The sequence below is a fragment of the Ixodes scapularis genome, unplaced genomic scaffold (assembly GCF_016920785.2).
Source record: "Ixodes scapularis isolate PalLabHiFi unplaced genomic scaffold, ASM1692078v2 PGA_scaffold8__174_contigs__length_109621045, whole genome shotgun sequence".
Taxonomy (NCBI): Eukaryota; Metazoa; Arthropoda; class Arachnida; order Ixodida; family Ixodidae; genus Ixodes; species Ixodes scapularis.
In genome coordinates this window covers 30,076,247-30,137,964 of record NW_024609883.1, presented here as the reverse complement: position 1 = coordinate 30,137,964, position 61,718 = coordinate 30,076,247, and the positions used below count along the sequence as shown (strand labels likewise).

Below are 61,718 nucleotides of genomic sequence, written 5' to 3'. Positions count from 1 at the left end.
ATCTCGCCGCTAATAGAGGAGGCTATGCCTGCAGTCTTTCTGCATGCACGCGCGACGACCGGGCTAGAGGCGGCACGAACTGTCCCGTGCACGGGCGCCTACCTCTTGTGAACTACAGTTATGGCGGCGTCACGCATGCGTATAACGCTTAAGGTGGATTTATTCGTAGTGAGCGCTATAGGGAGTATTCACTGACGGCCATAGCTGTGTGCGCGAATGCTGAGCGCGTGCTGATGGCGAACTTCCACAGTTCTTTTGCAACGTACATTCCGCACCATCAAGAGTGCCGGTCTTAGCAGCCTATTGATGTGAGCTCGTTCTGAGCATGCGCTCTAAACAGCACCCACAAATAAGGCGTCCAGTGAATACTCCCTATAGACGTTTCTAGCGCTTACCACCCGGGAGAAAAATGCCGTCACTGAGCGTTGGACGTATGCCCAGCGTCTGATATATACCGCACAAACGAAGCTACAGTACAAGGTTTTAAAATCGAAACTAACCCGCTGAAGTGCATCTGCAACGTCGACCCGTTCACTCTGCGCTTGCGTCGCACTGCTCACGTTACCTGTGGGGCGGACACCTGGTGGCGTAATCGGCGCAGAGCGGAAAGATCGTGTACGTGGTCACAGGTGCGCTTAGGCGGGTTTTAGTTTAAGTTTGAGGCCATATACACGCCTTTTATTTCGTTTTTAATTAAGCCTAATTCCCACGGTGCGATTTTACCTCCGATTTCGCAGTTGCGACGTCGCATCGTGGGGCAAAAAATAGCGTGGTGGAGGCTGAGGTGCAGAACGCCGCTGCTGCGAAATCGCAAAAGAATTCGCACCGCGTGAATCGGGCTTTAATTGGACTGAAAACGAAGTAAAATTGATAATTGACTTTTGTAAGACGTGCCGGAAACTGAACTATAAGAATGGCCGAAATATTTTTTCTTTTTCACTTAATTCTTTTTTTTTTTTTTTTTTTTTTGTTGCGAATTTTGTGTGGGGATCTTTTTGATCTTGATACTCAATGCGTTTCTCAAACCATCTTTCTTCTCAGCTAAACGTACTTGATTTTCTAAATACTGCGTAGTCCGTTCGCTTTCTAGAAGTGCCGTTTTTTTTTTATTATTTATCTTTTTTCTTAGGAACGTGTTTCTGAAAGTTGCCATCGGCAACCGTGTCAGTCTTCTCAAGAAGACCTTGATTAAACCTCTGCGGCCATGCGAAAGATCGATGGCCGAGTGTGTTAGCGGCAGCGCAGCTCAGTGCACTTGGAGCGAAAGCTCGCTCTGCAGAACCCAGAGATCTTGGGCCCAATCCCCACACTTCTGCCCGTACCGTACCGGCGTGGGGTCGTGTATCACTACTGCGTGATGCGCGTTAGAGACTCCCAGGCCAGCAGTCTAACTCCCCACTGTCTCAACAAACCCACGACGCAGTCATTTGGTTGTCGTATACCTGGCGTGAGGGCGCAGCAGCGGGAACAGCTCCTTGCACACGTTGAGTGTCGAGAAGAAGTTTGTCTTGACAGTGACCTCCGCCTGTTCCGCGAAGGGTTCCGTGGCACTTCGCTGCGTGCGCACGTGGGGAGAAATAGCTGGCATCAGCAACTAGCCCAAAATATAACTCTGTCAGAAACACAAAAGCAATTCCTATACATTACGTAAAACGATAGATGTGAGCCTATCCGTTTCATTGGTCGCTTACGTTAGAGGGCTCGTTGTACTCGGAGACGAGTTTAGAGTGAGCCAAACAAACACCACCAGATATCGGCTACGCGTCGTTGAACCAACCAGGAAAGGCAGTAATCGTGACGAGTTACACGGCGTCAACGCGACATGCGCACCTCGCAGACTAAAAAAAATATTAAAGGGACGAAAGAACGGTTTCGCCTCAAGCACTCTCGTCCCCCGGCGCACTAAAAAGGCAAATACAAGATTAAAAACAAAAAGAAAAACTCTTGCCTGAAAAAAAGAAAAAAAAACAACAAAAAAAAACGATCTTAAAAGAATTCCTTATATGTTTTTCACAAAGAATCCTTTTAGGGAATGCTTGAAAATAACTTTTTAGGGCGCAAAATATGCTAAAGGTGACATTCCAAGCTACGGCAACAAAACACCTTCTTTCTCTTCCTTTCCTTACAATACTCTGATGTTGATGCAAAACATGGATAAGCCGAAGAATTTCAAAAGATTCTTTTACTAGCAGGGTTTTTTTTTTTTTTTTTTTTTTTTTTTTTTTTTTTTTTTTGAGGGTGCGAAAGCGGATTTTTTACGCATTACGAAGGAACAGTGGCTAACGGTAATCAGGGTGCGTGAGGAGCTTCGGGCGCATTCCTTACGCCGTTTGAATAGCTATGTAGACCAAATAGACTACACTCCGATCCCCCCTAAGCTGTCGGTGAGTTGGAAGCTATAGACGTTTGTAAGTAGAGCCCCTGGGCGCCGCCATCTTGCTCCTGGTGTGGGTACATCGTCTGATGGTCAAGCATTGCTGAAGCCGTGGGTACGCCCCAGCAATGCTTGACTATCGTACAAGTTACCCGCAGCACCCGCAAGATGTCGGAGCCCAGAGGCCGCACTTGCAAACGTCTATATGCGCTCGCCGGACGAATCCAGAAACCCCCTTCCATCATCAGATTCAGTGTTGCAGGCGTTACCGAAAAAAAAAGTAACGAAATATAGTTACTTGCAAATAAAAGGAAAGCATTACCGGCTTCCGTTACCTCGAAAATGAAAGGAACGCATTACCGCTACTCATAAAAAGTAACACACGTCACGTTTGCGTTACTTATTTATGTATAAGTTAAACCGTTTTACTGTTTTGACGGTACCGCGGTATGCACCATAGTTTAAGAAATGTTGTGTCCGTGCAGAAACTTAAAAAATAGTTTCCTTAGCATTTTTTTACAGTTCCACCTGGACATTCGCGAAGAAAATGAAGGACAAGTGCAATAATTAATATAACTTGGGGCCTGGAAACACACACACACACACACACACACACAAATGAAGTGTAATCTTGAAATTTTCCGGAAGAATATGTAACGGGTAACGTAACAAAGTCACCGATTACTCAAAATAAGTAAGGTTACTGTTCTGAGAATGCAACGTTATTGTTCTGAAAATGCAACGAGTACGTTACCACGTTACCAAAGAAAAAGGAACGTGTAACCGGTAACGCCGTTACGTGCAACGCGTTGCCGCCAACGCTGATTGCGATCCAACTCTGCGTGCGGGAATGGGAGGGAGCGTGATCACGGGGTGGATCACGTGGTTATGGAATCAACCCCGTGGTCACGTGATCTGCCGTGTGGTCAAGATCACGGTGGTAGACGTGTGACTGCCGGTCCAGCGAGCACGTAGATTCCAGCGCATATGGTCAGTTTAGGGGTCCATTGTGTGTCACAAATCCTATATATATATATATATATATATATATATATATATATATCTTAGTAAAAGAAATCATTTGTATGAGAAATTTCTTGTGTCCAATAAACACATATGAATCATACAAGATATATAAGAACATATAATAACCATATAAGAATTATATGAGAACTATATGAGAAATATATAAGATATATAAGGACCCCATAAGAAACTTATAAGAAACTTCCCACTAGTTTCTTATATGGTGCTTGTATGTTCTCATATATCTGATATAGTTCTTATATAGCTCTTATATGGTTCTTATACGGTTCTTATATGTTCTTATATATCTTGTATGATTCATATGTGTTTATTGGACACAGAAATTTCTCATTCAAATGAGAATTTTCAATAGGGTATATATATATATATATATATATATATATATATATATATATATATATATATATATATATATATATATATATATATATATATATATATATATATATATATATGGGTGGTTTCATCTCAAATCGTGCAGGCAAAAAGGGTCGAATTTTTAATTTCGATGAAAAAAATATATGTTATGGCGCCGTTTCTAAAACCGCAGTCGCCAGAAACCGCAAGTTCGTCAGATGTTTTGTTCTCCACTTATGAATTTTTTAAAGAGGCCGCGGCGAAAAGCAGTGTTTTTCACACCCGTCGTGGGTCGGATGTTTCGCTTGATCTCCCGCCATGGATTTTCAGTCCACATTATATTATCGTTTTTCAAGCACTCTGTGGACACATTTAAAGGGCTCCAATACCATGAAATAATTTTAGGCGTTTTGCTTTTTTTCTGTAAAAATGTCAAAAACGCCTCCTCGGTCAATTGTTGACGAACTTTGACAATTAATTACTGGCGATCTACTTGGGTTACACCGATATTTTTTATGTCCACGGAGAGCCCAAAACACGCTCTTTATATTTATTATAAAATGACTCGGCTGTGTAAAATATCCTTTGCGGTACGTTTACGTTAATATTATGCAAAAACCAAAAAGTACCATTTTTGAAAGTGATTTTCTAAAAAAAAAAATTTTTTTTATTTTTTTTATTTTTTGTTCAAATGTAGATATGATAGTTGTCTACACGAAAATCAAGCCTAGAGAGTGTATATTTTGTTTGTATGTTTTATATTTAGGCCTCAATATCGGAAAAAGACGTCTTTGTTTTGCAAGACCTAAGTCAGACATAGCGACCCATGCGTCTCTATGAATAGTGAAAAAGTTTTCTTGAATTTTCTTCTGTATTTTGTAATCAATTATAAACGGATTTTGTGGTATTGAATATTTATGTATGTTTTGATAAGAGCGGGAACCACGAGATACATATCTAACCAAATCAGCTTTTGGTTATTGAAAGTCTGCAATCAGCAGACTTTCAATAACCAAAAGGCACAGACGTTGTATTGTTTCGATTTATAAACCTTTCACAGTAAACTAGCACGACTAGCTATTAGCTGTCATATTACTAAGACAAAGAAAGTCACCACATCGTCGATATATTATATACAATTCTTTCCGAAACCAAACACTGGGGGTTTGTTCACCGCACATCGCACAGGTCACCAGGGAATGTCCTGTCACTTCCGTAATACACAAAAGTGGTGACACAGAAACGGTCCGAAACACACAGAGAGTGTGTCATGGAGAGGGGTAGGAAATAAAAATAAATAAATAGGAATTAAATTGCCCAACTCCAATCTTAATGAAAATTGCGTTAAAAAAATAAAGTATTTAGGTTCGAGCGGTGGCAAGGCGATAGGTCCACGCCTGGTGGAGAGTCAGACAAAGACGTCGACGGCACGTAAAGGTAAAACAAATAAAAAATCAATAATTTAATAAAGACGGGAAAACTCAGCCGCACATGGCAAGAACAAAAACCAACTCCTCCGGGCATTCCCTAAACGGGACGCAACCAAATGCGTGCGAACACGCTCTCTACATCACCGCCAGGCCGCTACGCCATGACGAAATAAACCCAACAACTGAACAGTGATAACAAACAGTTAGTAGGAAAACATTGAAAAAAAAAAGTTCAGAAAAAACCGCACCCGAGAAACAAAGTTCAGCGGGGCGAAGAAACACGAGTCGGTCCCACGACAATGAAGTCTGGCAGGATGACGGCGTCCAGATGATGCTCGAATCTGTTCCTCCCTCTATTACGCACATCCACGACGGCTGTGCGGAACAGCGGCTGTACGAAAGAAAGTGAAGAATAGATTCTAGCAGGCGATGCGCGAGAAGGTAACCGAGACTATGCTTCCAGCTTCATATCGGGAGAGGAGCTTTCGAGGTAGTTTCTGCAGTTACTCAAACTTTCTCTTTCCCCTTCCCTTTTTCAAAAGAACACGTCAGCCGGCGCTAACTTTTCATCTTGGGAGAATCCCACTCTTCACAAATGATTATAGTTGACAAGGAGGCTGACTTCGACCCAACTAGTCTCCGGGCAGAATACAAACACAAGTATATTTACCAACACGCTCGTTTTAATGTCAGTCTCCCGGCTTTGCTGTTTCCAAAAGAGATAACCCTTTATAAGGACAGAACGAGAGGGTTGGTGGAGATAATTAAACTTAAACAGTCCCTTCTCGTTTTCTTCCTCAAGTTTAATAGATAACCCTTCGGTGCTATCGGATCTCCACGGAGAGAGAGAGAGAGAGAGAGCACGGCCGTTTCAAAGTAAGGATAGGGCGCTCGAAGCTAGGGCAGACGGGCGGTATCGTTTCACGCATGCACGGATGTCTGGTTTCAAATTTCCCCACATCCCTAACAAAACCGGCCCATCTTCGTATGTGCGTCTGCGGGATTTCTGTCCCGCGCCGCCGGTTTTAGCCCGCACGCGGCGTTGTTTTGGCTGGCAGAACAGTTGTTGACCGTCGATATTGTAAGGCCGTGGTGTCCTCATCCTTTTAGGCAACGATTCCTTTGCTTTCCCTTGTGCAATACTCTGACTGACTCCTCCTGGGAGGCTGTCACTGTTCGCCGTGTCAACGACACAATCGTACCATTTCACTCCTCGTGACACAGGGTGCGCTGCTCGCTTTACTGTCACGGGCCGTCCTATCGAACACAACGAGCGCGAAAGGTCGTGGTCATCTGCTGGCTCCGAAAGGGCGGGACGTTCATGCAGGCCAATGAGGGCCCCGAATCAATACGACGTCTGCCGACTCCTACACTTTAATAATTTACGACACCTGCTGGTCTGTTAAGAAGTGTTGCTTTCTCTTTTTGGAACTCCTCCGATGTAGCTTGCCGCCTATAATTAAATTTAAAAAATCAATAAATATAACACGGTGGAAATACTGTATTTCATTTTTATGTGGGAACGTTGAAAAAAAGAAAAAAAAACTATTTCCAAGCTTGTGAAGACGCGCAATTCGCAAGTCCATTTCGAGCCGTAAAAACAGGTTTTTGTACGATATTGATGCTTAAATATAGAACATACAAACAATATATACACTTTCTTGACTTGATTTTCACATAAAAAACTGTCATATCTACATTTTAACAAAAAAATAAAAAAAAATAAAAAATTGTTTTTTTGAGAAAATCAATTTCAAAAATGGTACTTTTTGGTTTTCACATAACATTAACGTAAACGTACCGCAAAAAAATATTTTATACAACCGAGTCATTTTATAATACATATAAAGAACGTGTTTTGGGCTCTCCGTGGACATAAAAAGTATCGATGTAACCCAAGTAGATCGCCAGTAATTAATTGTCAAAGTTCGTCAACAATTGACCGAGGAGGCGTTTTTGACATTTTTACAGAAAAAAAGCAAAACGCCTAAAATTATTTCATTGTATTGGAGCCCTTTAAATGTGTCCACAGAGTGCTTGAAAAAAGATAATATAATGTGGACTGAAAATCCATGGCGGGAGATCAAGCGAAACATCCGACCCACGACGGGTGTGAAAAACACTGCTTTTCGCCGCGGCCTCTTTAAAAATTCATAAGTCGAGAACAAAAAATCCGACGACTTTTGGTTTGTGTCGACTGCGGTTTTAGAAACGGCGCCATAACATATATTTTTTTCATCGAAATTAAAAATTCGACCCTTTTTGCCTGCACGATTTGAGGTGAAACCACCCATATATATACGGGCGGTTTCATTTGGATTCAGGCAACCAGTGGCAGTCGCGTATTTTTATTTTGCTTCAGATTTTTAGATTTCGTGGCGCATGTTCCAAGAATAACAATCCTTTCTAATTTTAATGCCCTATAATGTTTAGTTTCTGAGAAAAAAAAAAAAAAATCTCGAAGAAGCGGGCAAGAACGACGAGGTTTTGACGATTGTCGTGTGTGGCGTTCTTGAACCGCTCTCAATATCAAAGTATTCAAAACAGAGCTTTGACATTTTTTTTATTGTAATATATATGCAATTCTGTAAAACGACATTCCAACTACTATTAATTACTCGCCGATCCAATCTTTGTAAAAATCCCCAAACATGCCTCCTCGAACAACTGTGACCTAAACTGCTGATTTTTTTGTTAGTCGACTATGTTCAGTTTTGTTTTTAAAATAATACCACATGTAGAACCTTTCATTGCCTTCCACATTATGGAAAGTTTGGGTCTTAATCACGTACGAGTACTGAAAAATAGATTATGAAACAGAGAAGGTTTTTACTTTTTGTTCTTCAGCACGCCGTATAAAAAGTTTTTTTTTTTTTTTTTGCTTTGCGTTTTTTTTTTATATATCTTTCTTTCACCCAGAATACATTCCGTTACTGGAATGTATTCTGGTTTTGAGTTTTAAGCCTCTGAATATGCTAAAAAATTATTCGGTTCTGTTATCAACTTGAATTTCGCATTAGAAATATAAAATTTTGCAGTTAAAAACCGAAGTTTCCAACAGGAAGTGTACTTTACTCTAATGCTTTACAATATTAAACTTTGATATTTCTAACGTAGTATAGATTATGTAGCGCATAGGGTTTAGCCTTGAGGCCCCTCCAATCATGGCACCGGCGGAAATTGTCTTAAAACCCGCTTTCGGCAGTTGCGATATTTATAGTGTTTAGACGTTTGGAATTGCAACTTGTTATTATACGCCTAACGACATTCAAGTCTTTTATATGAATATTTATTCAACGTTCCTTAGATTATTATAATAAAGAATAAAATATACAGCTATAAGTAAGGCTCCGTGTCTTCGGAGAAATCCGGGAAACTGAAAAACACCCGCCGGTAAAATTTTTGTCAATTCGGATTTATCCGATAAACTCCGAATTGCTATGTGCCCATACCCCCCCCCCCCCCCCCCCACACACACACACACACAACAAAAAAAAAAGCTTTTTTTTTTTTTTTTACAATTTTAGCAGCGCAGTATCAATGGTCCTGGGAAAATGGCACCATAATTATCTTTCGAGCCTCGGACCGTTGTCCAAAGGGGGTCTTACGGCTTGTCTCGTCAAGGCTGGTTCAGGGAAACAGGTCATCGTACCATTCGTGTCACGACAAAAGCCACTTTTTTGGTTTCCACTCTTGGCCATGGGATGTGGGATTTGGAGAAAGGAGAGGGTATGTTTTTGGCCGTAACAGTGAAAGCTATGGACCATAGAGATTGTATAAAATAGGGGATAGGGGCAGTTGAAACTTCTCTACTACATCCATTAACCACTCCACCTCGCGCGGCCGCGGGATAGATTGATTGGATGACTACGAACTATCTTGCGGCTAGCTCCGGCAGTTTATTGATTTTAAGGTATCGACGCTAATTGAAGCCACATTTGTGTGCGACTTGTCGTGGGAAAAATTAGTATTGCCAATGACACCAACGCCAAATTCAACTGAAGAAATCTTCATTGATACAAGGGCGTTTCATTTTTTATCTGGCATACGTTTGCATCCGGTTATTATTTATTAGTTTTTAATAGGAAACACTGCGAAATTAATCTCCGAATTTCGGAAAATTGGGGATTTACGAAAAATAAACTCCAATAAACATCAAATTTTCGCTAAACAATAAACTCCGAAAAACACCCTCCGAATTTTACGAAAAATATACTACGAAAAAACGGAGCCCTAGCTATAACCCATAAACCCACGATCAGCATTTGCTTTTTTTTTTTTAGCATATTTAGAGGCTTAAAATACGAAACTAGTGCATATACCTCTAACAGAATGTATGCTGGCTAAAAAAAAAAAAGCAAAAACAAAACGCGACGCAACAAAAAAAAAACTTAAAAATGTTTTTTTTTTAATTTCTTTTACAGCGAGCTGAAATTTAACAAAAAGTGAAAACCGTCTCTGTTGCATAATTTATTTCTCAGTACTCGTACGTGAATAAGACAGAAACTTTTTATATGTGGAAGGCAATGAAAGGTTCTACACGTAGTAATATTTTAAAAATAAAAATAAACATAGTCGACTAACAAAAAAATCAGCAGTTTAGGTCACAGTTGTTCGCGCAGACATGTTTGGGGATTTTTACAAAGATTGTATCGGCGAGTAATTAATAGTAGTTGGAATGTCGTTTTACAGACTTGCATATATATTACAATAAAAAAATATCGAAGCTCTGTTTTGAATACTTTGATATTGAGAGTGGTTCAAAAACGCCACACACGACAATCGTCAAAACCTCGTCGCTCTTTCCCGCTTCTTTCAGATTTTTTTTTTTCTCAGAAACTAAACACGTCAGGACATTAAAATAAAAAAGATTGTTGTTCTTGGAACATGAGTCACGAAATATAAAAATTTGAAGCAAAATAAAAAATACGACTGCCACTCGTTGCCTGAATCCAAATGAAACCGCCCATATATATATATATATATATATATATATATATATATATATATATATATATATATATATATATATATATATATATATATATATATATATATATATATATATATATATATATATATCTTTTTTTTTGCGGTGGGGGAGGGGGACACACTTTGTATAGATGCTTTGGATACTTCGCCACGTCTTGCTTGAGGCTCTCAGGGACTATATTGTTTGCTAATTGTTCCGTTAGTTGGGCGAGGCCCTTAGCGTACGCGTTCTGGGTACCTTGTAAGCGATGCCTGCGTTGTTGACGAGTACGTCGAGGCCCCCGTAGGTGTCTTTCAGGTGGTCTCGGAGCTTCAGGACACTTCCCGGGTCGTCGATGTCCAGCTGGTGGAATTTGGGGTGGAGCAGCATCTGCTCCAGCTCCTTTACGGCCGCCTTGCCTCGCTTCTCGTCCCTGGCTGTTCGAGAGGAGCAGGACCACACTCCAAACAAACGCTTTACTTACTCGAAGAAAATCTGAGGGACCGAAATCCTAGCCCCCAGCGATAAAAATGGGAAATAATCATCTCAAACGCAGGCTCTTGTGAAGGGAGGGGCTGCGCACAAAACAAGATTTTTGCTTCTTACAGCAGTCTTGCCGTCAGTGTTGTTCTTCGAGTTTTGTGACTATGTATTTCTGACGTTCTTACACTACGATATGCGCGGAGGTTTCTAACAAAACGGAGTCTTGCAAAAAGCGCAGCAAACTCGCGTCGAACGCCGCCATCGACGCGATTTTGCGAACAATGACAACTGTTCTCTCTCTCTCTCTCTTTCTCTCCCGCCCCCCCCCCCCCTCCAAAAAAACAAAAAAGGTAATTTGCGTAGAGTCCTTCTCAGTTATCTTCAAAAATAGTTGTTCGGGTTGGGTTAGGGAACGGGTGAGTCACGTTCGCTCCTTTGGCTTGGTGCTGGTGTAAAGAAAGGAAGCTCTTCCCAAAACGTGCCCCAAAACGAAGTCCTCTTGGATTCCGTCAAATCGTCAAGATGACACTCGTCGACACTGTAGTGCTGTTTTATTTGAGATCTTTCTAAAAAAATCATTTCCGGATAACGCTGCTATGTGTAGTACGTAGAATATATTGTTCTACTGTTAACCCCTGCTAAATTGTATGTCCTAGTCCTGTCTATCGGTAAACACTTTATTTGCGCGCGTGAAATATACATGCCTTTCGGCTATCTTTTGCTGTAAATTATTTTCGACAGCTAAGCGCTTTGTCGTTTGACACGCGGCTGAGCGGGCGGCGCCGTCAAAACCTATATATCGTAAAATAAAACAATGATCCCAGTCGCATTCCTTCTGTCGCGCGCGTACCCCCAAAATACATTTACAGTTTTTGTTTTTGTTTGTTTCAAATGTGGTACAATGCTTTCTCAACGTCACCGGGAAAACACTTACACCACGAAACGCAAACAAACAGCGGGAAAAGACAAGGATTTAGCCAACAGCCGTGTTTGAAATGGCGTCTACGCTGGCTGCGACTATCGAAATCACGGTCCACTCGGTTAAGGTTAGCGGGGACGCCGGTGAGAGACTAGCCTCAAACCCAGTGCCTAAGTTCGAAAAGCGTTTCCTTGTCCCTAGGGCTGCGTTCGGCTTTGGGGTTTTCCCCTTGAGTCTGGAGGGGTGGCTGCCGCCAGGTTTATTTCTCAGTGTCTGTTCGTGATTTATATATGTGATGTGTTGTTTAAAGCGATAGCTTCACGGGCGACACTTTGCAGAGCTTTTGAGCTCGTGGGCTGTCGTTGCCGCTATGAAAAAAAAAAAACAATCTTTTCTCCCCTCTTGGCGCGAGGAGAGGGAAGTCGGGACTTCCCGTCGGCCGTCGTTGCCCGAAAAGAGGGAAGATGGAAGTCCTGGCGTCCCGCCAAGAATGGCGCAACGAAGGGAGAATCTTCCGGTCGTCTGCTTCAAACAATCGTTTCCAAAGATTCCTCGCTTTATGCGAAATTCCACTTCTGCAGCATCCATTTGCTACGCATAATGTTGGATGGTTTTAGAAACTTCTACCGCGCTTACCCACTTACTTCACGGAGCACTGGTGGCAGTCGTCAGTAACATCCACGATGCGAATCACCATGGCTGGGAGAATTAACCGCTTGGCACCTCCGTCCTAAAGCACGTAACGGCACCATCCCACCCGAATTGCGCGACCACAGCTATCGCTTTCGCTTCTTCGCACATTACGGGCGAAAAATACGACTGTTTTTCTTCTTTTATTTCCTGCTGTGCTACCACGCCCTGTGTGTGCTTTATTGTGAACATTAAACAATGTATCTTCCTACCTTGGCTGCTCCACATGGCTGTCGGTAGCATCAATAAGTAATAATACATAATTCGAAGCAGCGGAGACAACCGTCTCTTCTGCCTCGGTGAATCCGGTGTCTCGGTGCGTGGGCGACAGACCACTCCCTCGGCGCATGCGCGAAAGCGTGGACAACTTGGCGCGACGCGCATGCGCTCTATCGGGCGCGGGCTGTCCCCACCGCCAGGGGAGGAACTGCATGGTGCCTTATGCGCCGAGAAACGGAGGGAGAGGGGTAGACGAGAGCGGGCTGGGACGTCAGAACGCCGAGTTCTGATTGGAGAGATTAGTGGGTAGACCTAAAGCAGTAGCTGCCTTTGTCTCCACTGCACTCGTCGAACGTGTTACAACGCGGAACGCGGGCGTCCGGCCTTTGGCTCTTGCATTTGAAGGCGTTCGACGAGTGTACTGGACACCAAGGCAGCTGTAGCTCTAGGTCTACCCATTAATCGCTCCAATCAGAGCTCTGCGTTCTGACGTTCCCGCGCGCTCCCGTCTCCTTCTCTCCCCCAGATTTTCAGCGCATTGCGCGCTGTCTTATGCAACTGAGCGGAGTAGAATGTATCGGATTCCTATACTTCATGCCACCCTAAGTTCAGACGCAGCCAGCGCCATAAGTTGATGGTACCAATCAAGCCAGCGTCACAGACGCAAGTTACTCGACCTTTTCTGTTCATTATTGGTTCAGCGATGATAGGAGACGTACGGAAACATGACTACGATGATGGTGCGATGTTTACGCTGTCTGAGTGATCCCATGAACTCGCAGAGTCGGCTGCGTCTGCTCTCAAGTGCTTTTGGTAGGAGCTTGTTTTTGACGGCATACCGATTGTTGGGCAATAGAAATAACGACTTCTCGACGGAAAGACGTCCTAGTAAACTTACAGCAATGGAAATATACACAGGCACTATTTTTTTATTGGGGGAAAGGGGGGGCATCTCAACCACCACCTGAATAAAAAAAGCCTAAGTGCCGAATTTTCCTGTGCCACTAAAGAAGGCCACCATGTGCCCGAGATTGGACACGACTCCCAGCCGAACGATCACGGCCGAGGTCGTGTCCAATTCCTGTGGCCTATACGGTGACCTTCTTTAGTGACGCGGGAAAATTCAACATTCAGGATTTCTTATCCAGAAGGAGATCCCGAACGTACTCTTTTTAGGCGCGTTGTGCATTATATTTGGACAAAAACGTCAAATCATTGGGTGCAAGGGGCGTAATACAGCAAATATTGTTCCCTTTCCCGCAGAACACGGAGACATCCAACCGCACAACACGGAGACATCCAATCACGGGGTACGAGACCAGGATCAGGGCAAACAATTGTCGGGGGATAGTAAGCGACGCAGCTGATAATACGATCAGATCAGAAAAATCCCATCTGCGCTGGGACAATGCGTGTCCAGGCATCGTATTGCCTGGTCTAATCAGTTTACGAGCGTCGTCATTCGCTGCGATCTTGTTGTTGTTCGCCGTGATTGACTGTCTCGTGTTGTACAGAAAAGTGAACTCACAGGCCTTTCTTTTTATAATGCAAAACTTTGAAACTTTTTTTTTTTTTTTGTTACAGTTGTAAATTTTGTATTGCCGAATGCTCATCTCCGCCCGAATGTAGCGCTAGCGGGGTTCAAACCAGATGCCTAAGTTACCGTTATCTCGTTCAAAATAGCTTAGGTTATTATCTGAACATTTCTGGAAAATGGAGCACGCGTTTTTGCCCGCGGATTCTGTAACTGGCGCCAATATTCAGCTCCACGTATTCGAAAGCTCCGTCGGCCGCCGTTTTCCCATTAAAAATTTCAGATCACGCGTAACTCTCGAATGAGCGTAACTGGTTAGTTCTGAAACTTTGAAATCTGGTTTGTACCGCTAGCGCTACGAGACCCAATAATGAGGCTGCAAGTACGCTTGATAACGGGTGGTAGCTTGCGCCACCTATAGCCTAGACGTAGTTTTAAACCATTCGCTCCGTCTGTAGATTTCAGCGATTGCAGGGATCCCAAATGCCTTGCGGGAAAGCATAGACGCTACTATTTTTCAGACTGACATCTGCACTGAACAATTACCTTTTTGAAGCTTGGCCGAACAGCATCGCTCCGAATGTAGTTCGAGAAAATGAATGTGTGTACTGTTTCCCGTAAGTGCGGACGAGGCCGGAAGCTACAGTGGCCCGCACTGCACTCGCACATTTTAGCGAAGGTGATTCTTCCTGCTATTGTTTTACTGCGATAAATAAGAGACGATAACCTGTTCCCTGAAGGGTGCCTAATGGGGACTTTAAGAATTGGTACCCATGCGTATTACATAACGAGTATAGCCTTCTTTATGTTCGGTCAGATGGGGAGAAACAACTCATCACTCAAAATTAACCTACAACACTTTAATAATAATAATAAAAGACTTCAGTTGATTAAGGAGCCTAATTTACACCATCCAATGTATTTCCTAAATCGATAATAGTATTTTTTCACAACACAGAGTATACTGTATACGCGAAACTAAGAGCAATACTTTTTTTTTTTTTTTTACCTGTGAGGTAGACATCTCCATCAAACTGTTGGCAGAGGAATTTAACGATGCTGAGTCCAATGCCCTTGTTGCTTCCGGTTACCTGAAGCGAAAAAAAAAAAGTAATTTTTGTAGGGAGACAAAAATATAAAGCTGCAGGTCGCTCTCCGGTGAGGCGGTTCGCGCAAGCTTCGGCAGCGCGACGACGGCGATACTCGCACGTGCTTTTCGCCAGTATTTCTACGACCAACCGCCAGGATCGCGTCATCCGACAGTTGGACGACAACACTCCGGCTTCTGTGACGTCATTTGTTGCCACTTGAGGACCCCTTTTGGCGTATGGGCGGTATGGGACGTTAGACAACACACCAAGTCGGAGATACGGTACATGGCACCATATATAGTGACACATGCTCATACAAGAGACAGTCTGCAGTCACTTTTGGAGGCAGACATTGTCATACAAGAGCGGTTTTGCCGACGTGTTCGAACACACACACGTATGTATGAGTAGTAGTAGTAAGCGTTGTAAGTCGTATGTATGAAGCAAACATAACACGCTTGTGGTGGTTCCACAGACGATTCTGCCATCGTGTACGTCGCGGACATCGTGCCTTCTGTAAGGAGGGGCAGTGCGACTGCGCGGCTTTACACCGTACTCGGAGCGAAATCCCGCACAGTGCAGTCACAACAATATCGATTCGCATCTTGCCAAAAAAAAGACAAAAAAAAAAAAAAAAGGACACTAGTTTCGTTGTGTAAAGTGGTATCCGAAAGTTCCCCGGACTGGGCGTACAGAACGTTTTATTGTTATCGCACATCCGTTTAGTCTATATAGTGTCATTCGAAGTAGTCCCCGTGGGACTGAATGCATCTGTCCCAGCGTGTTTGCCAGTCTTGGAACACTTTCTTGAAGTCGTTTTCCGCGAAGCTGTCAAGGACCTTTTGCGCTTCTTCTTGAGTGATGTCCACGGTGTCGAAGCGACGCCCTTTGAGCTTCAACTTCATTTTCGGGAAACGAGGCGAAGCCGCAGGTGGCAGGCAATACCGGGTCGGTTTAGGGAGTATGATTGCCAAGGTGTTCTTTGCCAAAAAGTCGGGGGTTTTGAGGGAGGTGTGACTGGGCGCGTTGTCATGATGCAACGGTCAGTTTTTGTAGCTCACCAAAGTTCAGGTCGTTTCCGGCGGACGTCATTTCGCAGGCACCGGAGTACGTCAGAGTTTAAATATGAATTAACAGCCTGCTTTTTGAGAACGTATTCCCTGTGGACTATCCCTTTTGCATCGAAGAAAACGATGAGCATGGTTTAGGTAGCGCATCTCGCTGTTCTTGCTTCTTTTTTTTTTGGTGTCGGTGAACACGGGCTTTTCTTTTGGAAAGATTGCCGCTTCGTGTCGGGGTCGTACCCGTAAACCCACGATTCATCAGCAGTGATGACCCTCTTGATGCAGATTGCGTCTGCACGTGCATTGGCGCGAAGTTCCAAGCAGACATCAACAAGCCGTTGCTTCCGGTCGGCAGTCGAGGAACGAACTTCACGGCGACGCGGTGCATTTGCGTATGTTTAGTTAGAATTGCTTGGCATTGCGCGTGGTCCATTCCTACCATTTCACACAGTTCGTGAATGGTTCGGCAAAGCTCCTCTCGAATCAGTTCTGCAATTTTTGCAATATTCTCCGGTGCTGGTTTCTGGACGCGTCCCGAACGCTCGCCGTCTTCCACTGAGCTTTCACCGCCCTTGAAGCGAGAATGCCACTCAGAACACTGACTGCGTCCCATAGCAGCATCACCGTACGCCTGACGAAGCATTTCCAGAGTTTCCGTGGCGGATGTACCCGACTACGCAAAATTTCACGCAAACCTGCTGCTCATGTTTTGCGTTATTTTTCAAAACACAGACGATTTTGACATTGTATTATCACTCTACCGGCGAATGGAGTCTCCTTTCACCCCTCCACTTGATACGTACACTCGTGTGAATGTACTATCGCCACGCCACTTGACACATCCACTCGTGCGATATGCGTGCAGTAATATCTAACGGCACGAACGCGTAGTTTTCTTATTTCCCACATAATGACACCAGTCCGTAAACTTTCGGGTACCACCTCGTATTTCCTTGTCGTCCTTCTTCTGTCCCTCTAATTATGGCAGAGTCCCACTAGAGCGACAAACAGAAACTACCAACACCCTCAAGCCCCCAAGTACGTATGCAGCAAGCACGTGAAGGTATCTTTGGCGGGCTTGTAATCACTCGTGCTTACTTCACGAGCACTGAAAACTGCAAGTCTGCCAAAGGTATACCTTCGCGTGCACGCTGCACGTGTTCGAGGCTTGTCGATGTCGGCTGTTTCTGTTTGTCGCCCTAGTGGGACCCGGGCGTAACCGCCTCACCTTCGTGCACAGAAACGAGATTCGATAGAACTGACGCCGTGCGTCGTGCCGACAGCAGCGCCATCGTAGTGGCCTGACGTGAAAGTCGTGCGTAACGATTGCAGCCGTTTTGGTCTCTAATGTATCCGTGGGTGGGAACAACATGCGATTGACGACCGATATCCACCTAATCGCCGGACGCTTTACAAGTGTACGTCGTCTTTCCCGATCGATATTTTCCATCAATACGGAGGGCTCAGATTGGACACAGATTGGACTCCGAGCACCTAAAAGGGATGGTGTGCCATCCCGTCACCACCTGGAATAATCAAAGCATGTAAACTATAGCATTTCAACGTCATCTGCTGTGAGATTGAGCGCAGGGCTTAGATTGGACACGAGTGATGACGTCAGCGTTCGGCTCAAATTCGTGTTTAATTGATGTGTCGAGGAACGCTCGGCGCCGGGCTCAGACCTAATAAACCCTTTCCGAAATTCAGTCTGCTTGTTTTGATCATTATCAACGACTGAACAATGGCTTATGTCGTACTAATGGCGGCCTTCTGTTTACTGATGAAGGAAGAGGTTGAAAATGCTCCCCAGCTGATGATTCGAGGCCTATACAATCGAGACGTTAACACGATCCGAAGCGGGCATTGAATGCAAGAGCTGCGTAAGCTTTGATTTCCAACCCGGATGCATTCAATCTGCGAGTAGCACGCAATCGGTTGCAAAGCTCATTGACGGATACAACTTTATCAAGGCGTCTGTTTGGGTCGGGTCTTTGTTCTGACTAGTTGTATCTTTGTGACTGAAAGATATCGAGAAAGAACTGTACAGTGAAGAGCACAATCTCGTTTGCCGTTGACTTGCGAAAGTGACGGTTCCGGCCGATGAAATACTGCAGACCACAGGTTCATTGGCGCCATTAGTACGGCAGCAGTTAAACTGCCGCTTGAGCCACCAGGTTGCACTGAATTTCGGAAAGGGTCTATTGCTGAGTTGGCGCTTTCTCAGGGTGCTGACGTTAGGTGGAAGAACTTCGTTCTTTAACACGTGCGCCAATTTTGCTGGATCTCTGCGAGTGTAAAGCACGATACGTCACGAGCCCTCTTAAGCGCCACCGTCTACCTCCTGTGAACTAAAGTTATGGCGGCGCCACGCATGCTCCCAACTTTTAGTGAGATCGGTCTATTGGTGGTTAAACGTTTCATCTACATTTCAAGTAGCGATGTTAAGAGGGGACACTACCCAAAAAAAAGAAGTAAACGCTTGAACCATTTGTCTGATTTAATGACATTTACAGGGCTTGTTTCTGTTGATGTGGAGAACATTTGTGCCAAAGTTTGTTAACCTGAGTGAAGTACGAAAAACATTGCAAATGTTCAAAGATAAAAGCGGGCGGGCCTGCGTAGGAAAAATGTCGTTTTGAAATTACTCATAAATTTGTCGTTTTCACGTGTTATATTGCTTAAGGACAGTTCAGAGCAGATAGCTATGGAGCTATATTTCTATATTATACCATCTTTCATGACAAAAAAGCCACATAAACACAAATACTATTTTCTTTTTAAATTTCGATCCTTTGTCTAAAATTTTAATTCTTGAGCATGAAAAATGACAAAAAAATAATACAAGCACATAGCTATCTTTCCTTTAAAATTTCACTACAGAAAAAACTCATAAAAATGAATCCAAGTTACGTAATAACAAAACGATAGTTTTCCTAAATTGAAATTTATGCCAAAAAGTGGAATGGAGAAAAATGCGTTCAAGGTGCTCCAACCACTACGTTTTCTTTAGCATCGGTGAACCGAAAATAATTTATAAAAAATTAACTATGCACTGTAAACTAATGAAACTTTCTGGGAATACTCTCTGGATGTTGGGGGATATAAATATGACATTTTTGACCATAAATTTTTTTCGCAGAAATTGCTTTTTCTGGGTAGTATCCCACCCTTAAGGTGGCCTTTGTTCATTTTTTTTATAAACCGGAACTTCTCTGGGACGTCAAAGAATGGAGCACCACCTGGTGGCGTTTTCCATAAAAAGGGTCTATAGTGCACTGGGCAACCGTTGCAGGTGATACCACAGCTTCACTGTAAAACCAGCTGCACAACGTAAATTGAAGCCCCAACTTTCTTTTTATTATTATTATGCGAGAAGGTTTTTAGGTCCGACACTCAGAAAGACAGACGCCATTGGTCTTAGAGCGCTACTCCAATTTGATCGGTGTGCAGACAGATATTCGTAGCGACCTTTACTTATTGCTACGAGGTCAAAATACGATTTTTTTTAGCTTTATACTACCGAAGGTCCATTTCAGTAAATGAGTAAATAAAAGAAATAAGTGTAAATTTGAACTCCGAACACAGACGCAGACAAGCGACTATATCTGATGCGCCACATGTGAATTTAAGCATCGTCACAGAAAGCAGACGACACAGGTGGAAGGTCTATCGGCGGGAAGTTTGCACAATCGCGTTTTTCCTTTTTTTTTTTTTCACTTTCAGCGATAAGCTCCCTGTACACGTTTGATTCGAGATCCACGTTAAACCACATGGACATTTTGCGTTATCTCTCGTGGCGAGCAGACGACACTATCGTTTCGGTCGTCTGCGTCTCCGTGATTTAGTTTTTGTTTTTACTGAAGCAAGAAAGTAATGACCCAAAATACCGCAAAAACAAAAAAAAAACAGAACATTATTAAAATTCACCTTTGGTGAACACTTCAGAGCGCTACGTCCAGAGACCGATGTCAGAGAGAAGTCTGACGAAGAACGACAATAAGTTGTCTTTACCTCGTTAAGTAATTAAAAAAAGAGAAGCTTCCTTTTTTATAGCTTTATTGTTTATTTAAATTGGATGTCGAGTATTTGAGTACTTTATTCGACCACATTTTCATCGAAAACAATATGGCGATAGTAATCCATGAAACATTTTTAGGGTAATGTAAATACAAAATCGATACAGTATGCCCTCACCAAAATTAAAAAAAAAAAAAAGAAGAATGCGATCTTGGCTTTTGACTTTCGCTACAAAGAATAAGGCTATGGCTTTGGTAGCTGCAGGTAAAGTGACGAACAGCTCAAGAAAGGGAACGCGTGGTAAGTTTCCCAGCATCTCATTATCGCTCTTCGGCCAATGAGGTTGCCGCCTCACCCGATGCGAACGCCGGAGAGCCGATCATGAAAGGACGAGTCAAAACCTGACTAAGCTGTACAATGTCGCATTTGTATAAACGCGCGAGCAGTACGGAAGAGTGCTGGAAGACCACCGCGCAATAAGCATCACATGACCTAGACATAGATTCTCGCTCTCGCGTATTCATCACGCGGTTACACAAGAGAGAACGTAGCAAAGGGCGGAAGATGTAATTTTGTATTTTTACGCTTGTCACGTTGCCTACCACCAAGGTCACCGCCGTCCGGTTTCCGCATCGTGAATTCGTGCAATGAAAAAAAAAAAAAAATGCTCCATTCGTTTGCTTGGTCGCACGTTGCTGTTCAAGTTTCGACGTATCGTTTGAAGTATAGTCCCACTACGAAGTGTACAAACTCACCACAGCGACCCTCGGAGACATGTCGGCCGAGAAATTTGCCGATATCGTTGGCGGACGAAAAAGCAGACGGCCACGGGCTACACCTGCGCACCAACGCCCAACCAGCCGCAACCTTCCGGATTGAGTACCAACCGGGGAGTGAGCGTTTCGGTTTCGTTACCCGGGCGACGGCCGTGACGTTATGCAACATGTAGACCGCTTCGGTAGATAGATTATAGTGGTGGCATTCTTGGTAAGTGGCGGTAGCTTGCGCCACCTTGCGTTCTAAGATAACGTCTTTAACGCTCGAGCAGAGGGCATCGCCCAGGGTTAGACTTGAGAAGAGAGAGAGAGAGCGGGGGGGGAGGGGAGAGGGAGGGGGGAAAGGGGTCCCAGTTTTTGGAGTTGGAACTTGGGACGTGCGGACCGGCGGAGAAGTCAAACTCCGTTTCTTACTGTACACAAGCTTACTGGCACAGATGTAAACCATGTATACTCGAACAGAATGAATTCGCCATTAGACACATCCTTCGTACTGCATCATCATTATCACCTACAAGACAGGCCTCACAGGCATTCATTGCACGGGCTGCATGCCTCTCTGTGTCGCCTGCGCTTATGAGTGTTAGGATTTATTTATTTATTTATTTAAGTACCCTCAAGGCCCTGGGGCATTACAGAGGGGAGTGGTACAAGACAAATTTGGAACACAAACAATATACAAACACTAAAAGCCAAGCACGAAAAAATGTAAAAAAAAATATGTAAACAAATTAAGAAATGTAAAAAACAAGGCAAACAAACAAAGAGAGATATTAACATAGGTAAGTAGTCAACGCACTTTTAAACAAGTCAAAGGATGGTATGTTTACTAATTGCGCGGGAAGGCGATTCCACTCTGAAGATGTCCTTGGAATAAAAGAGTTATAATAGGCTGAGGTAATGCAATGAGGAATTCCGACTTTAAATTGATGATCTACGCGCGGCGAGATGAAAACAGGATTTAACATTAGTTTGCTTTTTAGCGGAGTATTCGAATGATAAATTTTAGAAAAAAGACACAAACGAGATATTTTTCGGCGTAATGAAAGAGCAGGAGGTGATAAATTAGTTTTCATAGTTGAGACACTAGATGTGCGATGATAGTTAGTAAATATAAAACGGGCACCGCGATTCTGTAGGGCTTCAAGATCAGTCACGAGAGTTGAGAGACCAGGATCCCAAATTGCTGCTGCATAGTCTAGTTTGGAACGGACAAGGGTTTTATACATTAGTAGTTTTAGGGACACTGGGGCTAACCTAATGCTTCTCTTCAGGTAACCAAGCATGGAGTTAGCGTTGGCGATAATGTGGTCAGTATGAGTTTTCCATGACATGTTAGAAGTGATGTGCACCCCAAGGTACTTATAGCATGGTACAGTTTCAAGAGGAATTTCAACGATTGAGTAAGTAGGAGATATGGTAATTCGACGGGAGATTGTCATCGCTTTACATTTGTTAGTATTGAGGGACATTTGCCACAAATCACACCAATCAGCCACAGCTTGTAAGTCATTTTGAAGAAGTTCGATGTCAGTAGTATTAGTGACTTCTCGATAAACTACACAATCATCAGCAAAGAGGCTAATCGATGATGATACACACAGTGGTAAGTCATTTACGTAAATTAAAAACAACAGGGGCCCCAAAACAGACCCTTGCGGTACACCAGAAGTAACAGGTTTGATAGAAGAATTTACATTGTTAGCATGAACGATCTGAGAACGATTAGCTAAAAAACATGTAATCCAAGACAGCACGTTAGGATCGAGATTGAGTTGACTGAGTTTAGAGAGTAAACGTTTATGAGGAACTTTGTCGAAAGCTTTGCAGAAATCTAAAAAAAACACAGTCAATCTGGGATCCACGGTCAAGTATGGAAAGTACATCATCAGTGAAGGTCAGTAGTTGGGTCTCACATGAAAGGGATTTACGAAAACCATGTTGGGATGGAGAAAAGAAGGAATTAGAGTCCAAGTAGTTAACCAAATGAGTGAAAATTATGTGCCCTAAAATTTTACAAGGTTATGATTAAGGAAATGGGGCGATAGTTAAGAGGACTCTGTTTATCGCCCTGTTTATGGAGTGGAATCACCTTCCCTATTTTCCACTCTTTAGGCAATACACCAGATGCAAGAGATTGCTCAAAAATCTTAAAAAGGATCTTTCTTCTCTTCTCTCTCTTCTCAACTTACAAGAAAAAAAACTGATTTAATCAGAAAGCTTTACATTTCGTTCGGTATCGTCCAGGCTCGTGTATCACCATCCTCCTCGTCCCTCTTCCTTTTCTTTTTCTTACTCGCACTGCTAACAAGACCCACACGTCACTGCAATTTTCGATATAATCTCGAAAGTATGCTGGAGGCCTTCAAGCATAGGTGCTGATGTTGCATTCTGACTTGTATGCGTCCAATTCATCTCCGTTGTGCGCTGAACTAGCTGGCTGTTTAACACCTTCGGGAGATTCCTCTGGGAAGTTGAGCATGTTTTGCAGCGCTTCTGTTTGTTTCCACATGGTTTGCTAGCGCTTGTCCTACAGTGTCTGATAGCTCGACTGCCTCGATATCTCTTGCGACAAATCTTCGTAGCTGTTGTAAATTAGCTAGTCTTGAGTGGGATCTGCCCTCTATGGTGACGGCTTTTTTCAGCAACACAGTATTGCTGACTTTGCATTCTGCGATTTCGTACGATCCTTCAAATAAAGAGTCCAGGGTTCCACGCAGAGATGCTTTGATGCAGTATACTAAGTCACCGACGTTAAAACAAGGTGCCCTCATGTCGGCTTCGTACCGGGCTTTCGCCAGAGTCTGGCTATTTTCCACATTGAGCTTTACAGCGCGTTGGTTCCTGGCAAGGTTGAGCTATCTTTCGGGTTCGGTGAAGTTACATCAACGCTTCCAGTGTTTAATTCGCCTGGAAGTTTGGGATCATACCCGTGCATTAGCCAGAAAGGACTGTATCGCGTTGGGCTCTGTCTCGTGACATTAACGGCGGTTACTGCATCTTGCAACGCGGTAAGCCAGTCGAGACGATTGTCCACAAGTTTTCGTAGGCCTTGTTTGATTGCTCCTACAATTATGTCGATAAGACCGTTTGCTTCGCGCCAATATGGTGAAGATGTGTGTGTCACACCGAGACGCAGATGAATTATTTCCGTGTTTTGGTTCACAGATCCTCTTGCTTGGTTTGTGATGACAATTTCCCGGACCCCAAATCCGGGGGTTTCGTCTTTTCGTCAGGAAGTTGATGTAGATTGGGTTGTGTGTGTGTTTATACAGCCTAGAACTTGGTCTGCCTCACAGGGGCGACGAGTCTCCCAGCTGTAGATGAGAAATTTAGCCAGTGCGGTACAGCCGCTAGCCTGGGGTCTTTAACGTGCATCACGCAGTAGTGATACACGACCGCACGCCGGTACGATGCTCATCCAGATCGAAACGGGCAGGGGTGGGGCTCGAACCCAGGATCCCTGGGTTCTGCAGCGCGAGCGGAAGTTGATGTACTGCATGGAAACTGTGCTGGGGACAGCTGATGCGTCGACGTAGCGTGTAGCGTGTTCAATGCATACCAACGTGGGTATTTCCTTCTTTCTATACTATTGGCCCAAAATGATCAAGCAAAATCACTTTGTCTGGTTCGTTAGGAATATCTCTTAGGTTAAAGCAGTGTTGGAGGTAACGCGTTACTAGTAACGACGTTACTGGTAACGCGTTACATTTTTCGCTAACGCAGTAACGTACTCGTTAGTATTCTGAATGACTAACGAGTAAAGTATTTTCGTTACTTTTTTGCGGTATCGGCTCTCAAATTTCGTTACTCGTTACTCGTTACTTTTGACCAAAACTGTTGACATCCTGCACGAGCTTATCTCAAAATCCTGCACCAGCTTATCGCTGCACAGAACCAGCATCCCTCACAGTAAACTTAAAAAAAAAACAAAAAAAAACTCACTTCTTGAAGGCGAGAAAAACCTGCGGCTACCAGCTAATTCCATTCATCCTTTTTTTTTTCATAGTGTCACCACCCACAAGGCGTTACAGTCTCCTCCCCTTCCTCCTCTCCCCCCCTGCTGCTTTGTGCAGCAGAAGTAGACAGCGGGGGGGGGGGGGGGGGGGGGAAGCCGTGGAAAGACATCCGTTTACAACAGTGGACAACTCGTGGCATAGCCTCCTCTATACGGAGAAAGCCTGACACGTCACGAAAAAAAGTGGCCGCCGAAAGTAGGAGAGGAGGCGAAGGGGAATCGGGAGCGGAGGGAACCTTCTTTGCTAGCGCCACGTAAGAGCGAGCGGCCAAACGCAGAAACAGTCTTTTTTTTTTTTTTTCTGAATCGCGGAGAGGAGAAACTCGACGTCAACCCTTTCCCTTCGCCATCCCTGCGCCGCAGCCGTTTCTCCCGGAGCACGAAAACGACGGTGACGAAAACACGAAAACAAACGTGGTTCGGGGAGCGGCCACTCACGACCCAAGCGCTCGCGGACTATCTCTGCCCTTTCTGCTCTGCGCTACCATATTGGTCGCCGCTTCGCGCGCTCCTCCTCTCCTTTTTTCTGCGGCCGCGCTCCCTATGGCTCTGCCGTCGATGTGCCAGGCTTAAGCGATTTGCTCATTTCTCTGGCTAAAAAAAAAAAAAAAAAAAAAAGAAACATTTCTTGTGGAATATTTTTACCCTCGCTCTCCCCCTCGCTGCCTGAAACTTCCTGACCCACTTTTGTACACAGAAGTATCTTTCGCTTGATTAGTCTTTAATTCCCTAAGGTCATGATAAAAAAATTAAAAAAAAAGTTTTAAACCTGGAAAGAAAATTTACAAACACGAAACCTGTTTTTTTTTTTTTTCGCAGAAAAATTAAGAGGTACTGCTGGTAAGAGGCAGCAAGTGATCATAGCCAGTGTGCTGGTAACCGGTGTCCTGTTCTAGATAGTGAAGTAAATCAGTCTCTGGTAATAGTATGAACCGGACTGTTACTAAAACCGGCGTACAGATGAGGGGTGTTGGTTGGCTGGTTGTGTTCCAGCAGTCCTCGTTGGCATGCTGTAGTTTATAAAAGCCGATTGACTAACATCTCCGACTCATTCTGCGCGTGAGATGGGCATGAATAACGAAAGTCCGTCGCCATGGCCAGCAGGTCTGAATAAAATGTATCAACTAAAGGAGACAGAATCAGGTAATTTACAGTTTCAATGCCTAATCTGCATGCTGAAAATTAAGCTGCTTCGTGCATCAAAACACTATGAAACCGCTGTGTAAATTTTTATCTTTATCCAAGCTTGTTAAGGAGGCTTATCATACATCTCTGCCAAACATATGTACTCAAACAGAAAAGCAACGTTAAAGTAACGTAAAAGTAACGTTCGTTATTTTTGAAAAGTAACGATAACGGTATATCGTTACGTTTGTAAAAGAGTAACGTAGCTCGATAACGCGTTACTTTTTACCAAACTAACGAGTAACGCTATTCGTTACTTTTTTCCGGTAACGGGCACAACACTGGGTTAAAGCACCCTAGGTTAAAGCACCGTAGAGCGTCGATTTATTTGCCTACATATGTCACAAGATTGAACCTACCGTGCGACGTCTTTGGTAACGGACGGCCACCAGTGGCGCTTAGAAACCTGATTTGCAGTTTTTCTTGTGTCCATATGTCCGACCTTATAATGGCACAAACAGATTACGATGTCGTGCAGTGCGAGAAGTACTACGATCTGCGTGCTTTGTCGTCCATTGCGGATCACTTTTCTTACGAGGATCCCGCTGTCCGTTTCGAAGAGACTGTTCTTTTTGTTCCGTAGTAGTTTAAGACGTTGGCATTCCGGATCAGACGTCTGGAAACTCTTGAGGCGGGAGTCCTGACTCAGCACAATCGCCAAGCACTTCAATGTGCATCTAGCCGCCTCGTTGTTGATGAGGTTTTCCAGGGCTCTGCCCGGCATGTCAAGTCGTGACGTCGAGTCTGCTGCTCTGTGGAGTTTTCCAGATCGGTGTACAAGATCGAGTTCATATTCCGCTGAGTAGAGTGTCCACCTGACGAATCCGCGGTTGATTGTACCCTGTTTCACAAGGTACGAAAGGCTCATGTTGTCCGTGACAACAGTGACCTAAACGAATGCTTGATTCCTTACCTCTGCAAGTAAACCAATTTTTTACTATTATTTTGGTAATTTAAACTACAACCCCCCTGGGAGCGTTCGCAAAACCTCTTGGGCAGTCACCCTGAACGAAGCCCGTACTCCGAGCGACGCTACCATGAGCGAATCCACCCCCGGCTCTGAGAGCTTCGATGACAACGATATAGATGACGCAGAAAAAGAGGGTTCCGGCTGGACCCTCAACTGTAGGAAGCGACGCCACCTCTCCGGGGGCTCTGCTTCAAGTCAAGCCACCATCATTGATGCCCATCGCGAGAACCGGACGGTCATCGTCAAACCCCAAGACCCGACAAAGCTCATCGCGAAGCTTAACCCTCTAACCCTATCTCAAGAGCTAGATTCCATCACACCCCATGGAGTGATTCAAATTCGACCGAACTACAGACTGAACCTCCTTGCAATTGACATGCGGGACAACAGCTCCATGCAAACGATCCTTACTTTAACAATCCTATTAGGGATCAAAGTCCAGACCTACGAAGCTCACCCACGATCCTCGGCCGTAGGAATCATTCGTGACGTAGACAAGGACATCACAGAAAGCGACCTCAAAAAGGCTATAAGCGCAACTACGCCAGTCATCCTAGTCAAAAGGCTAGGCGCTTCAGAAACGGTGAAACTTGTCTTTGCAACCGAGACCATGCCAGAACACGTCGTAGTGGGGCATATACGCTTCAGAGTACTGCAGTACACCGACAAACCACGACAGTGCCACAAATGTCGGCGGTTCGGGCACATTCAGACCGCATGCCCCCATGTGCAACGTTGCAGCCGCTGTGGCGGCGCTCACGACCGCATCGACTGTCAAGCCGACCAACCTAGGTGCGTCAACTGCAAAAGAAAGCATGAGGCGACCTCTCGAAGTTGTCCCTTTTATAAAACGGAAGCAGCTGTATCGAGCTATCGTCAAACCCACAAGGTCAGCTACCCACTAGCGAAGTCCGCTGTCCTCTCCGACAACAAGAACAAAACTGCTGGAACTCTGAATCCATCTTCCAGGAACAGCCAAAACGAGAAAGTGGAGGATGCTATGATGCCGCCACTAGACGACGATCACTTTCCTGCTCTTCCACGTCAGCCAGCTGCGTCCACATCCGCATCAACTAGCGTTGGACCCGAAACATCACCGCGGCAACGCCAGGACAACTTTGCCAGGGCGATAAACACTTCTGCTCAAAGGGCTAGCGACACAACGAACCGATCTCGTACCCAAAGCTCCGACAATAATACCGAGTCTCAAGGACTTGGATCCGCGGTGTACACCCTTGCGACGCTACTACGTACCTTTCTGGCCACACTGGAGCACCCGCTCGCACGAGCAGGCATTACCCTAATTGACTTCGCATTACCTCTCATCCACTCTTGGATCAAGTAGACTCAGGCAACTGCCAGAGCCTTAACAGATATTAATACCAACACCACGCTTGATACTCGAACGATTCCCAAAAAACGATCACAAACCCCAAAAAGCCTTAAAAAACTTCCATCTATCATCCAATGGAATACCAATTCGTTCCACCGTCGCCTGCCAGAGCTTCGTCGCAGACTCATTGAACTTCAAACAGACGTACTTGCTCTGCAGGAGACATACACCCAGAAGGGTTCCCAGCGAATCTCCCCTTACGTGGAGTACCACAGCGTCACTGCTCACCCCGATGGAAAATCAAGGGCTTCCCTTTTAGTCAAGCGACACTTCCTGCATGGAGAAATAGATCTGTCTGACCTGAACACCACTGTTGCCGAACATGTTGCCGTCAAATTACAGATTGCTGATCAAACAATCGTAATTATATCATCCTACATCCGACCAGCCCAATCGTGGGACCCAGACCTGCTGAGATTAATACGAGACCGATGCCCAGGGCCTATAGTCTGGTGCGGAGATTTTAATGCCAATCATTACGCCTGGGGAAGTGACACAACGACAGAACGAGGAACCGCACTGCTTGAAGTCACCAGAGACCTTGGACTGCGTTGTCTCAACTCCGGAGCTCCAACATTCGTTCGCGCGAATCTACAAAAGGCGAGTGTTCTTGACCTCACTTTTGTATCAAAAGAAATAAGCTTCCTATGGGACATCGAACCAGACACCTGGGGGAGCGACCACCTACCAATCCGACTCACCCCACGTTATGGCACCCAACCAAAAACCAGGGTTCACAACGTTACCAACTGGGACAGGTACAGAGAAGTATTCTCAAATTTGACGAAAAGCGCAAAGGCCCCTTGCTTAGAAGAAGCTATACTAACGTCCTTAAATATAGCTACAACAAAAATCACCCTCCCAATAAGCAAGCCCGTACCCGATCTTACGTATCTTCAAATACGCGCCAATGCCAGACAAGCACAGCGAATCGCCCGACGCACACACAAAGATGAAGACTGGATAAAATCTCGACGCATCGACGCAGCACTTCGTCGATATACCATAAGGCTGGGAAGACTACAATGGGACCAACGCAGTGAAAGTCTATCGACAGATACTGGGTCAAGGCGGCCTTGGACCACTGTGCAATGCCTCTTAGAACCAGTGACCCCCCAATGCCCCTATGCAGCAATTGCAATGGGAAATCAAACATCACTCCAAGAACTGGCCGAACACTTTGCAGATGAGTTCTCACGCCCCATAAGTCCTCCCCAAGGAAATCTGCCTTCCAAAAGGCCCCCCCTTCCAACCTATTCAACAATCAACATAGACGATGACTTTACCCTGTCCGAGCTCCGATATGCCCTCTCCCGATGCCCTCGACGTGGAGCTCCGGGCCATGACCGCATCACAAACCAGGCTCTAAAAAACCTAGACGAGTCATTCCTACCCGGACTGTTACAACTTATAAACAATATTTGGCAATCTGGGGATGTCCCTGACACCTGGCGACACTCAGTAATAGTACCAATCAAAAAAACTAACAAGCCTGCAGCTGACATATCTTCGTACCGTCCGATTTCTTTGACTTCGTGCTTATGCAAACTGACTGAGCGCCTGATCCACCGCCGTTTAGATTGGCGACTGGAACGAGCGCAAGCCTTTCCTTCTCAGCTGTCAGGATTCCGAAGAAGCCGGTCAACAACAGATGCCATCGGCGACATCGTATCGTCGTTAGAGCAAGCAAAGGCAGAAGGAAAGGTCATCCACACCGTTTTCCTCGACATCCATCGAGCATTTGATGCTCTGCCACATTCTGTAATACTAGAACGGCTACAGAACATAGGAATAGAAGGGCGCGCCCTTCGCTTCATTACTTCTTTTCTTTACAACAGAACATTCGCTGTCCGACTGGCTGGCCGCCTGAGCACGATACGAAGCAGCACCCAGGGGGTACCACAGGGCAGCGTTTTGAGTCCTCTGCTTTTTAACATCGTAATGGCTGGACTACCGACTGCTCTTCCTGTGGGTGGACCTTATCCCATACACTGTGCCATATACGCGGATGACGTAGCGCTATGGTGCGCTGGGCCTACCCGACTGTCCACTACCGTCCGTGCAGTGCTACAAAGAGCTCTAGATCGCACGGCCTCCTTCCTCCACCATGCCGGTCTGACACTCTCTACATCTAAGACACAAGCTCTCACCTATCGCCCTAAAGGCAGAATGAAAGGAAACTACTCTGCACTTAAAATTGGAGGCAAGGTCATTCGACGTGAACCACAAGTTCGATACTTAGGCGTAATCATTGACGACCGCGTCACTTGGCGCCCCGCGGTAAAAGGTATCCTCAATGAGTCCCATAAGCTCCTCGGCGCTCTCCATCGAATATCTGGAAAAAACTGGGGTGCCAGACAGATGACAATGACGACACTCTACCGAGGACTAATAATAAGTCGTATACTCTACGCCTTGCCGTTCTTAAATATAAATCAAACGCAATGGAAATATTTAGAAACCTTTCACAGGAAGGCCCTCCGTTTCTGCCTTGGGCTACCTAAATCCGCACAGAACACTCCAACTTTGACCGAGGCGGGAGATTCTCCACTGCAGCTCCAAGCACAGGAGAAAGCATTAAGATATGTCAGCCGTCTATCAGATGCTCCATCCTCGGACCAACTTCTTCAACGCCTCATGACACGACACCACTCTCAGGTTGGAAAGGCTGTAAAAACATTCCGCGATACTATCGGCTACCCAACAGATGTATGCCCGATACCTCCCCCTTATCGGGATGACTGTCACCTCCACGTCTCAACAGAAATAGTCGACCTCCCCCGACGCAAGCACGTTTCTGAGGTGGTAGCGCGGAGCATCGCCGTTGAGACAATAGAAAATACCTACTCCGGCATGACGCACATTTATACCGATGGAAGTATAAAAGACAGATCGTGCACTGCAGCCTATGTCTCGCCTGAAGATGGACACCACGGTAAAGGACGAATTGATATCTGCGTTGATTCCACCACTGCAGAGCTTGCTGCCATTTGGTTAGCAATTACCCAAACTCTACGACACACCAACCTATCCAACATCGCCATCTTTTCGGACTCTCGAGGCGCCTTACAACAACTAACATGTCTGGAAAAAGCGTGCCCACTAGCCAGATCCATCGCAAATTTGACCAGGCGCGCTGCAAAACAGGAAACAACCATCTGGTTTCAATGGATCCCGTCACATGTAGGTATACCCGGAAATGAAAGAGCAGATTCGCTGGCAGCAGAGGCCCACTCAGACCAAAGTCCCACTATTTTTGTCCACCCGTACAACGCAGCAAAATCTCTTATAACAACGGCAATAGAAAGCATGCACCCGTATATTGAAACCAATTTAACACACATCCCAGCTTTGATTCCGCGGAAAAAGTTCTCCAGGCCTCAACAATCACTCCTACACAGGTTGCGAGCCGACTGCGCTTCAACCAACAAGAGACTTCATCTCATCAAGCGCATTAAGTCTCCCAACTGCACCACATGCAACATCATCGAAGACAGAAACCACATTATTTGGGAGTGTCAGTCGCTAGAGACAGAGCGAACCACACTAACGCAAACACTGAAGGCTCTCCATGTTTCGCCGGGGGATTCTAACGCTCTCCTCTTCCCATCAGGATCCCGGACGAGAAGGACAAATATACTGAAAGCCCTCATTGACTTTTTAGAAACGACAAACCTGTCATCCAGACTGTGAACTAGCATACTCGCCGATGGGTCGAAGTGGCGGGTGCTTCGTTCCGTCGCCCTAGTCGTGGCGGGGGCGCTCGTGCCCCGGCGCTTTGGCTTCTTGGAGTCAGCGCCCAGCAGGGGAGCGCGTGCTCTGGCTGCGTTTGGGGCGGCGGTGGGATGCGACCTGTCCTTCCAGCGCATCGGCGGCTATACCCTTCATTTCTGTAAATACGCCCATCCCCATTGTCACCTCCTACCCTATCCTCTTTTCCTCCCGATCCCCGCAAGACGACGAACCAGACCCCTCCATGGGTGACTAACAATGCGTCTTGCATCCCCCTTTCTATTTTATTTATTCTTTAATTTACAATAAAAGCAATACTTACACATACACGTGACAACAGTGAATTGAGGTCCTCCACTAACAAAAATGGCGAATTTTTCGCTGACTGCCCAGTGAAGAGCCATACATTCGAGAGTGTTTGAATGGAGTTTCGAGCCGTGCTCATTAAGACTGCGGCTCGCATACTCGATTACTCGTTCTCCCTCTTCTTGAACTTGAGCGAGTATACTCGCTCAAGTTTAAGAAGTTTGGGAGCCATATACGGCTCCCAAACCAGTGTGGCTGGCGTCGACATAAGTTACTCTTGGGCATCCGTACCTGAAGTTTGAAATTATTGGAAGAGTTGTCAAAGTTCTCTTCACGTCAATGACGATCTTGTCGTGAAGTTCAGTCCATATAAAATCAGTGTCACGAGCCAGCAAGGCACGTAGAGAGGACGTGATGGCAGAGATGGCAGAAAAGCAGAGAAGAAGAAGTAGTAGATCGTTGACTTCCCCTATGAGAAACTGGCGATCAGCAGGAGAGCATCTATACGGGCGAAATGTGACTGGTATATTTTCTCTTAGATCAATCGAGTGTTCAGAATGGGGGCCTAGCCCTGTTTTGTTCTCGCCATCGACAAAGGCTGAGTGACGTGTCAGTCGAATGTGACGAAACTGGTCCCGTTGATCGACCGATGCATCTTGAGTCATTTCTCTGACGGCGACTTGGATGTGTTCGAGAAGTTCGGTGTCTGGGGCACTCGCTCGCGTTTCCAGCTTTACAATCTATCTCCGTGCTTCGTTGCACACACAGGAACTGTGTCAGTAAGAAGTTCGCGTTGACAGAACGATGCAATGAGTGTTTCACTCGTTAGCTCACTTAATATGCTTTAGCTACAACGTTCAAGCGCCTTTCCTTGAGGCAGTTAATGAACTACCGTAACGTCGTTGCTGGGGTGAAAGGTAACATCTACGTTGGCAAATCGTCTCTATACTTCGTTTCAGCTTCGGTCCGAGCGCAGCCGATGTTATGAGCCGATGGGCCAATCAAACAGCGCAAAAAGTGCAGCGTCACGGCGTGCTTTCTGCTCTTGATAGGACTAGCCGGCGGAAGAGTACGTACATAGAGACGGCGAATACCGGCTGGTCCTATCAGCTGCAGAGGGCACGCCATGACGTTGTGCCTCTTTCGCTGTTTGATTGGCCCTTCAGCTCATAACATCGGCCGCGCTCGGACCGAAGCTGAAACGAAGTATAATATGATCCAAGAACAGGAGCGGACCCAAAGGGGGGTGGGGCGCCCCCCCTCCCCCCAAACAAGTCGACCCCCCACCCCTTTCCCCTTCTCGGAGGGTAATTTGACATGGGTGGACCCCCCGGTGCACGAGAAAGAATGGGAAAATATCCTTACAAATTTTCCGCCCCCTACAAAACGGAGTTCTGGATCCGCCCCTGTCCAACTTGATGTCGACAGGGACAGGTGGTTCCGTGACGAACACCTCGGGGAGCCAAACCTGAGTAGTGCCTACCGTGATTGTCAAAGCTCTGACTTTCTCGGGTCTTACTCGTGTTCCAAGAACGTTTACCTCAGATCGATTGGAATGAACTGTGACGTCTGAGTTCGGTGGAATAGCTTCAGAGCGAATGATCGAGACGTTTGCGCCCGTGTCGATCCAAACTTTACAGTTGTGTCTGAGCCAATTGTTCCATAAACAATGGGTAGGTCGTCCCCACTTGTGCGCAGGAAGCAATGAACGTTTCTTGACATGGTGGCACGACTTCGGCGTTCGTCATCGTCTTGTTCTAGGCGTCTTGGAAATGACGTCGTCGGACTGTGTGCGCTGCGTCTTTCTTCCACCCGCCACCGAAGTGTGGCGGGTGTCTTCGGAATACGACATTTTTTTTAGATGTCTCCCGGCTTGCCACAGTTGTAGCATTTAATTGTGTTATGTTGTTCGTTATTTTCGAAGCTTGCAGCTGTCTTTCGGTACAGCTCTTCCTGTTCCTCGTTTCTGCAGTTGCCCTTTTTGAGTGGCCGTTGGCTATCCATGCACATTGATCTGTCGATAAGTACCAACGAGGTAGAGGGGCTTAGAGCGATAAACCGGGGTTCCGGTCTGCACTCGAAAGTGACCCCCATAAGGCGGCTGCCATTGTACGCAAATTTGACCACTCGTCACATGACCAAACCAAAGACGTGACGTCACAGGAAAGATGGCAGCGCCCATGCAGCGGCTGGCCCCAGCTGGGCCGGAGCATTGGCGGGAACTTGTCGGATGCTTTGTTCGTTGTCTATCGTCTCGGCGAGTTGATTTTAGACACTCAAGCCGTCATATGAGGCTGTATGAGGCCGGTCGAAAGCGACTTCAGAGTTTAGCGTGGTGTCTGACGTAGGTATAACGTGAAAACACGGAGGAACGGTGAGCATTTCGCTAGTGACCTACGAGGATGTTGCCACGAAAGAGACAGTCGGCTCTACGTTGCTCGGACTGATTCGGACACCGCTAGGATAAATTTTAAGGTAACGTTTCTGTGCTCGCGTTGACCATCGGAACCTTCAAGATCTGCAGTGAAGCGTGTGCAATATATTTGGATACACAGTTTAGCGACGGAAATTGCGTGAGTCGTGCTTGGCAGTGTGCAATCGTGGTGCCGCTTCGTTCAAATGCCCGAAGGCTCACTTTGGTTGTGCGGTGCACCGGAGAGCTGCCTTGCCGCTTGTAGTTCCCGCGCCATGCTAAATGATACTGTGCTGCTTCCCAAATTGTTCCGGCGTAGACGTGCACTTTCACGGAGCACAGGTGTGCGGCGCGCCGAAGAGCTGCCTTCAAGCTGGTAGTTCCTGTGCCGTGCTTTAGGTGATGCTGTGCTGCCTACTAAATTGTTCTGGCGTAGACGTAGACCTTCACGGAGCACAGGTGTTGCAGTTGGTATTGATTCCGCTGGTCTGTCGCACGTTTCGTCGACACCAAAGTTTCAACACTCGTTACGCGAATTGCAGGCTGTGTGGACATTTCATCGCGCGCGTTACCTACCCAGTCCACCCATTCACGCCGCTTTGCGACGGCAGTCTGCAGCGGCTCATTACCAGAAAAGTGGTCTCACATCGATTTCAGTTCAGCTCGTCCACGGCAGTCGCCAGACCCCGAAGGAGAGGATTTATTCGGACAGAATGCCACTAAAGCAGTGCAGCTTCCTTAGTGGTCGGGATGAAAACGCAGACTGAGTTGCGACATTAAGCAATGAAAAAAGTCACGCTTGCATTGCTTAATGTCACAGCTTAGACTGCGTTTTTCGGTCTAAACATATGTTTCGGTATCGTCATTGGCTGAGGACTCTTTCCTGTCTGTTTTGTTATATTGTCACGGATGCTTGCTCCAGTCCTATTTTCTATCAATATTTACTATTCTGGAAAGTTCCAGGCCATGCTCAGCTGTCATTGTATGTTCTGGTGGAGGTGCTGCGCACTTTACCCATAGCCCTTCACTCTGTGTGTACCCTGGCGGCTTCTCAGCCGAGTTGCCGAATAACAAGACACGGGTGGCACATTATCCCGAGTCTTAAACCCCCGGCGAGCCGTGAACCAAGTCCTATCCTGAGCCCGGCAGAAAAACCGCAAGACGAGCGAGTACCACATGGACGAAACTCGAAAATACACCTCGAAGAACTTGAAATCCAAGCCAGTCACTGCCACTAGCAAGAACCACCGGAATTAGGTCTTTTGCCAGAAACAATTGAAGCTGACTAAGCCAACAATGACAAACCTGTAGCAGCAAACCACGTCCGCTCCCACCATCGTTTGCATGCCCGTCGCACCTCGCACTTTGATGCCCTTTCACGCAAGGTGCATAAGACGTCGAGGGCTGGATTGAACAATATGACCGTGTCGCCCGCCACAGTGGGTAGATGGACAACCAGCTCCTGCAGAACTTATACTTCTCGTGGAAGAAACTGTGAGGCACTGGTTTGAGAACCACGAATCCTCCTTAACGTCGTGGGAAGTTTGCAAGATCGAGCTGAAGTGCATGTTCATCAGTCAACATTGGTGAAAGAGAGCCGAATTCCTGATTCTGTCCAGGACACGGCTCCAACGAGAGCATCACCACCTTCGTGGAGGGTGCTTTGCTTCTGATTGAGCAAACACGCCAACCCTGATGCTACAGAAGACAAAAAGCTAAGAATCCCATGTTCCTCATGTGAGGGACACCTTCAGCAGCCTTGTCCTCAACCCCACGACAACAGTCGAAGGGTTTATATCAATGAAGCTTCCAACATTGAATGTACACAGCAGACCCGAGCATGTCACCATCAGCAATTCCCCAGCGTCGCGACACTCGAGTTGTCCAGCTGCAACTTCGACGCCAGCCCCCCAGGTATCCGTGACATCATTCACAACGGTGTCCGGAAGGAGATAAGGAAGCTAGTTCTTGCCATCAGTTTCCCGGCTTTTATTTTGATCGCCGAGATGGTTTCAGAAGTTCGACGGGCATTGCAACTGGAGACTTCTTCAAGCGAAGCGGCATCTGACAAAACGAGGGCGACTTATGCCACAAAGTCACAACGACCACCACCAGCTACCTGTTACTATTCAATGCCAATTCAACGAGACACACCAACGCCGAAGCATTCCCGACATCGGGAAGAACCAGTGTAGGTCCGCGCTGAACAAAATACACCGAGGAAAACGGAGGTACTGCGAATGGCCGACCGAAAACCACTCTGCTAGAACTGCATGAGGCCGACCATGTCTACTGGAGGTGCCCGTACCAATGAATTGGCCTGCAAGGGTTCGTGCCGAACGACCCTCGACCACGTCTCGACTAGCGTCCGGGGAAGATGGAGGATTATCTTCGGCAATCTTCGTCCCTGGTGCCGACATTACCCCGAAGCTCGTGATCTACTTCATCTGGACGGGAGGTAAGCACGACAGAGCAGGTGAGCGGCAATGCAAGGAGAGGTGATCTGGTGTCAGTTGTCGTTCAAGGACAATACCTAATAATTTGCTGACACTAATTATCCGTATCCACGCCACGAAGCACACAATTTCCAACTTTGAGGGAGAATTCCGCTTAGTGACCTTAAGAAATAGAATGGTTGGTTGCTCTCAAAAGTGGACTGCAAGCATCACGAGACTTCACTTTGCCACACAAGACTTGCACAAGTTGCAGTGGTCGTGGGATGTAGAATAAATATCCAATACGAAATGAAAGTGAAATGGCTTGGATAGCAAACAAACATTGTTGCCAGCTATTAAGTCAACGGTACAGCAAAAGGCACAGCCACATAACAAATACATGCTCGAGCTTGCTGCATTGATGCAGAAAACTACCAGGAAAGTTTAGCGGATTAGAAGCCAGCCCTGCAGCTTTAGTGCATCAGATTTCAGTGGGCGCACATGACGTATGATTACAAGACGGCATCTGTCGGTCAAAGCTGCCACTCGACCAAACTGAACACTGACGTGCCAGGAGCGTCACCCGACAACAAGGAGCACAGGTATTACGACTGAACGCCTGACAGGAGACTGTCGCAGAAAGAACTCGTTCTGGAACCATTAACTGAGAATCAATAATTGTGTAATCCAGTGGAAATAAACATATTTGATACACTAACCAGATAAACCTTTTTCCGCTTGCCTTTACGCCTTGAGAGTTTATACACTAAGAATTGTATTCACCACATGCGCAGGTCCTTTTGAGGATACTCGCATCTCTGACCTTTCAATATTAATTAATGGGACATACCAGACTGGCAGACTTGTTGCATTGGGCTGCACTCAATGTTTTTTAGGCGTAGAGCACACGAATGGGCGAAGTTCACGTCGAGCGCTAATGCACTACTGGAGTCCAATAGGCGCTGAGCCGAGTTCACAGTGACGGCGGACATAACATTGTTGACGAACAAATGCCCAAAGTATGAAAGCCTGGGGTAATTTTTATTTATTTATTTATTTCCATACCTTAAGGACCCCTTGCGGGGTATTACATAAGGGGTGGACATGGTGGTCGTGTGATATATAATAAACAAATGCAAGTAGATAATACAAAATAAACAGTGTAACAAATAGACACTCAAATAAGGACTTGCAAATTATACAATACAAATAAAAATTAAGCAATAAACGCGCACAAAAATAATGAGAGGTTCAAAAAATGCTAGAAAAATGCTAGAAAAATTCTAAGTGTGATACTGGTGTTTAGTTAGACTGGTGTACTGATGATAGCAATACTGGCTGTATGGACAACGTAAACATAGGCACAAGTTAGAAAAATGAGAGGAGAGCTGTTTTAAATTTCAATGGGTCAGCAAGTGAAGTGATTTCACGGGGAAGATCGTTCCAGTCATTAGCAGTTTTGACAAAAAATGAATTCATGAAGGTAGTTGTTTTACAGTTTGCAGGTATGACTTGGTGAGGATGGTAATTGCGGAGATGGCGTTCAGCAGCTACTTGAATGTATGACTCACACTTAGTAGCGTCATTAAATAGTTTATGAAAGAGCAGAAGACGGGTTACTTTGCGGCGTATGCTGAGATCTTGTAAGTTATCTTGTTTCTTCAACGCTGTGACACTAGTGTTATACGAATAATTTGAATGAATGAACCTGACTGCGCGATTTTGAATTGCCTCGATGTCGGAAGAGAGATATGACTGATGAGGGTCCCACACAGATTAAGCAAATTCTAGTTTAGGGCGAACAAGTGTTTTAAAGGCGAGAAGTTTGAGGTGATGTGGGGCTGACTTTAAGTTACGCTTGAGGAAACCTAAAGAGCGGTTAGTAGATTTAATTAGATGCTCAATGTGAGTTGCCCACGAGAGGTTTGGGGTGAGATATACACCAAGGTACTTATACGATGTGCAGGATGTTAGGGCGAAACTATTTAAGCGATACACAAATGACATTGGGTTAGTGCGGCGGTGGAAGGAAAGGAGCATGCATTTATCAGTGTTGAGTGACATTTGCCGGTCTGTGCACCACTTTTCGATGGTTATTAGGTCGTTCTGCAAGATAATATTATCAGCGGGAGAAATAATGCTACGATATATTACGCAATCATCGGCAAAAAGACGAATGTTAGAAGCTACTGATATTGGAAGGTCATTAATATATATTAAAAACAAGAGAGGACCTAAAACAGACCCCTGAGGTACTCCAGACGTGACGGGAGAAGGATAAGAAGAGTGGTTGTTAGCGAGTACAAACTGGGTTCTACCGGTAAGGAAACAGTTAATCCAAGAAATGACGTTAGCATCTAAGTTAAGCTGGGAAACTTTAAGCATCAGTCGGTTATGGGGAACCCTATCGAAGGCCTTGGAAAAATCCAGAAAAACTGCGTCAGTTTATATGTTATTGTCAAGATTACAATGTAGATTATGAATGAAAGCGGAAAGTTGCGACTCGCATGAAAACCCTTTGCGAAAACCATGTTGATAAGGATAAAAGAACTTATTCATTTCAAGAAAAGATACTAGCTTTGAGAAGATTACATGTTCCATGATTTTGCAGGATATGCATGTTAACGAGATGGGCCTATAATTCGAAGGAGAGAACTTGTTGCCTTTTTTTGAGATAGGAACGATCTTCCCCACTTTCCAATCGTCAGGAATACAGCCAGTAGTTAGTGATTGGGTGAAAATGAGGGTTAATATTTTACTAGTAAGAGTATTTGTGTTTTTAAGAACTTTCGAATTAAGCTCATCGACACCAGCTGAAGATGATAATTTCAGATTCTTGATTATATGGTAGATGCCTTCTTCATCGAACTCGATGGCTGACAGACGTGGAAAGTTATAGGCAGAAGTTACAGGATGATTACCAACAATTTCTTTTGTAAAAACCGAATTGAACACTTCAATAAGAATATTAGCACAATTTTCAACGTCGATGCTTATTCCCTCCTTATCAATTAAAGAAATTAATGTTGTTGGAGATGGATTAATAACTTTCCAGAACTGTTTAGGGGTGTTTATTAGCATATTAGGCAGACGTTGGTAATAAAATGATCGCTTGGTGGATTCTAAAGCAGACCTGTATGCTTCATCGGCAGAGTAGTATTTATTCCATGCAGCGGGGGTGTTATATTTACTTGCCGACCTAAATAACCTTTTCTTTTTATTATTAAGACGCTTTAGTGACGAGTTAAACCATGGTGCCTGCGGATTTGACTTAATTAGACGCGTTGGTATATATATATTAATGAGATCCCGCATAGTATCCTTAAATAAAAGCCAATTATCATTAACATCCCGCGTTGGAAAACCGACCTCGTAGGCATCGTAAAACTTTTGTAGTTCAGCGTTAATAGCTTCATAATTTCCCTTGTCATAAAGTGTTATTAGTTTTTGCTGAGTAGGACTTTTTTTAAATGAGAGCTTGATGTTAGCCAGTATTACTTGATGATCGCTAATACCGGGAAGGTGGAATATACTATCCAACGTTTCAGGAGCAGTTGTAAGTATAAGGTCTAGTATATTGGATGATTGGGAGGACACACGCGTTGCATCTTTTATTACTTGAGAAAGGGTTAAGTTAAGACACATATCATAAAAATCACGCTCGACTGCATTAGTGTGTATTCCAGTAGACCAATTAATACCAGGAAAGTTGAAATCGCCAAATAAGAACATTTTGGCGTTACGATATTTACGCTTCAACAAAACAATGTGGTCATTAAGGATGGGTACGAATGACGGGTCATTTCCCGGTGGGCGATAACATACTCCGATCAAAACAGGGGACGAGAAAACGCGGCAACAAATCCACAACATTTCAAGCGAAGAGGCCACGTTAATCAGAGAACATTTTAAATTATCTTTGGCGGCGATTAGGACACCGCCACCTCGCCTATCACTTCTGTCGGCGCGAAATAAAGTAAAGTTATTCATAAAAGGAAATACTTCGCTATCATCGACAGCTGATGATAACCATGTCTCGGTTAAGATGACGAAGTCGCAGTTAGTTGCGGATATGAGTGCAGAAATCTCGTCACGTTTCGGAATGACACTGCGAATATTAGTGAACAAAAACGATGTTTTCTCGTTTTTTGGCAATACACTTTTGGCCATCAAGTCAATTGGTGGTCGGGGGACTAGTTATGGGGACTATCATAAAAATACCGCTTATCTTGAATAAAAAGTTTATTAAAACGCAAACTAAACGAGCATGATTTTGAGCGTGCAAAAGCAAGAAGGTGATTACGGGCTGTGCGAACGGCTGGCGAAAAATCCTCTCCTACACTTATCTGCGTTCCCTTGAAAAGCCTCGCTTTAGAAAATACCAATTCTTTGGATTTACTTGATGCAAACTTCATAATTATCGGTCTGTTTTTTCCGGGAGAAAAACGGCCAATCCGGTGGGCGCGCTCGATACTCGGTGGCTCCAGGTTAATTGCAAGATGAGTTGAACATGTTTCAATTATTAGCTTCTCAGAATCTTGCCAAGATTCACCAGCGACGTCCCGCAAGCCGTAAAAAATTAAATTATTACGGCGAGACCTGTTTTCTGCGTCGTCAATACGCGCTTCCAGGCAGGCAATTGTGTTATTCATTGAAGACATGTTAGACTGTATGGTCTGGACCTCAGTTGAAATTGAGGAGAAGGAAGAACATTCCTTTTCTAGACCACTTATTCGTTCGGAAAGGTTAGAAAGAGTTTGCTCCGTAGACGATACTTTCTTTTTTATCGCCTGCATTTCACGTAAAAGTGAGTCCTGTCCTTCGCTTAGTTTTGTTAAAAGTGCGATGACGTCCGGTGAGGCCTGTGATTGCGTACTAGTGAGAGCCATCTGTTTCGACTGTTTACTGCGAGTAGTTGCGGTATCAGGGTCAGGTCCGGGCCCGGGGTTTACCTCGACATCGCCGGATAATAACAGGAGAGAGCGTACCACATCAATACACTCACAAAAAAGGTTCAAACAGCATAGTGGGCTCGGTAGCTGCATCAGGCAAACATTGCTTGTTTTTTTCGAAAAAAGACAGCATGAGTTACGCACCTGCGTGGTGAAAAGAAGTGGCTTGTAAAGGGCCTGCATCCTGACGCTGCCACCAAGCCCACAGAGCGAGACGGAAGATGCTCCCGCTTTTAAGGCTAGCGGAACGTTCGATGACGATGGTGGTTCTGCCACTGTCGATGAGCGGAGCAAATCAGCGAAGATAGGCGCCGGAACTGTCACTTCGCCGAAGCAAGGCCAAAAAGCGCTGTCGTCGATGGCGGGTGGAACTTGTACTTGATGCGCTTGAAAACCGGGCGAAGCTGATGACGGGCTAGTCGTTTGTCCGAAAAAACAGGCACCCCCAATGAGTACCTGCGTGGCGAAAAGAAGTGGCTTGTAAAGGGCCTGCATCCTGACGCTGCCACCAAGCCCACAGAGCGAGACGGAAGATGCTCCCGCTTTTAAGGCTAGCGGAACGTTCGATGACGATGGTGGTTCTGCCACTGTCGATGAGCGGAGCAAATCAGCGAAAATAGGCGCCGGAACTGTCACTTCGCCGAAGCAAGGCCAAAAAGCGCTGTCGTCGATGGCGGGTGGAACTTGTACTTGATGCGCTTGAAAACCGGGCGAAGCTGATGACGGGCTAGTCGTTTGTCCGAAAAAACAGGCACCCCCAATGAGTACCTGCGTGGCGAAAAGAAGTGGCTTGTAAAGGGCCTGCATCCTAACGCTGCCACCAAGCCCACAATTAGAGTAGTACCTACTGTAATTCGTTTCATCACAATTTGCCAAACAGCAAAGGCTACCGTCTCGGTGAGCCAATATGCACGTTGGAGAGAGCCACATGACAACATGTCATTCAGAGTGCTCGTCTGCACAGATTTGTCACACACCTTCGCTCTGTCTCTCTGATTGGCTCAAGGGGGCTGTGGCGGTTGCCCTTTTCCAGGTTACAATTATACGAACTACAGGCAACCCACATTTTTCAAAAAAGGCTATTGAAGAGACCGAAAGGAATGGTCAACATTTTTCAACAAGACTGCTCTTCAGGCAAGGGATGAGAATAAATATGAATCATCTTATCCAGGTAATTAGAACAAGTAAATAATTGACCGATTAATACAATGCACTTTTGATGAAAAAAAAGTATTGATGCAATAAATCCTACGAAAGAGAAAAAGGTGCAGTTAATCTATGCATACATCAAAACAGTTGTTCTTATTGCAAGTCGAATAGCATTGAAGCAGGAGCCTGCAACGATTTATTTATCCCCACACTTAATAAAACGTCATCCTCGTAGCTAAAAATAAGAGTGCACTTCGCACTCACCAAAAAAGGAAGAAAAGCGATCGAATGTAGAATCGTCGATTAGCACAAAGGGTTAAAGATCGCAGGAGCTTTCCCGCTAAAAGTGGCTATGGTTATTTGGTGACGCAGGCCTGAAACAACTTCTCCTAGGCCCTAACGCGACGTATACCTTTCGCGTCGATTCTCAGACATTCCAACGTTCAAACAAAGCTAAGAGAATGCGAAAATTCTATGCTAAAACCACTCAAAGCTCTATCGATCCTCGAAGAGATCCCGAATCCGAGCACCGGTACGGCGATACGGCTGATGCTGTCTCACACACGACCAACTCTCACAGGTGTTAATATCCATATGATCCAGAGCGATCTTGCGCAAAGAGGGTATAAAGTCTCATTCCTTCATATTTTCACATTACACCTGCATCAGCGAGCACGAAAAAGCCCGAAATCGTCGGAAAACCGCTGCACATCACGGCTGCCGCGCACCGAACAAACTCGCATCCGCCAGCTCTGGGCGCTGCCATCTTACCTGCGACGTCACGGCTCTTGTGAGGTCACGTGACGAGTGGTCACATTTGCGTAAAACATGGCGGCAACCGGGGGGGGGTGCCACTTCCGAACTTCCGGTTTATCACTCTAAGCCCCTCTACCTTGTTGATAAGTACCGACCTGCAATTGTTGGACGCCAGAGGATTCGCCCATTTGTCGCCGGCAATGCCATGCGAGAATAATGAGATTCTTTCCTCAGGCGCTAATTCATACGGAGACTTTTGTAGCATGGCATTCTTGGCGTAAATGTATTGCACAAGAGTTTCGCTAGGAAAGAGCTTCCTTTGGGGCCTGGTACTCGATAAAGTCTTGCATGGTCATCTTCCTCTTGAAGCGTTCAAGGAGAACTTGCTTCCACGTTTCCCAGTCATGGATCGATTTACCATATGCTGTCCTCCAGCCCTTGCAGGTCCTATAAGTCGAGTCAACGCATTCAGCAAGGTGAGAAAGAGACGACGTCCAATGTGCAAGAGAGGCGACGCGATCGACCTTCTCGAGCCAATGAGAAACGTTGGTTTCGATATCTCTGTTGTAAATAGGTACGGAGAATGACGTGTCAATCGCAGAGCGCGCTTCGAGGGGACGTGAGTTTGTCAATACGCACTCCACGATCTGTTGTTGAGTCCCTGCGATGATGGCGAGCTCATTGATGGTAGGGACCGCAGACTCTCGGCTGGTCGCCTCCTGGATCATGGGAACGTTGACTGTTGCGTCCTCAAAGATGTGCGACTGTGTCCGGTGTTTGCGGCACTGAACCCGTGGTCGGGCGTTGTTCTCGACTTTGACGCAGCTGCTCTGTGATCGTCGTCATATCAGTTCGAAGCTTCTCGTAGGCGATTTGGAGCTGCTTATAGCGCTCCGCGGAATTGTTTGCTGAGACGGCCATGTCTTGGGTTAATTTGGCAGGCTTTCAATAAAATGCATGCTTGGGCCGTGTGCCTCAGCTAACACGCACCTGTGATTCTTGTCAGTATCGACTGCGCCATGTTAGGATTAGAAAAGAAAACTGGTTTAATCAGAAAGCGTTACAAATCGTTCGGTATCGTCCGTGTTCATGCATCACGATCCTCCTCGTCCTTCTTGCTTTTCTTTTTCTTACTCACACTGCTAACACGAGAAAATATGTATACATACCTACCTACAAAACGAATATTTTGGTTTTATACGTTACATCAGTGAGAGCGGTCGTGTTCCCTGATGACGCGGGAAGAAGATCGATGCTTGCAAGTGCTGCCGAAACCAGATTTTGACGAACAGTAATAATAATTATAATAAAAAAAACACAACTGTGTGCCCATACACACAGTTGAGTTTTAGTGCGTTTGACTTCGCTGCGCCGACAAACGGAACCGAGTCACCGGCACCTCTATGCTTTGTATGAAGCGTGGAATTCAGTTCAAGGAGTAGCTTGACACGCGACATATGAAGCAGAGAGTTTTTTGCCGCCGCAACGCAGTCAAACACACCCAAACGCTTTCAAACGCAACTGTGGTTATGCGCGTTTAGAAGAGCGTTACCGCTGGCTACCGCAGCCACGGTGTATAGCTCCTGGTGCGCGTTCCAGAGCATGCTTCGAAGCATAACCTCCTTTATAAGGAGTATTCATTGGGCGCATATTTGTGGGTGCTGTTTAGAGCGCATGCTTAGAACGAGCCCACATAAAGGCTGCTATAAGACCGGCAATCTTGAGGGTGCGGAATGCACGTTACAAAAGAACTTTAGAAGCTCGCCATCAGCACGCGCTCAGCAGTCGCGCACGCAGCTATGGCCGCCAGTGAATACTTCCTATACTCGCAAAGCCTGGCAGATCCAGGACGGAGCCATAGACTGTCCGGTCGCAGACTTGGAGCGTAGAACATCAAAGAGCCGTTTCTCGGGGAACCTTGACGTCAGCGCACAGCTTTTGCAGCGGCGAGGACCCGAAACACACTTTCGGGTCCTCGCGTCTCGCCGCAGCGGGCCACCAGTCACGTGGTTCTGCTCTTATCCGTTGTCTGCCGCTCCACCTTTTCCATTTCGGCGGCCGCTTCTCGTGGCGATCTGCCAGGTTTTGTCAGTATATATGAGGCTAGGTTCAAAGTATAACTGCGCCAGCTCCCTGTTGCACTGCCGCTTCGGGCGGTTGCGAGATCGCTATGGTCATGCCCAAGTCAAACGAGAGTGACCAACAGAAACAACGAACACCGACAAGCCTCAAGCCATAGCCTCCTACTCACAAAGCCTGGCAGTTCGACGACGGAGACATAGAGTGCCCGGTCGTAGATTTGGAGCGCGAGGATCTGGTAGCAGAGATCATTTTGGTATTCAGCGCACAGCTTTTGCAGCGGCGATGACCCGAAACTTGGGTTTCAAACCCGACAAGAAAAGAACCGGTAGCGCGAGGAACGCAAGGAGCGCGAGCGGCCACTCCATCGCACGGGAGAACTGCTTGCCTTTTACAGAGACGGCACCACCAGTACGACAAGCGCCACGCACGTGTTTCTAACTTTGTGTTCCTGCGGGAGATACCTGTGAGAATTAAGTTCTTGGTGTGCCTGTCTAACCTAATTGAAAACTCATGCTAAGAACTTAATTCTGACAAAAATCTCATTCTAAAATATGAAGTGAGAACAACGCATTAGGTACTTATCGGACTCGTAGCGCCGTCTCTGTAGAAGGTAAACAAACAGGGCCTTGAAAATGTCATTTTTATAATTTTAATTTTCTTCATAGTCGTAGTTGAAACTTGCAAATTTGAATGGAAATATCTAACCAGTAAACGACATATTAGAGGAAATTTTCTACGTTATACATAAAATCACTGATTTTTGCAGGCCATTACAGAGTACAACTTTGCTTTTGAGATGCCTGGTATGTTATGTGATATTTTTTTTTATATTTTTGGAATGTTAAGCAAACAGTTCTTTTAATAACATATATTAGAGCAATCTTTTTCTGATAATAAAGTATTCAATGCTTTTGATGCTAACATGTGCCAATGTCTTTACTGAACACCTTTTTTTTTTCAAATCAGCCCTACAGGTTGGCTGAGATATCTCACTCGCATGAAATTTTATTGTTGCCCAGCTCATAGTCACTGTGGAAGATGTATGTTTAGGTAAGAACAAAGCTGGCAAACTGCGCAGTCGAGTTCTATTGGTGCACACCTGACTTGCAGCTAACAGCTGTGCACTCTAAGAAAGGAGGGGAGTTCGAGGGAGTTAGACGGCGTGACAACACCCACAGCGTGCGCTGGCACCCCTTCGGAAGGAATATCCTCTCTCAAATAGAAGGAGCGAGCAAGGGGAAAAAGAATGGGGTGCTACACGAGTCCCCTGGGGATTCGAAAGGATTATGGGAAGAGGAAGCCTGCCCTCGGGCCAGGCGGCAGCATCCCCCCTGGGCCGAGTCTCGCGGAAGGGCCGAGCGTGGATTAAGGCCGAGCGAGCCGGAACTGCCGAGTGCGGGGGCTAGGCCGACCACTGCGAAAGGGCCGGGAGGGGTGTCGAGGCCGAAAGAGGGGGGAAGGCCGGGCACGGCGGCAAGGCTAAGGGAAGCGTAAGGGCCGAGAACGGGTGTGGGGATTAGAGCGATCAGTGCAGGCGTGGCTCCTTCGTCGACGCGGGAATTCGTTGGAAAGAAAACCGATAGATGGCGCGCCCTGTTTTCGCTCCTTTCTGTTTGGAGACCTGGATAGCTAGGTTCGACATTGTACATGTACCTTTTTTTAGTACACGGAAGTGACGTCATCACGTCTGATTGGTTGGAAACAAAAGTGACGTAATTTCCCTAGAAAAATGTGGGCGGAGTCGGCAAAACTGGGCGGAGTCGGCTACCGGACGTGACAACAAAATGACGTTTCGTTTTGTACCGAGTACGTTTCAAAAGGTACTTGCTCGGAACTAGGTATCATTGGCAGCATGTTTTCAGCGGCGAGGCGTCGCCGTCTCGTCACTTCGACTTTTTCTTTAATAGAGCTTTTTTTTTCGCCAGAAAGGCTGTATCGGGAACACCGCGATGCATTCAAGCTCCCGGAGGAGATCTTTCGGAAGCAATACAGCCTGCCCAAGATTGTGGTGCGGTGGTTGTGCGACGAACTTCGCGAGGAACCGGAGGTGAGGAGAGTGCGTACCACGTCATGACTGTGGAGCTTCAAGTGTTGTGTGCACTGCGCTTCTACGGCGCGGGGAGCTTCCAAGGCATGGTGGCGAGCGACGAACACGTAGCGCGGGACCAAAAGACAGTCAGCGTTGCGGTCCGCGCCGTGTCCGTCGCTATCGTGCGTCGTCTCGGGGTCCAGCGTGGCTGGATCCACTTCCCCGAAACGCCGAGCGAGAGGTTCGACGCGGAGAAGGACTTCAGGCTGCTCGGCAGGATACCCGGCGTCATCGGTTGCGTGGACGGGAGCATGGTCTCCATCGTCGGCCCGTCCAAGAACGACCCCACCGTCACGAAGGCGGCGTACTGGTGCCGCAAGTACTTCTACGCCCTCAACGTGATGGTGGTAAGTACACTCATGTTACGTTGTCAAAACGCGCCCCAAATCTGTAGAAAAGAAAAACGTATTGCCGATACGGTTTAAAGGGGCCCTCCGGAGCGTTCTGCGATGGTCTATTTATGGCGGTAACTCAATCTACATGCCCTAAGGATCCTAAAAATCATAAAATTACGGTCATGCGCGGCAGATTTCTCTCCTAAAATTGCTATCAAAGTCCCCGGTACGCCCCCCTTTCTGAGATGACCCCGGAAAACGGGAGGGGCATCTCTTTACGCGTCAGCCAATAGCAAGCGGAGGATTCCGGCGTCACTGCGCGTCACCAACGCGGCCGAGCGCCGACCCGCGGAGGAATCTCTCGCACACGCGCTGACCGTCGTCAAGGAACCCGAACTTTGTGCTCGGCAGTCGCCGTTCGTCGCACCGCAACGTCGCGCTGCTACTGCAATACGCAGTCGCATCCCACAGATGACAAGGAAAAGTTTGACTCGTTGACGTGAAAGGATCGCAAAGCTGGCTTCGGAGTCGGCATCCACGAGAAGAAGGAACATGTGGCCCGCACACGCATGCCTGCAGACGCCCCGGGAAGCAGACGAGCCGACGCGCCGACGCATCACCCCCTAGCAACAAGCTTGCGGGGAGAAAACATAGTTCGCTGGTTTTGGTGCGATAATTCCGGACTGTGTTCCCCGCACCACAATCAGTTTACGTTTTTCTCAAATTCTAATTTACAACAAGCTTAAAAAGTGTTTCAATATAATGTTCGCATTCACCGCTAGATGCAGCATTTCCATCGGTCAAGTTTTAGCGATGGGCAGGGAGTGGGGGATTGTCTTCCAAGAGAAAATAGTCCCGATATATTTCTTCTGCCATCTGCTTAATAAACGGTTTTGTAATCTAAAACTTTGTATACATATTAACTTGCACCTACTACGCAATATAACAACATAAACAGACGATCGCAGAGAGCTCCGGAGGGCCCCTTTAAGTATGCCGTTTTATGACTGCGGGCTGTGGGGTCTCACGACTGCGCGAGCGTGTGCTCTACGTAGCATGTGAGCCGTGAGACGCTCCTCCCAAAAATAATATTTGTCTGTTAAAACGTGCAAGCTTCCGTAAAAAAACAAACAAACAAACATTATTTTTGTTTTAAGGTAGTTAGTTGTACCTGGCATCCAGGAAGGTGTGTTGACATGCATGTAACAGACAAAATAACTTAAAAGGTTCTGAAATTGCGACTGCTTTGTGAACCATAAGTACAACCTACTACTTGTGGATTCAGGTAATTACATGTCAATATCTCTCTCACTTTCAGGTGTGTGACGCCGACTGCCGAATAATGCGCATGGACCCACGGTATCCCGGGTCGGTGCACGACTCCTTCGTGTGGCAATTTTCCTGGCTCCGAAACCAACTCGAGCAATGGCAGCTGCCACGCGACGGCCGGTTCCTGCTTGGTGAGCATACTAAATTCATTCCTTACACATACGGTGGCACCCACTGCTTGAAAGCCACAGTACCACACGTACTGTGCTTGTTGTGAGGCACACAGACACAGTTGCTGGAACTCCTTGAAGTGAGACAACACTTAAAGTTTGGCCATTAATCTCTGTTTATGTCCACATAACTCTCACAGTCTGCAGGCTACGAAAGCCACACTACACCAATCTCACGACAGTGATAGACTACGCAAGACATGCGACCGCAGTGCGAGTCCCTGTCCGGTTCGGCCCACTCACTGTTACTGTCTGCCTGTACCCTCTTGCTGGTTGGTTTTTGCATGAAGTTGGAGCTCTTTCACTGATACCTCGGGGCTCGCCTGGTCGCTTTGACGGTCGTCAGTTTGTACGGAATGGGATCAATTCCTCCTTGGCCACTTGGGGCTCGCCAAATCTGTCCTCGGGTCGTCTCTGTCCCACACACTGGATTCTTTTCCCTGACCCTTCTTTTTCGGTCTGCCTATATAGCTCCTCCTATTAGACCCTCCGTGTCCCAACAGGACCTGACTCCTTTCTAGTCTAACCACCCCCTCTCTTTTCCCCATCTCCAACTCCACCGAGGATTAGGAAAGAGGTTCGTCGAACTGGCGCCTTATCCCCTTGCTTGCCAAAGACAAGGCCAGCGTGTTCTGCTCTGCCCGTGCCTAAGGTCACGGCCACACTCCCAAAAGCAACAGAGCTTTTGTCTGTCGGATGCAAGGGCCTAATAATACACCTGCGTACAACACAGCACCCCTAAGGAATCGTGCACACATCCCATACAACCCACCAGGAAAACACAGTTACATGAAATAACAGGGAGTTTGCAGGCAAGCTGGTGCTAATTAATCATAATGTAAACAGACACTGTAGTGCAGAAATATTAACACACTTTTAAGTCACACTTAAGTTACATTATAATTGACATAGTTGCACACAGCTGTTTTCTTGCCTTTTATTTTAAAAAGTAAAGAATGTAATATGTTCCATCCTCTACATGTGCAGGTGACAGCGGCTACCCCTTGGAGCCTTGGCTCATCACCCCTGTCTCCGGGAACCACGCGACCTCCACCGCTTGCGGCCGGTTTAATAAGGCGCATTCCTCGATCAGTCTGTTGTGGAGCGCTGCATCGGGCTGTTGGAAAACAGATTCCTGTGTCTGCAAAGGCACCGGGCTCTGTATTACCACCCTTCAACAGCCACCGCCATTATTTCGGCATGTGCAGTGCTCCACAACATCTGCCTTGCATCGAGCGAGCCAGAACCGGAGTCAGACTCCGACCCTGAAAAGTCAGAGTTGGAGTCTGAGCCGAGCTCGGACGGTTCTGAGCCGAGCTCGGAGAGGTCAGCGTCGGCTCCCGAGAGGCTGGCTCCTGCCGGCCCTCCGGTCGGCCTTCCGGTCGGCCTCTCGGACAGGGGGAAGGCTCTGGGGCAGCGCCTTGTCGCCCGGTTCGGAACCCGCCGCAGACGTGCCCGTGCGGAGCACCACACGCAAGGGGTCCGCCGCCACGACGGTAGTCCCCGACCACTAGGGACACCGTCGGGAAGCCCCTCAGCGCCCTCGCTGCGGTGGTGCCCAGCACGGACGCCGCCAGCGACAGGGAACCTCTCGCCACCACGACTGAGGTCCTGACCACCAAGGACCCCGTCACATCCTTGCCCTCAGTGAAGCCCTCCCCGTGGAAGCCGTAAAGTGCACACTTCGCTTCCTGCTCTACAGTCATGGCCGTCCACAAGCTACATACTCTCTTCAGCTCCTACACCTTGTGAAGTTCGTCGCACAGCCAGCGTGCTGCCTCCGGATACGTGTCGAGTGCATCGCGGTGAAATCGATACAGCCTTTTTTTTTTATTTTTATGAGCAGAAGGCGCGAGACGCAGTCGACAGTGACAGAAAAGGTTCGGAGGTTTAGTTGCCAGACCAACAGGTCATCTGGAATGCCCCTGCAAAGAACTCAGAAGTAATTTAGACTACCTCTAGAAAGAAATGCTCGCTTTTGCAGAGATTGCTTTCTTAGTTGCTGATTGAACCAGGGATATTGTTGTCATGGACATTGTTTCATTTTAAAAATGCTTCAAAGCGTCTTGCCTTCTGCTCCATTTTATTATCTCTTTTATGGTACTTCATTAAAGTTAGGTGATTGTGTTATCTCAAGACAGTGCACATGTAGTTCGTTTTGAAAATTGCTTTCTTTCTTAAAGAAAAACCTGTGACTTCATGAATAAAAGTGTGATAGCATGGAATGTAATATTTCATTCTTGGAAGTAAAACTGAGCATCGACTGGAACCATGTAAGCAATTGGGCGATCTTAAGTATATACGTATCACAGATATCTTGTTGAACACTCTGGTCTTATTTGAGCACAATAGTTAAATTTCGAAAGGAAAAAAAATTATATATTCTCTTACTAGCATACCACCATATAAACACTGGACCACTTTGAAAGAATTATCACAGATGTTGCGCCAAACATTTTTATTTTGAGCACAGCAATAGCAAGTTCTCGAAAGATAAAAAAATTGTTTCTGACTAAAGCAGCCGTCACTCGCGCGCTCCCCGTTGGTTCCGCCGACCCCTCCGCTGCCCCCGGCACACCCGGCTCCTCGTGGTTCGACATTTTGGTTTGAAGAATGCGCGTAGCGCACATCCCGCATAATATTGGAACAACTTTCTCTCCAATTAATTCTTAAATGTATTGCAAAAGGGTACAAAAAAGCGGTTTGTTTTAACAACGCCCAAAAGGTTTTGATTGTTTTTCAATACTTATACCTGTACTAGAACAGATGCGACGGCCAGCGACGCACAGGATTGGTTGCCGTTCCTTCGCTAAACGCAGGAACTGCTCCCCGCGTCGTACTAAATCCTATCCCGTATCCTGCGCGTAGGGACGCCTCAGGGAATGCGTAGCTACTTCCGCTCGTCGGTGGTTGGCTCCGGACGTCGCTGAAACGGGTGACGGGTGTCAAGTTTGCGATGACGTAGCGGCGTCAAAGTGGGCAGAGCCGCCACGTGAGTGTTGCTAGGATACGCTCCTCCTTTGCATTACGTCACTTCCATGTACCTTTTCTCAAATGTCCAACCTAGCGATCCTGTTTGGTTTGACGAGTCTGGCGTGGAGCACGGTGGAGGAAAAATGTGTTTCTTCCACCGCGGCCTAAAAACCTTTCGTTTTTTAACACACATTTTGAGCGAGCGAGCGAGCGATTGTCACAGCAGAGTGAAGTCTGGAAAAGCGAAACGGCGTAATCCCGCTGCATGAGCTCTCGTGCAGCCAGATCCTCTTGCAGCGCTATGAACTCGTGCTCTAGCTTTCACTATAATACACGGGGCTCTTAAATTGTCTCAACATCTTTGTCTTCTATGTGCTTGCCCAAAAGGGCGCGGGCACAAGCCCTGTTTGCATAGAAGCCTCTTGGCTCCCCTCTAGGCTGACTGGCGCAGTGTCTTCACGCGGCAAGGTCAGGAGCTTCATTTCGTCGCGTACTACTACTTCCGACTTTATGAGCCCTCAATGTGAAAGGCAAGAGGCAGAACCTCATTTTTTTCTGCAGCCCTGCCAACAGAAGAAAAATAAACTTACCATGATCCCAAGGATAAATTCGGAGTACACTTGATGTGTGGTGTCTGAGGTGGGCCAATAAAAACTAAAAATATTCCTACGAGTACGGGGGCAGCTAAGCCTATCGCACATATTACACATTCTGTGCACTCCGAATTATGTGTGCGACCGATCTAGATAATTTGCAAAGAAAAAGCCTACTAAGCAAACGTTTGGATACCACACAAATGAGGAGAACTACGGAATGGGATTTGCTCTTTTTTGATCCAAAGGCCCGACAGAATTCTAAATTGAAACCCGGATCACACTGCTTACACCTCATACAAAAGACAGTCTGACAGACACGATCGAGTCACCGCGAGATCCGTGTTTCGAATGCCGCGTGCCATGTTTCTTCTTCAAATCATTGCCCTGCGGCATTCGAAGAACGGACCTCGCGGTGACTCGCGTTCGAATCTGTCTGCAGACCGTCCTTCGTAGGATTTATGAGCAGTGTGACCCCAGCTTAACGTTCAGGTATATATTTTATCATGAAAATCCTGAAAGATTACGTAGTCGGGGGCGGTATGTCATAAAGCAAAAGCGACGGGATTGCCATGGTGGGGAAGAACAATCAGGGATGCTTAAAAGAGATGTAAAACAAGTGCAAGGCGAGTAAAAAAAAAAGAATTAAGATTAATTAACCGCGTTTCTATGAGAAAGCAATTGACGTCGCACTGAGTTTCTATTTGTGTACGAGCTCACTAGGTAGCCGGACAAAAGCTCACCGACAAAAGCTCACCTAATTTTTTTGGCTAAAGACAGGCTGGGATAAAGTGCGGGCACGATGGACATTGCACCATTTTTAGGAGAACTGGTACCCCTTACTATACAAAGGTGTCGACAGATAAGCCATAACAGGCGAAGCGACGATTTGGGGCCAAAATTTAGGTCACCGATATTGAGTGGAGCTGATAGCATAAAACTTGCCGGAGCACCCTTGCGCCACGCTGAAGGAACTTCGTGGATCGAAGTTTTGAACCCGCTTTTTCAATGTTCTTATGTCACGCTAAACGCGCACGTAAAGGTTATGCAGAATCTACTCATCGACATTGCAAGAACGCAGTGGCATATAATGGTCAGTGGTAAGCGTGTTTCACATGCAGCGATTTTGGCCCTAGAGCGGCGCGATTTCTGCCGTCGCGGCGCTCGTGCCGCTCAACCGCTGGTGCTGGCCAGTGCGCCGCCACGGCAGAAATCGCGCCGCTCTAGGGCCAGAACCGCTGCATGTGAAACATGCCTTAGTCTCGAAATACCTTTAGCTTATTACTGGAAGCATGCCTAAATACGCTGGTTTAGGCATGTTACCTTTAGGGATGCCGCGAACTTTTTTCGAATCGAAGTTTCGATGATCGAATCAAGTGGTTCGAAAGGTTCGAAAGATTTCGATTTTTCGAATTGTCTATATCGTAAAATTCGACGGAGGTCGAATTTTCGAACTTGTTAAGCTAAGAAGTTCGACGCTTTTCGAACCGTCGAACTTATTACGCTAAAAAATTCGATCTTTTTCGAACTTTCGAACTTATTGCGCTGCAAGGTTCGATGCTTGTCGAACTTTCGAACTTGACTGACCAAAAAATTCGATGAATATCGAATTTTCGAACTTACTTATCAAGAGAATTCGAAAAGTTTCGAACTTTCGAATTCTGAAAAGTCAGAAGTTCGACGAACTTCGAACTTTTAGGGTAAAAGTTCGACGTTCGTCGAACTTCGAAAGACCGGCGGACGGTTTCATTTGATTTCAAGTAGTGGGGTACATTCGTAATTTTTTTTCTCTCGAAATTTTACACGCGGTGCTGCGTTCCTTGCGAAAGACAATGTCGTTTATTTCAATGTTCTGGCATGCTTAGGTTTAAAGAAATAAATCCCCGAAGGGGCGAGGAAGGACGACGGGTTTTTGACGATTATCGTTTGTGCCAGATTTGAAGCACGCTGCAGCCGGAGCTATTTATGGTAGATATGTTATACTTTTTAAGAATGATCTATGTATAGCCTAGGTAAGTGCCGTCTTAAGATGTGATTATTGTTATTCAACGTGAGTTTCGAAGAAATGTCCAGACATGTATCTGCATGCAATTATGACCTAAACTTGATATTTATTTTCGTCTAAGTTGTTTGAGGTATCACATTTAAATTAACACCACAGACAGTACATATCATTGCCATCTGCAGAATACAAAATAATATATTTATTGTTTTTTCACGTTAAGGAATAAATTCACTCATGGGAAAAGATTTCTAATAGTGTTCAAGTTGAGCACGTCATTAAAGGAAAACAATTTTTTTTCGCTTCACGTTCCTGGGACGTGTTTCTTTTAGCCTGTACACATTTTGGTAAAAGAAACTTGTTGCGAAGTTCTGAACCTCTGAATATGCAAGAATAGAACACTTCCGACGAATTCTTGATAGTTTTTTTTTCTCCTGCTTTTTATTCTCGCATTTATTCTTTTTTTACTATCGGCACAGGTGTTTAGGTCGAAAAGACAGCTTTGAACTTCCGAACCACTAAGCATGTGACGAGCAGTGCTTTCTGACAGCGAGTTTCTAACAGTGACCATCTACGCAACCTTTTATGCAGTGAAGAGCGACAGTAGCAATACATATGCATAAATAATTTCAGATTAAAATAACCTCGACCACGCCCTCTTTCCCCGTATTGTTTTTTTTAACAGTCCGAAATACCTGCAAGGGGGAGAAGGAAACTGAAGCCCCCCCCCTCCCCCCCTCTCCCCCCCCCCCCCCCCCGCTACCCTCTTTCCCCCCGTTTTTCCTCTTCCGACGCCACTTGTATGGTAGAACGCTCCTCGACCTCAAGTTGTGCCGGCTTTTGTGCTTTTTGCGAGGCGATTCCTCCGTCCCAGAAAATAAACCTCCAGGACAATTATAAACTTCACCGGATCGGATTACTACCAGCGTGCAAGGGGTGGCGAGCTAGTTTGCCAGGTGGCTTCAAGGTTTTTCTGAACCTCAACCTCCTGCTCGCCCCTGGCCGTTTCGAACTGGATGAGTCTCGTAAAACAGTGTGTTCGTGCAATCACTACTGCGTGATGCAGGTTAAAGACCCCCCCCCCCCCCCCTCCCCCGGGGGCTGGGGGTCACAATTCTGCACTGGCAAATATTCTAGCACGTCCGGGACACTCGTCATCTCATTTAATTGCCCGACCAACTTCGCAGAATCTAGATATCACACCCTAACTTTTCTAAACTTGATTTTGTGAAAACCAGTGAGTCGTGAAAACGTTATTTGAAACTGAAACTGTGGAAAAACTTGAAAATCGGACTTCGAACTTTGAAAACTTGGATTAGAAAAAAATTCAAAACCATCGAAGTTTTTTTTTTTTTTTTTTTTTTAATTTAGCGTTAAAAGAGAATCGAAACCTTCGAACTTTTCGAACTTTATGCAGAAAGAAATTCGAAATCTTCGAATTGTTCGAACTTCATGTCTATAAAAAATCGAAGCGTTCGAAGTTTTCGAATTTTTTTTTCCAAAGAATTTCGAAATCTTCGAATTTATCGAACCTGAAGTAAAAAAATATTCGAAATATTCGAATTCGAAATTTTAGAAACCGTGAAAGCTTCGAAATTTTCAAATTCGAAACTCCGCTGTGGTCAAAAGTTGCGAATTTTTCGAAATCGAACCTCGGTCGGTACGAAAATATCGAAATTTTTCGAAATCGAACCTCAGTTTGCTTCGCAAATATCGAAACCTTTCGAAATCGAACCTAGGGTGGTTCGCGACATCCCTAGTTACCTTTGCCTCCAGAAGTTGAAGTTGCTCGAGCGCATGTAAACTTTGTTTAATTTTGTCAGCGCGCGATTCAGGTGCATTTCTGCAAAGTAAAAAAGAAAATAGCATGGTACCGAAATTATATATGTTTTGCTGTTTCTTTGTGCATATTAAGGCGTCTCAACCAAAATGGGTTCATCGGGCCCGCCAACTAGGGCTGCCGTTATGTCCACGCGTCTATGCCTCGCCATTCCGTCGCGGCCAAATGCATGGGACTTTCGCTCTAGATTATTATGTTAGACAAGCTTCGTACACCAACTACGGGTTTATGGACAACATTTCGTGTCAGATGCATACCTCGGCAAACCTCACTCATGAGGGCCCTCGCTCACCCTCACTCACCCTCATCTTCACAGGTGAAGTGAGGGTGAGTGAATTTCTGAACCAGGAAAATTCATGAGTGTGAGGGTGAGTGAGGGTGAGTGAGGGTGAGTGAGGGCCGTGAGGGCTGTGAGGGCGGTGAGGGCCGTGAGGGCTGTGAGGGCGGTGAGGGCCGTGAGGGCTGTGAGGGCGGTGAGGGCCGTGAGGGCGGTGAGGGCCGTGAGGGCGGTGAGGGCCGTGAGGGCGGTGAGGGCCGTGAGGGCTGTGAGGGCCGTGAGGGCTGTGAGGGCGGTGAGGGCCGTGAGGGCCGTGAGGGCGGTGAGGGCGGTGAGGGCGGTGAGGGGTATGAGGGCCATGAGTGCGTGAGAGGCGTGAGGGCGGAGAGTGGCGTGAGGGCCATGAGTGCGTGAGTGGTGTGAGGGCGGTGAGTGCGTGACGGGTGTGAGGGCCATGAGTGCGTTAGGGCGGTGAGTGCGTGAGGCGCCCTTCAGATCGAGCATCTTTCTCAGGAATTTTGGTGTTAATGGCGGGTTGTTCTCTAGCTTTCCCTAGATCGACACGAATTGCTGAGATCGGGTCCGGCTCGAAATAAGCAAGCAACTCGGAACAATTTGAATACGTTTGAAGCGGCTGCATCCAATCAGGGACGCAAAATTTTCACGTGATACCTCGTGCCGGTGATGATGACACCGAAAGAATTGGTTTTGGTTTGTAATCGATCGTTTTTTTTGGAAATAAACTGTTTCAGAAAGGTGCATTAGTATTCTTAACGAGATTTAAATGCATAAATACACGTTTATAACGCGTAATTGTGTCTAAATAGTGCAAGAAAAATAAAATTTTAGGATGACGATGGCAAATTGCAGCGATTGGTTGCTGCGTGTGATCGCGGGCGGCCCGTGTTGCTGGTGTTGCGACGTAAAGTTTCTGGGCGAAATTGCCCCGTCTGAAGCTGGCCTGAGTGGCGTGAGGGCCATGAGTGCGTGAGGGGTGTGAAGGCCGCAAGGGCGGTGAGGGGCGTGAGGGCGGTGAGTGGCGTGAGGGCCGTGAGGGTGGTGAATGGCGTGAGGGCTATGAGTGCGTGAGGGCCGTGAGGGCGGTGAGGGCCGTGAGGGCGGTGAGGGCTATAAGTGCGTGAGGGCCGTGAGGGCGGTGAGGGCCGTGAGGGCGGTGAGGGCGGTGAGGGCGGTGAGGGCTATAAGTGCGTGAGGGCCGTGAGGGCGGTGAGTGGCGTGAGGGCGGTGAGTGGCGTGAGGGCCATGAGTGAGTGAGGGGCGTGAGGGCCGTGAGGTTCAGTGAGGGTGAGTGAAGGGCTGAAGGTGAGTGTGACTGTGAGGGTGAGGATGAGTGAGGGGCTGAAGGTGAGTGTAGCTGTGAGGGTGAGGGTGAGTGAGGGGCTTAGGTGAGTGTGGCTGTGAGGGTGAGGGTGAGTGAGGGCGACCTAAAATGCCGACCTCTGGTCAGATGAGGCACCTCTTTGCGTTTGACTAGGGAAAAATATATTGTGAAATGTGATTATAAAAGGACGGCTCTCTGACGACGCTGCCACAATAAGACGCAGAATGCCTCCAACATGGCGTCAAGGCACTGATAGCAGACGAAAATGTTGGTTTCGATTTCAAGTCTAACCAGAAGTGAGTTAGGTGCAAAATCTTATACTTAAAGGCGCAAAAGAAATGAGCACAAAGAAGTAGGCGTGCACACCCTGAGCGCTACAAACAACTAAATTTTATTTTGAAAAAAAAAAAAAAAGAAAACGAACATATATACACATTTTATTATACCTCACCCTAAATGAACTTGAATTCCTTATTTAACGAAACGAGTGGCGACGCACTCATGCAACCGTCATACTCATTTACACTGATTTTGAACGCCTAAAAAATTTCTCCGCTTTTTTGGATTCCTACTTCCCCGGAATCTGTGTTTTATCCAGCAAAGGATCACACGAACACTTATTACAGTGGACTTCGAAGTTCCATGAAGGAGACCGTTTTACAGAATGTTGATGACCTATGTACGATCGGGTGGTGCACGGAAGCACCCGATGACAAAAGCTCCGTGTGAAATGACCACGACTGACACACCGCCCTTTTGCCCCGCCTTAAAATGTCCAGTTTCATCAGGAGCCAATGACGCGAATCCCCAGATCGGGTGGCCGGGTCCTCACCGTGACGGCGGAGCATTTTGCTTCTAATTAAGCGACAATAAGTGGGCACGCGAGCGTGTGTAACGTAATCATGCCGTCTTTGGAACAATGCTGGTTGAAGCTTGCACAGGGATTCTGCACGTGGGGCTATCATGCTACATACGTACGACCGCCCATATGTCGTTGATATTTTAGACTACCGATGTAGCGCATCCCACATGTTTAGGTGAATTTTTTTTTTTTTTTTGTGTGCATGTTCTTCTGTTTTTGTTTATTTTGAAGCATAATCTAGTTAGCTTCAATGGTGCTCTGAGGGAACGCCAACAAGGCCGACAATTTTCTTGAAATTGATATCGACCCTTTTTTTTCGTTGGTAACCATTTTATTTTTATTGTCTAGCTCTTTTTAATTTTGACAGTAGGTTTCAAGTTGAGTTTCGAGCTTCGTGTCTCTCAGTCGCTTTTTGTCCTTTTGCTCTAGAATTTTCTTTTTTTAATATAGGCTCCGGGCGCTGGTGTTTTGAAAAAACCCGTGGCGCCATCTGTCCGACGAAATAAAAACTATTGGTATGTTACCGCGGTTACCGCCCTTCCCGACTGCTTTCGCGTTAGGCTTGCCAGGCGTAAACTGCAGGCGTACCCGGCTGCTTTCGTTATGTCGTCCGCAACAACGCAGTCGAAAAAGCGCACTTCTGTTTATTGCTGTGTTTACAGCGCGAAACACATGTACGACGAAACCGTCCGATCCGACGTGCGGACTGCCGGAATGACCTTGGGGGGAGAGGGTTTTCGTAGCATCGGAGAGCGTTGAAAACCCTCGCCTCCGACCGCGCGGACGTCGGATCGGACGGTTTCGGGCAGAGCGTCGACGGAGATGGGTTGCAGCGGTACGGCGCGCAACGTAAGGAAACCTTTTTTTTTTTTTTTTTGTCGCTTCTCGGTTTTTGTTTGCTCTCCATGATACAGAATTGTTTCTCGCTGGCACAGTTAGACACTGCATTTTTGTGTACAGCGGAGACGGAGACTCCTGGGAACCCGCGAATGGGCAGGCCAGGATTTGCAGCTGCCACTTCGTAGGAAACAAAAAAAGCTCCATCGCTCAGCACCCCGCTTACATCCCCACGATCTTCCCTTCGTCGTACAAGGCGAGATGCAATGTGACGACAGAGACACAACTGAAAAGATATGCAATGTGACGGCAGAGACACACTGCTCCATGTTTGCACCACCCACGCACGCCAGCCTTGCAGGTGCAGCTCGCGCCCACGATGAGTCTCGGGTGCGCTAAAAGCTGCCGTAGCAAAAAAAAAAAAAAAATGTGTGTTATGCACGGTTGAAGCGAGAAATCAGAACAACAACAAATGAGGAGTGGAGGGGGGGGGGGGGGGGGGGGGGGGGATACGCGAAACCGAACTGGGTGGCACGCTCACCTGAAGCCGGACGTTGTAAACAGCAGACTTCATCTGCGCAAGGCATTTCCCTACAACTTCGCTGGGAGCTGTGGAATGAAGGACTTCTTCTCTCACGCCAAACACGTGACGGCCCGCATAAAGTTGCTCCCCTAACTTCAGTGACTTTTCTTTGAAATATTCTG

The 61,718-nt window shown here is 46.4% G+C and overlaps 1 protein-coding gene across 1 annotated transcript; it reads right to left on the bottom strand.

Annotated features, from left to right (window-relative positions):
* Positions 1-1,442: 1,442 nt before the first annotated feature.
* On the bottom strand, positions 1,443-21,104 carry LOC120842254 (carbonyl reductase [NADPH] 1; the record flags this gene model as incomplete). The annotated part of the gene is given in 4 exon segments (XM_042286633.1): positions 1,443-1,555; positions 10,439-10,617; positions 15,035-15,116; positions 20,953-21,104. Coding segments are annotated over 4 exon segments (395 nt in total), but the record flags the coding sequence as incomplete, so codon positions are not given.
* Positions 21,105-61,718: the final 40,614 nt, after the last annotated feature.